Source organism: Amblyomma maculatum, chromosome 11 (genome assembly GCF_055883805.1).
Source record: "Amblyomma maculatum isolate TAMU_Amacu chromosome 11, ASM5588380v1, whole genome shotgun sequence".
NCBI lineage: Eukaryota > Metazoa > Arthropoda > Arachnida > Ixodida > Ixodidae > Amblyomma > Amblyomma maculatum.
Window position 1 is genome coordinate 115389698 of NC_139354.1, and position 72089 is coordinate 115461786.

The window sequence follows — 72089 nt, forward strand, 5'->3', positions numbered from 1 at the left end:
CAGACGAGTTCTGTAATATAATTAAGTTTTCAGAGGAAGGGTTAACTACGCGCCAGAATTTACGGACGTTAGTTTTCAACATGGAAGGCAAAGTATTGGAAAGAAAATGACGCTTAGCGCTTTTTAGGGCGGAGATGTACTCTGAAGAAGCTAGTTTATAAGCCGTCCAACGTGAATTAGTAGGCGATGCTTTAGCTGCACGATAGAAGCGTTTCTTTCGGTTAGAAAGGCGTCTGATATGACCGTTGTACCACGGGGCGTGACTATTTGAAATGATGGTGCGGTTTGGAACGTATCTTTCAGTTAAGTCTTTTACCTTGGCTGCAAAACTATCCCAGTTTGTCTGAACAGTACTGTCGTGAAAGTTAGTCAAAAAATTGTCCAGAAAGGCCGATAATTCTCTATTGATAGCTTCAAAGTTGGCTTTTTTGTAATCAAGAATCAATTTGCTTTTTTTGTTCGGCTTAGGGCAATCCAGGCTGAGACTGAAGTTTAGCAAGTTTAGCAAATAAAAGAAGCTCTAGAAAAGACCCTTCATATGCATCAGATTTATTGTCTACTAACGTAATGTAACAGTCACCAATATTTACACATTTATGCCGGTTTGTGAAACAACTGTTAAAAAAAAATTTCGGTGTGGCCCTTTGACCTCAAAGTTCTCTATTTTATTTTGTCATCATCATCATGATCAACCAGACTATACTCACCGCCGGGCGAAGGCTTCTCCCATTTTCCTCCAATTTACCCGGTCCTGTCTGTTCACCGTGTAGTGGCTGATAACTGTTTCAAACGCTTTCTTGAAGTTCATAAAAAAGCGTTAGAACATTATTGTTTTCATCAATTTTCGAGCAAATGAGGTCATTAAAATCATCTCTGACTTGAACTATAATCGTATTGAACACAGCGTAATAAACCCCATTTTTGACAGAATGCTACAATGTGAGCGTGAACAGCTTTTTCAGTAATGCAGGCTATTTCTGAAACGATGACTACTGGTCTGTAGTTATCATAGCTATTATATGGTTCATTATTGAGAAGAGGTCTTAATAAACTAGTTTTCAGTTTATCATGCATCAGGCCTCTTTTGGTGGTTTCATTAGGGATGTAAAGGAGCACTTGTTTTGGTTTATCAAAATATACAATAATATCCCCGATTCTGATGCCATTATAAGAAGATGACATTGTGATGTGTATTGTTTCCTAGGTGCTCCAGAGTTCCCTTTCTGAGATAGAAGGCAAAAAACAAGAAATAATGTTTGGTGTATTATATGTTATGGGACTAAAACAAGGTGCAAGAGGCGGAGGTATCTTGCTAACAGATTCGATGATGTGCCCATTAAAAGCCTCAGACAGATTAAAGCTGTCAACATTCCGGAAAGCTTGTGTTATTGACTTATAAACTGAACGCCTAAGTGGCCTTCCTTAAAAAAAGGGGGAAAGCAACTTGTTTCACTCATTAAGTAAGTGCTCTCCGCTTCTATTTTAGGATATGAACACTGGTGTCATACTTGAGAAATTTTGCCTGCTTCATACAGTGGTGTTTTTATTTTATGTAAAATATAATCAGTGAATCCACAGTGCTCCACGCTGAGCGGGTTTTTTTTTTTGGGGGGGGGGGGGGGGGACAAACGTTGATTGCTGACACGGAAAGTGTCGCTGGACGAGTGTCGGTATGTGAGCACTTCGTACGAATACACCTGCGTCCCCTCAGCAGAAAATTTGTCAGGAGAGCAAAACTGCACAACTGGCATTGACTCGCATCAAAGATGAATGGAGGAAAGCGCTACGGCATCCCCTTGCAACACATTCATGCTATCTGCACTGCTCTCCATATCACCTCCACATACTGCCAACGAAAACGTTGTTGAAGCGGAGCTTAATCATAGAGATATGATGTTGTAGTTAGTCTGGAAGGAATAGGTTATAATAATACTAGAGTAATAAAGCTGTGAAGTTCATTACTATATCGGATGTCACGAAAAATGTAAAGAAGTCTACACGAATGGCGTGTGCATCATCCGTGTCGTCCGTAGTACAGCAGTCATCTGTTCTCTTCTTCTCTTCTTTCCGACACAGAAGCGGAAAAACGAGCTGCAAGCTGCAAGGAAAGCAAAAACAATGAGGCACCGGCGAGATTCGAACTCACGATCTCCTGTTTACTAGACAGGCGCTTTAACCAACTAAGCCACGGCGCCGACGGAAGGGGGAGGAGACATTTCCAGTTTTCTACAGTTCCCTCCCATACAGTTTTCAGATACAGGTTTTTTAGCCTAAAGCAACGCAGACTTTATACAGCGCTAATTCAGTTCCGTGCAGCATTTTGCAAGAAAAAGGAGTCAAGAAAGGTACCGAATGGAGACTCTTTACGGCAAGCTCCTTTATAATTGAGACCACGCACAGACAGATTTATATGGACGGCAAGAAACTTTGCGAATAATATTACCGCCATGCTCTGGCAACAACAACCAAACGTGCCTGTTTTATTGAGGATGCACAACATTCACAAACCTCTCGTAGTGTTTTCACTAAAGCAGTTTTGTCATCAGACTTTTATAGTGAAGCGGACAATCTTTACTTTAGTGGCATTAGGGTAATGGCACGACAACATGCTTATGAACAATAGTTTGGATAGGACTGATGAGTAGTGTAACCTAGTGCGTCCTTAGATGGATTCATTTAAAGTTGGCCCGAATGATTAAAATCTGGCTTCCTACTCTGCACTAGGGAAGGGGAAGGAGAAAAGAAAGAGGATCATGATGGGTGACGATGTGAGAGAAGGCATATGAAAGTATATACAGGCAAGGCAGTTTGTTTTACAAGCGCGAATCACATCCGATGCCGCACAAAGAAACGGCAGAGCCCGCACTGACTGGACACCTTTCCCCTTGTCCAGCCAAGCGCCCAGCAGCAGTTCCTCCGACAGAGGCCTCTTATGCAAACGCTTCAATGAAACGGCTAGCAGATTTCTTAAAAGCGCGTACACTGTGCACGCCTATGTTACATGGTGCACATCCTCGAGGATGCCACAAGTTGAACATTCCCGTGAGTCCACCTGTCCAATTAAATGCAAGTACCTGCGCGTAAAAGCCACGTTTAAACGAAGTTTGTTAAGCAAGCATCAATCTAGACGCGGAATTTCACGTGGAACTTAAAATGGTAATGTTCGATCGAGAATTCTTGTGTTGTGCGTCTGGCTGGGCCCCGTAAGCTGACATACCATTCTTCATACAGTTCGTAAGAAGACACGTCGTACCCGCGCTTGAAAAAGGCACAGCTGTTTGGAGGCCACAGCTGGGGACAATTTTTGCTAAAACATCGGCCTGTTCATTTCCATGGAGCCTGTAGTGGCCACGGATTCATTTCAACATTATCCTGTGACCTTTCAGTCAGGCAGATGTAAGGAGCTCTATAATATGTAGTGTCATAGACTGGTAGCCGGTGTGGCCAAAGATATTTTCCAAAATTTGCAATGCAGTTCTTTCTGTCCGTGAATATACACCAGTTTTGAGATGGTTCTTAGCATATGTAGCGAATAGATTCCCGAAGGGCTACAAGTTCAGCTGCGGTTGAAGTAGCAATACGTCCGAAAAGGAAACGGGGAGTCATTTTTTTAATGAGTATTACCACAGCTGCCACGGATTCCTGTGCCGACACCGATCCGTCAGTGTATGTGTGAATATAATAATGATATTCTGGCGATATGTATGCCAGAGTAAGTTTTGGGCCCACTAAGTGGCACTATTGATTTTTTTAGTGTTTCCCCTTAATCATTCACTAAAGTTGGGCTACAACTGCCTCTATATCACATTGTCGCATCTTGAAAGCCTCTCCAATTCCAATTGCATTGTTGCCTCAACCACGGTTCCTGCGTTTCTTATCAGGTGAAGCCCATAAACATGCGTGTGATGTGAGATATAAGCGGCTATGTTAACGACTTCCATGTGGAAGCAGCATAAATTATTCCTGATATCTTAACTCCGCTTGTCATTCAAAAAACGTTCCTCACTTCGGAACGTTAAATTCGACAACCCAATCCAGGAAAACTAAGATAAAATATTGGTTTGTTCCTGATTTTCCTAAGGTAACTCGACAGCACAAACACTAGACAATCCACGGAGAAGAGAAAGCACTCATCACTTACCTTCGGAAAAGTAGTCCAGATTTTTGTGTTCAATTTGACCGCATGCTAAGGTCTTTTTTAATGAGAGGGCGTCTGTGAACATTATAGGGGACCTTAATATTAGGTTTTCACAGAATATATAATCTCTTGCAAGTGTGATCCCCGCTATAAGACTTAAGGCTGCGCGTGCCTTGTTGACTAACCTACGAGACTGAACTTAGTGCTAAAATTGCCTGCCATTTGTTAACATATACATGTCTCAGTAGCTCATTTGTTAAGAAGAAAAACAAAGCGTGTCATTGTATTAAAAGACAGAAGTATTATTCTTAAATAACACAATTGAGATTAAGATATAAAATAGAAAAAAGTGCCATGCTGAATGCAAACACCCTGAATGTTATCACAACGTTTTGATTCTCTTCAGCTCGGAAAAATAAATGTTTTTAAACATTCGAATGTAATTCACGACAACAGACGAATTCAACACGGCTTATTTCAGAAACTCTACGTATCTTAAAAGGTAGATATCAAGATTTGGATTTTCTCGTCCGCTCACTCATTAAAAGCCTCATAAACACTTCATGCACTCTTTAAATGCCGAAATTTGCTTGCACTACATGCATTAGGTTTACGTACTTTCCTCTGATCTATTTTGTGATACAAGTATTCTCTTCATACGACCCGATTATTCAATAAGATGATATGGATTATTTATTGCCACATTTGGTATCTTCAATACATTAAACCTCGTAACATAATATTACTTCTATCATTTATAAAATCACTTACAAAGCGTCATGACTTAACAGCTGCACCTCTTTGTCACTAAACACGGACCAACAGGTTTATGGCTGACAAAAACTAAAATATAGCGGAAAAAACCTATGCAATAGTCTTGATTATAATGTTCAGTTTTTTTACCTCGTTTTACGAAATCCAGAAACACAATTAGGCTTTTCCAGTAAATTTACCCTAATTTCTATTTTTTTATTTGTTATGTGCGTAATGTTTTAATATTGTCCTTACTTAAGGTCTGCACCATACCTCAGTGTCTACTGCTCTAACGTATTTTTTTTTATTATTATTAGGCAGTTGCATTTTGCTGTCGTGGAAAAACAAATGCTTTAGTTTTCAATATGATAGGAAAAACAGAACTTTTGGATCGAACCAGGTGAGATGGATAGATTGTATAAGAATTTTAATCATTCATTAAATTTCTAGGATCCTGGTGGTCCGCCCAGTCCAGCAACCCAGAGGCCTGCGCCGCAGCATGGGCCCTGCGACCCAGTCCTCATTGCTGGTCGGAGTCCTCTCTGGACTGAATGGCCTCTCACTGCTCCAGATTTGGATTGTGAAGTTTCTCGATAGCGGGATGGAACTGGCATGGTCACAACATGTGAAAGGCAGCTATTTCTCCACAGTATGAGCACCCTGTAGAGTGAGGGGTACCAGTGGTAGAATTTAAGTAGTGTGACATAAGTGTCTCTCTGTATCCGGCGGAAGGTGTGTTCTTACGCTTTTTTTTAGCGTTTCGTGAGGTGTGGGGTATATCTCTCTAGCCTGTGTGTAGATGGGCAGTTGTGCGGTAAAGACGAGTATGGGCTGTGGGATATGCTCCCCTGCTTCGTCGTCTAAGCAGGAATCCTGGTGTAAGATAGCTCGGAGGTGCAGGTGGACGGCAGCATTTCATCTCATTAGTTCCGTGAGTCTCGGAAACCACATGGTTGAGGCTTGAGTTGGGGAATGTTCTGCTGAGTGTAAGGCATGATTGATGAATTAGTCTGCCATCACAGCAGTGAAAACGTTCGCAACGACTACTCAGCTGATTACCAGAATGCTCAGATGCATCCCTAACAAGCACCACAGCTTAAACGAAAAGGACGCAATTCGCCAGGTGCTAGCGTTCTTAGTGTCGCGATTAGTTTACGAGTCTGCATAAAACCAGAATCACTTGATCAGAAATGGCAAAGATAGAATCGCTAGTACGGATAGCCTACACAATGACACTGGGCCTCCCGAAGTCAGCATCAACATATGATCTTATGTCGCTCGGCATTCGCAACATCCTCCAAGAAATAGGGGAGGCGTAAAGACTGTCATAACTAAATCGCCTGGCCATCACTCGAATAGGCCATACCGTTCTGAGAAGATAGTCTTTAGACGGTCGACCAAAGGACGGAATTTCCTATATCGATCCGCAAGGACATCTACGTCTACCAAATAGCCAGAAACACGCATCCGACATATAATGCAGAGCGAAGATGCTCCAGACCTGGAAGTGTGCGTAAGAAATGACAAACCAAGGACACGCTCTACGCGAATAATCCAAGGGCGGATGACCATACCCTATGAAGAATCACGAGGGCAAATTGATGAATTGCACGACAGTGCGCACCTCACGCAAAGGAGGCAGCTACTGCGCTAACTCCATCTACCAAGACAGTTGGCAGTAATAATACTATAAACCATTTGAAAATTCCGCTTCAACAAGTGACTACTTTCAGTATGCACTTTTCGGGTGCCTATGAATTGCCGCGCCATCCAGAAACAGCCAATAATATCTTTTTGCTACTTCCATCATTGCCTCCTGAAAACCACTCTTTTAAAGGGGAAAGATCCTGCAACTCCCCTCCATATTCTTTTTTAAGTATTTGTCCATTTATCAACAATCTGAACCTTTTCAACTTAGGCACAGTAATGACCGCGGGCACCGCCATATTCGTAAGCACTAGAAATTTGAGCAATCAAAACTTTCGTATTTTTATATATGAGCCCTATGGGAACTTTCGCAACTGGTACTATTGAAGAGCTTTGAATTGAACAACATTGTAGTGGGTGCCTGCCGGCTCGTTTTTGTATATTCGCTTTTTTTTTGTAATAATCTAACCTACCTTTTTTCTACTGGGCCTTTTTCCTACGGGACACGACTTTCAGTCTGATTCTCATCAATTCCAAGCGAAAGAATAAACATACATAGAATTGTGTTTGAGCGCTACTGAAGATTCCGGTCGGAACCAGTTTATCCGAGATTCTTCCGTTGGTGTCATTCGACCTAGATTTTTTTTCCTCTGCTTCCCGCTCTTGGCGTGGTTTTGTTACCCTGCTGTGATTGTATGGGGGTGTAGCTCAGATTCTACTTCCTGCCGCGATAGCGAACGGCCGCAGAATCATGAGCTCCGTCGGAGCGGCGATAGCGGCCGTTGCTGGCCGCGGAAACAGGTTTAGCGCCGAAGAAGACAAGGACTACGAGATCGTTTTGCCTACCCTGCCCACCAGACGTGTTGTGTTAAACACGATGTTTTTGCACGGAGACGTGCGTATGAGGCCCTACAGGGTTGAGGACTTCAGGGATGCCCTCGCTAACGTCGGTGCGCTCCCCGACGTCGTGGCGTTGGGGGCGTACCAAATCAACCATGTGTGGGCGGTAACCATGAACAGCACGGAAGCCGCGAAGAAGCTGACCGCCTTATGGAGCTGGAAGTCAAGGGACGCCGCTGCCTCATATTCGACCCTGAAGACCAGCAGGTGAAGCTACGCCTGCACTGGATGCTACACGGTGTCCAAGACGAGGACATCCGGACTGCTTTCGCGGCGTTCGGAAACGTGACCGAGGTGACGCGGGAGCGTTGGCGCGTCGTTGGAATGAAGGAAAAGGGATCCACCACGAGAACAGTGCTGCTCAAGTTGAAGCCAGGTATGAAGGTGGACGACCTGCCCCACCAGCTTCGCGTCGCCGGCGAGTTGGCTCTCGTGGTGGTTCCCGGGCGGCCGATGCAGTGCCTGCGGTGTCACGGCGCAGGCCACGTTCGCCGTGACTGCAAGGTGCCCAGGTGCTCCAAGTGTAGGCGCTATGGACACGCGGACGAGGACTGCGTCCGCACCTACGCGTCAGCGACCGGGCTCGGTGCGAAGGACGACAACAGGGAGCTGATGGACGTCGCCGAGGCTGAGGAAGCAGCAAAGGGTGCCGACGTGCTGGACAAGGTTCCCGTGTCGCAGGGCACCTCGGTGACTCCGAGTGGCGACGCCCCCCTTGCCGATAAGCCACAGCTCGCGCCAGCTACGGTGAATTTGCCACAGCCAAGCGAGGAGACCTCAGCGGACGCGGAGAGCCTGCCGGCTCCCAAGGACGCAGAAGCAAAGGAAGTGAGCGAGGTTCACCGGCACAACTGCTGTGGTCGGACGACCACGGCCGCTACCCCCGGGAAAGGCCCACATGCCGACACCAGCACCGGCGACGACAAGGAGGCAACGCCCACTTCCGAGGAACCACCAGCAAAGGCGCCTCAAACAAGGAGGCCCACGTTGAAGCTTCGCCCAATCCTTGCGAGCGAGAGGCGGGCCGGCGACACGGCGCCTCTCGAGCACGGCCAGAAGCTCGAGGAGGACGGCGCCAGCAGCGACGGAGGCGTCTAGCCTTGTGCTAGGCGCGAGAGGTAAGCACCGTGCTTTCGGTCTCTTCTTCTTATTTAAAAAATGGCTCCTGCATCACCGTTGAAGGTCGCCACGCTAAATGTTAGAGGTCTGGCAGGAAAGAGAAAACAAGGCCAGGTGTACCGACTTTTAACGGAGCATGATATTGATGTATTAGCTGTGCAGGAGACGGAAGTTGACGGTGAGGAAGAGACCGAGAGCATGGTGCAACATTTCACACCTAGGTTTTTTGCTGTGGTTAGCCACGCTGTAGGCACATCGGCTGGCTGTGTTCTTTTTGTGAAGAAGTTGCCGGGGCTTGAAGTGCTTGGTCATTTTTCTTGTGAGTCGGGCCGGTGTGCACTTCTAGATTTTTCGCTGAATAGCACGGATTGGCGGATTGTCTGTCTCTACGCGCCTAATGTAGCAGATGAAAGGGCGCAGTTTTTCCAAGGCATCCAGCAGCGGCTCTGCACCGATAGACAACTGATCGTCCTAGGTGATTTTAATTGCGTCCTTAGTGCGCGAGACAAGACAAGCCGGCGGCCATACCGAGACGCAAGCACTGAAGTGCTATCGCGAATTTTTGAGGAGTGTAACCTCGAGGATGTGGCAGAGTGTCTCGAGGGAGCCCGCATCGTAAAGCTCACGCACTTCCAGGGTTCGAGCCATGCAAGGCTGGACCGCATTTATGCATCCCTCGACATCTTACCTGAATGCAATAGAAGTAGAGCCGGTATCGTTTTCAGACCATTGTTTAGTTAAATGTTCTTTTGGATGGGTAAAGAGAGGGAATTCTTTTTCGTGGGAAATGTGGAAATTCAATAATAAACTCTTGCAGGATGAACATTTTACCCGCATAGTAAAAGAAGAAATTGAAAAAATAAACCCAAGTAAAAATATGCACCTTTGGCAACAGTGGGAGCTGTGTAAAGAAACTATAAAAATTAAAGCAATAGAGAGGGCAACCTGTATACGGTTTGAGGAAAAACAGAAAGAGACGGAGTTTAGGACACTGCTCCGTACGTTGCTTAAACAGGAAGCTCGAGCGCCGGGGAAATGGATTGAAGATATACGGAAAACAAAGCAAAAACTAGAATTGATAGACGAAGATCGTTATCGAGGTGCGTTAGTGAGGGCAAGGGCAGAAGACACAGCTGCAGGGGAGGCGCCATCAAAACGAGCGCTGGGGTTCGAAAAAGCAAACGCTCAACGGAACCACATCGACCAAATAGATTGGGGCGGTATCTTGGCGGCGGACAACGACCACATCAAAGCAGCGTTCAACGCCCATTACCAAACCCTCTTCGCATCCCACACGGTAGACGCTATCACTTTTAAGAATAAGTTTCTGGCGACGATACCGCGTCTGGACGATGAAGTGAAAGAGAGATTAGAACTAAAGATAACTGAAACAGAAGTGGAGCACGCTATTGACAGTTTAAATGCCGGTAAATCGCCGGGACCGGATGGGTTCAGCGCGGGTTTTTACAAAGAATTTAAGTACGAAATCACACCTATTTTGAACGCAATTTATAACGATGCCTACACAGTAAATGCCCTGCCTCCGTCATAGGGGTCATCCCACACCGTACTCATTACTAAAACTGATGAAATAGACAAATTACGCCTGGTAACATCTTACAGACCCATAGCACTTACAAACGTTGAATATAAAATTTTTATGAAGGTTTTGGCCCGAAGGTTGCAAACGGTTATTAAGGATATAGTAGGACCACACCAAACGTGTGGGATAAAAGGGAGGTCAATAGTGACCAAAATTCAAAAGGCGCGAAGTGTCCTTAAGTGTTGTGATGACTGGGATGGTCGGGTCGCCATGCTTCAGATCGACCTCGAAAAAGCATTCGACTGCGTCGATCACGAAATTTTGTTTTCCCTTTTAGAACATGTGAATGTTGGTTCAGTTATATGTAAGGGTGTGGCCCTGGCGTACCGTAACTGCACGACGAGAGTGATTATTAATAAGAGTCTGGGAGCCCCCATTCGACTGCAGAGTTCGGTGCGACAGGGCTGTCCCCTCAGCCCTCTTTTGTTTTGCATTTATATTGAAACATTGTGCATGAAACTTATGAATAATGTCAACATTAGTGCGTTTAGGTTACAAGCAGCCGAAGTGAAGCTGCTCGCGTATGCAGACGACATCGTTATTTTTACGGTTGACCAGGAGAGTATCACCGAGGCTGTCAAATGTATCCGTGAGTTCTCTCAAGTTACCGGTAGCGGGGTGAACTGGGCCAAGTGCCTTGGGCTCTGGCATGGACAGTGGCCGTCGAAACCAGATCGCTTTGCCAATGTTACGTGGACAGACATACCGACCAAGTACTTGGGCGTCGAGCTGGATGCCTACCGCGAAAGCGAGCATTATTGGAAAGGGCAAATGACCGAACTACGGGAGAGAGCCGAGAAGTGGAAAGGCGCCAACATGTCGATTTTTGCCAGAGCTACTGTATGCAATCTTTTTTTTATCAGCAAACTTTGGTTCGCAATGCAAGCTTTGAGTTGTTCGCGCGTAAACGTACAGAAGTTACACAGGATTTTCGCCGTTTTTGATTGGGCAGGTAAATGGGAACGCTGCAGCAGGACGAATTTGTTCCGTCGGGTAAAAGACGGCGGTTTGGGACTCGGCCATCTGTTTTTACGGCAGGTGGTCAACCGGTTTTTGTTTTTTCGGGATGCTTCGGACCCTTTCTTACGCACCATCTGCCAAGTTAGGCTACGGCGCCTACTGCCGGAGTTTGTTGTCTCCACCGAAGAAGCTGCGGGTGGGATTTTGGTTACTACAGGGAGGTCGTCGCTAGTGTAAGATTTCTTTCAGTGCGTTTTTCTAATGAATATTTGTCCACTGTAAAACTAAAAAAGCTGTATCGCGATTTATGTGACATTGTTTTGCCACAACCCTTGTACAGAACCTTATACAGTGGAGGTCCGGGCAGAGATGTCTTGAAGAGAGTAAAGAAAATGCAGGTGTCGCCAGGAGCTAAGACATTTTTCTTTAAATTACACACCGGAACATTATCAGTAAAGAAGTTTTTGGAGGAAAGGGATTTTTTTTTTACCGTCGGGGGCGCACTGATTAATCTGCAAGCAGCCGGAAACCATAGACCATGTTTTTTTGCATTGTTGGGAAGGGGTTTATTTCTGGGATGTTTTGCAACGTACGATAAAGAAAGAATTTCCACTAGACTCCCACGGCATCCGGTATTTAAGCATTGATAATGAAGATGGCGTTCCGTATGATTTAATCATGCTCTTGGGCCTCCACTCTATATGGCGCTCCAGAATGGCGGGCTATCACTGCGACAGGGATGCTCGACCCGCTAGATTATACTTTCGAGAAAGTGTGAATTGGTTTATTGCCATACAGAAAGTGGCTGCTGAACCTCCCGAATGGCTCTCAAGGGTAGAGCCTTTGCTGTCGTTGCGGGAGTTTTAATGTACTGAGACGAAGCCAGCCTGACATTGGCTGATGATGACCTTCCAATATGTACTTTGTTTTGTGTTATTCGTGTTGTGTTCTTGTGAAATGGTATGAACCAAAGCCAGGAAATAAAGAAAAAAAAGGGGGTGTAGCTCAGATGGTAGAGCGCTCGCTTAGCATGCGAGAGGTACTGGGATCGATACCCAGCACCTCCACAGACATTTTTGTTTTTCATCGTCGGCTTCATGTATTTTGTTTGATACGGTGTTTCATATACGAAGTGTCAATACATACCACTACCCGACCCAATCTACTTCCTGCTATTGATGTGGTCTCGTTACCATGCTGAGTGGGTCTGGGGGTGTAGCTCAGATGGTAGAGCGCTCGCTTAGCATGCGAGAGGTACTGGGATCGATACCCAGCACCTCCACGAATCTTTTTTTCATCATCATCTGGCAAAAAGGTGTTCCCGTCATCCCAAGACTTACGAATTCACAGTATACTGATGTGTTCTACAACCATTAAAAAGAGAAAAGGCGTTGTGTATTTTATTTCATGTGCTGATTTATAGATAGATGGATTTATTGATAAGAAAAGGCACAGAGGTTGGCCCGAATAATTCAAATCCGGCCTGCTACTCTGTACTGGGGAAGGGGAAGGAGAGAAGAAAGAAGGTCATGATGGGTGACGATGTGGGAGAAGGTATATGAAATATATATACAGACAAAGCAGCTTGCTTTACAAACGTGAATCAAGTCCGCTGGCGCTCAAATAACGGCAAAGAGCGCGCACCGCCTGGATGCCCTTCCCCTTGTCCTGCCAAGCGCCCAGCAGCAGTTCCTCCGACAGAGGCCTCTTGGCTAAATGCTTCAAGGAAGCAGCTAGCACATTTCTTTCGTTCGCATACTCTGGGCACACCAATAATACATGGTCCACAGTCTCTGGGATGCCACAAGTTAAACATTCCGGTGAGTCCATCTGTCCAATTATATGTAAGTACTTGCGCGTGAAAGCCACGTTTAAACGAAGTCGATGTATCAAGCATGTCTGATGACGCGGAATATCACGCGGAACATTAAATTTAAATGTTCGATCAAGCCTTCTTAGACGGATGTGTCGGGCGTCTGGTTGAGCCCAGTAAGCTGCTGTAGCAATACTCATATAACTCTTTAGAAGACACGTCGTATCCGCTCTTGAAAAAGGCACAGCTGTTTGGAAGCCATTGATGAGAGCGCTTTTCGCTTCAACATCGGCCTGCTCATTCCCATGGAGGCCGCCGTGGGCAGGAATCCATTGAAACATTATCATGTGGCCTTGCAGCTGGGCAGATGTGATGAGCTCCGTAATGTTTAGTGCCAGGGACTGATAGGCAGTGTGGCGTAAGAAGTTTTCCAAAATTTGTAATGCAGTCTTCGAGTCCGTGAATATATTATATATAATATAATATATAATATAATATTATAATATATTATAATATATATATACATTATATTATATTATTATATATATTATATAATATATAATATATATATATATTAAAGTACATATAATTAAAATATATATATAATATATATGTTATATTATATATGATTTATATATGAAGCGTCAGTATAATACTGCCACCCTAAGTAGCACTAAGCGTTCTTTCTCCCCCGTCCAGTCCTCCTTTGTACTAATGATGTGACTTGTGAGGTTGCTTGACTATGACCGACCATCCAGCTCTATGCTTAAGTTTGTAGAATAAAGCATTTCTTTTACGCTTAATTATTGTTTCTAAGTAGGCTGTTAATGCAAGCATGCTATCAGTGGTTGTACAGGAAAGGAATAGAACGGTCAGCTGCAGCGGCTATTCTCCCCACTAAAGCAAAATTACCCTACGAGCTCTGAAAACAATATTCAACTAAAATACAAGACTTGTTACCAGCGTATGACACAATAGATATTTCCCGCTGATGCCATGCACCTTCGAGCTCGCTGTATATTTAGCAACGTTTATCCGAGTCACCAAGGGCATGTTCAGGATCTTCACTTTCATTTTGAAAGACAGGAAAATTTCCTCCCAAACAGGAGCGACTAAGAGCGCTACATGCGGTACTTGCCATTTACCTTTTGTCATCACTTGCACCATTACCATGGGTGTACTATCATAATTGCCGTTACGTTTACAGAACAAGCCGCACAACGAGCTATGACCGGCTTTACAACATTCACCACGACTGCAAGAGCAGAGTAGCGGGACACAGCTATAGACGTACACACAAAATTTTGGACAACGAAAGGCGGCATGGAAGCCACGAAAAAAACTGCACTCTTGAAACAACTTAAGTAACCATTTCTCGCGCTCGCTTGGGATCTCCCGTGAAATATGAGATTTTTCCCATCTATGTATAAACTCTTTAACAGATGGGAGTCAGTGCTTTCACTTTGTGTGATGGAGAATGAGGGATTATAAACACATAATTACCACTTGGACAAATTTGATGAGCGTTGGGGTTTGCAGCAAACATATAATTTAGAATTTGGAAGAGGCCGGAAACATGGTGCTTTCCTTTTAGGCCTGGCAAAGCGTTAGGCTCCTCCGTTTGCGCCTGTGCAACGTCTACCTTTCTGCGGTCGCGTTTTGTCGGCAGGTCTCCTTTTCGTCGCTACATTTGGCCGCGGCTTAGAAGAGTTTCGCTGTTCTTGAATTGCTTTTGCAAGCGGCTCCTCGTTGTGAGCAACAATCGTCTTGTCTCCGTCTCTCCCGCTCTGTGCATACTTGAGGTACTTACGTCAGGCAAGACGCATGGAAACGCTGGTGTTGTTGATTCCCGCTGCGTCGACGCTGTCCATTAATATCGACGGCTCGTCCAATGGATGCTTTCGGTTTCCCTTCGACGACTTCTCTGCAACTTCTCCACATTCCCAACGGCGCCTCTACTGTACACTTCGGACTTCCAGCCACCTCGTCATCTTATCTTGCAGACTGCAAAAACAAGAGTATCGAACCTGAACCGGAACCGAACCGAAAACACATATACACAACTTTTGAAAAACTTTTTTTCAGGGCTTTTCATTTTTGATCTTACACTTTCCGCAACCATGAGGCCAAACTACAACACCATATGGCAACACTGGGAAGAACCAATAAAAGCAAATGCTTCCCCTGTGGCCATGTGAATGGCCATTTTTGAAATTCTCCTTAGCAAAACAGTGCACAGGGTGACGGAACAGAATCACGAAGACACAAACACAGACCTCACTAGCAACTGAATAAATTTATTGCTTGCAGGCAAGACATACTGCATGCTGCTTCACTAAGAGACATGTACCAACCGGCCAGGTTACTTTCAGTGATGCATTTTGGAAAGGCTCTTGTGCCAATGGCACTTAGGATACACATTTAGGTGTCTGTTCCAAGGCGCAGCCATCACAATACCTATATTCTGATAGTGAGGCAAAAGTTCCGGCATTGCATAACTTTGACCTGCAGCTATATTAAGCATCGAGTATTTCATCAAGGTATCAAGGTATGAATGCAGTAAAGGTATGAAGCAGAGCAGCTTCCAATGTCGAGAGCATACCAGAGAAGAAAAAGAGGTTCATATTCTTGATGTGCAAGATTCGACACCTACTCCTTGCTGCCAAGTATACTAACCCGGATAGCACTTTTGGAGCCACATAGACGGTAGGCAGCACTAAATACAAGCAATGGTCACTCCAAATGCAGCAAGGTGCCAGTTAACACTTCACTTGGATGTTGGATGAATGCAGGGGCAGGTCTACAGCAGAGGTTGAAGGATAATAGGAAACGTGGCTTTTATCACTGTCAACAATGTCTAGAAGTTTTCACAATTAGGAATCTGTGTTCTTGTCACCCTGAAAGACGGATAGAAATTTAAATCAACACATGTGATCTGAGGAGGTGGCCACCAGTTACAAAGATACAGTTAAAGTTTCCTGTGGAAGCACGAACAAAGAAACAAAAGAAAGAGCTTGTGAGCAGAGTTGTATCCTCACAGCTGCTACTTTAATGGCGTCCAACATAAGATTGGTGATGTTATCAAAAGACACATGTGGGATTTCCTGGAGTATGTATAGCAGCGAGACTTACGTCAGAAAAACAGTTTACGTGGCAGTTTTTATCGGTCATATATCTAGACAGAGATCTTCCGTTTAGTAAGCTTGTTTCAGAGAGGGCCACAATCTGGACCACAGGTTTTTTTCAAGAATATTTTCAGTTCAGGTTTGTCCCAGCGCAGCTGCACTGCATTACAACTGGCAAATTTTGCTGATTTTGAGTTCTGCAAAGTTCACCAGGTCATATGCAGCCCAACAAGCATCGCTTTCAAAGTGCTAATTATTATATACAAGAATAGCACAGCTGTAGGGAATTAGTTAAGGTGCCAGGTAATATCGCTGGAGATATGAACACAGGGCTTCGAACAAAATATAAAGAAAGGAAGGACAGAGCTTCATTTCTGAGCTCCCTAATTTGCACGCCATAATCCCTCACAACGTCGAAAAAAGATGCTGACTGGGACACACACTAGGCCACAGCAGATTGTTTGCATGCCACTTATGACGTCTTGCAGTGGCCTGGTCCCTAGAACACGAACGTTTTTGCTATAGCAGTTTGAACTTGTTTGCACTTAGGGGACAGTAGAGACTGGATCAAATGCAGTTGGTCAAAAACATGGACATACTTTGCAGATGCAGAAAAACGTCCATCTTGAACACACAGGTCATGCACACGGTCGACACGGCACGGTTAGATTTTGGGACTGGCAGCAAGGAACTTTGAATGGTGTAGTCGCAGCCAGTAGGAGCAGCTGTCGAAACCAGCTGGATGATCACCACAGCTGGCATAAAGTCCATTTTCCAAGTTTTTAGGTCATGGATGAAACCACACAACGTGCAGCAATGATTCTTGGTACGAAACTTTGTCTAAGACATTTTGCATCTAAGGCAACGGGAAAGCATTTCAGCAAGCTCGATGGCTGCATGTTCTTTGAACCCGCAGTCAAAATTTCTGTGGCATATGCTGTTATGGCAGATGTCAGGACAACACAGTAGAACAGGGCACGAACCCTTTGTAGCAGTCAGTGAGCAAGGTCATTCTTCATGTATCATGTCACACCTTGATAACACATCTCCTCTAATGTGGCTTGCAGAAACCAGGCTTTCACTGTGATGTTGGCAATATGAGATGAGAAAAATGCGACTTGCTCTTCTGTACGAACATTCATATGCAAGCCCTTGCATTGAAAATCAGCTGCGAGTCGGTGCTGATCCCAGTACTAGTACTATGGGCTCATAAGGAACATGATGAAGCTTTGCCTTCTGAAAATGATGCCTTTCTCCGTTGGAAAACGTGTCACCGAAATCCGTGCCATTCATTGCTTCAGAATCTTATTGTCCACATTGCTATACCAGCCACTATCTTGTCACTTCTCGTATCGCTGAGTGATGTGGCCGCGCTGGATTGTTGGTCATTCTCATGGTCTGGCAGCTCGATGGACCCACGACCGATTCCTTAGCACTGGCCTCCTTTCGTTGTCACTGGCCCCTTAGAAATGTTCATGCTGGAGCAGCCATATCTTTCCCATATGGACAGCACCGCCTTGAAGATGTGGCCGTATTGTAAGTCTGCAAACAATACAATAAAATGGCAATTATTTATGGTTTAGCCATGTTTTTGCGTTCCTACTTTGCTATCTGAGACGAAAATCAGAAGGTGCACATTCCAAATAATATTTAGCGTGGTGTGGCGAATTTCATTTTCATTATCAACTGCGCTTGCCATGTGCGGGTTCAAGTCAGTGGGAAAAAAAAGAGCAGGGGGGGGGGGGGGTAAAAACACGTTTCATCCACTTTGTTGCGTCAGCAGACCTTGCGGCAAGGGACAGGGGAACGCGCGTGCTAGGGATGTACTCCGCGCAGTCCCCCCCCCCCCTCCTTTTTTTCCGATACTGCGGTCGGAGCCCAGGCAAGCCATGCTCTGAAAAAAAAATCGACACGCGTGCGCAAACTCTCTGACAAGCCACGCCATCGACAGTTGACCAATATTATATAATTCGAGAGGTTGTACGCAGCGCTCGACCGCAATTATAGTGAACGTTGCCTTAAAATTTCGTTGCCATTCCTCCTCATATTACCGCTCGAGCTCTCAAGTGTGCTTACGCACTCACGCGGCACGATCAGTTGACAGGCGAGGGAACAGTGAGCGGCTTTCAAGGGCGTTACTCGTAACGCTGACTCTCTGAGAAAGTATACAACAGCAGTTAAAACATTGGATCCTTGAGGGTGTATGAACTTCGACAGACTCGCTGACCAAAAACGTGGTTATTGGCACAAATTTCACTGCTCAGTCAGTCACGATACTTACGTCTTTGACCGTTTTTCGCAGAGCGCCTGGCATTGTTGGCACCGCGTTGCTGCGTAGCCGCCGTTGCTTGTAGCCTACGGATACATCAGCTACCAATGAATACTCCAAGGCGTCTGGAGTGAAGTGCGGCGAGCACACACGTCGATTCGGTTCTTTCTCAATGGCCAGAGCATCTAACCGCATTCTTTTTTGTTCATTATTGGAAGGAAATCTGTGGTATGACACTCCTCCAGCACCTTTGCTGCACGAGCAGCCTGGGACTGCGCACAGTTTCTTCATGACAGCACGAAATATAACCAGGCTTCACCGGCGAAAACCGATCGGTCTAGGCAGGACAGCCTACTAGGAAACGAAGAACCACCTACAACAAACCACGAGGTATAGTCAAACGTTAAACCACATGAGGCAAACACATGGCCAAACAGCAGATATATACCTTGGCAGCTACAGGAGCAGCTATTTCTACTAGAGGGACGCAAAATTCTTGGATTGGGGAAAATCGACAGAGCCTCTAGCGTTTTTTTTGTAACATTTTATTTGAAGTGCTTTGATCTAAAATAAATATGTTGGTTTTGTAAGTGTATTAGAAAACGCAAGAACATGACAGAGCGTATTATTATTCATGAGTTCATTTAGCCGTGAATTTATTGTTCGTCCAATTATCAAATCGGACCCAATGTCGTCATATCTTCTGCTAAAAAATGGCCACTGTGTGCCGGCATCATCAGTAGTCCGAACTCGCTTTCATGAACAAATTAAAATATTAAATACTGGATAATACACAAAACAACCACCGTTTATAGTGTCACTATAACTCAAACTACGTAAACAAAAGGCATAACAATGTGCTTAAAAATCGTTTCGGGGCTCCTTTTAGTCCAATTTCCGACAATTTCAGTCTAAAGTCTAAACGCTCATACAATTAGGTTTCAACGGTACTCAAGTTTCGGGTGCAACCAGTTTCACTGAGCTGCTTCAGTTGATGTCATTCGACCTAAATCTTTTACCCAATCTAATTCCCTCTCTAGACGTGATCTCGTTACCATGCCGAGAGTGTCTGGGGGTGTAGCTCAGATGGTAGAGCGCTCGCTTAGCATGCGAGAGGTACTGGGATCGATACCCAGCATCGATCCGTCACATCTCCGGCAATAGGCTGTTTTTCTGACTTCAAGACTTCGATCGCACTGTATACAGGTGTGTACTACTTCCACTGAAAATTAAAAAGCTGTCGTGTATTTAACTTCCTACGGTGGTTTATGTAAATAGTGCGTACATACACCGTCATCCCCCATAGCACAAAACGTTTATCCTCCGCAGTCCCGTTCTTTTTTGAACTAATTAAGTCATTTGTGAGGTTGCATGTTTATGACCAACCGACCAGCTCTATGCTTTCGTTCGCAGAATAAAACATTTCTTTCGACGCTGCACTGTTAATTGTAAAAAGGCTGTTACGGTAAGCGTGCTATCAATGGTTGTACAAGAAAGGGATAGAAATGACATTTGCAACGGTAATTCTCCCCACTATAGTAAAATGACCTGACAAGGTCTGAAAATGCTATGCAAGCAAATTATACGCTTTGATGCCAGCATATGACGCGGCTGATATGTTTCCGATGATGCCATGCGTTTTTGAACTCGCTGTCAATAAATCACTGTTAAGCTGAGTCAACAAGACCATGTTAAGGATCTCCGCTCTCATTTTGAAAGACACGCAAATTGCCTTCCGGATGCTGGCGCGACTACGAGCGCTATTTACGATACCTGCCTTTTACATTTGTCATTACATGTACTGATACTATGTGTGTATCATTATAATTGCGACTACTTTTACAAAATGAACCGCATTCTCCACAATCAGTACGACAATCACGGCCATCGCAGGAGCAGAGTGGGGAGACACAGCTACAGAGAGAAAGAGGAATATACGAATAGAAAGACAGAGTTTAACTAGGCGATGCCCAGCCGGCTACCCTGCTCGTACGGAAGAAAACAAAGGGAGAAAATGGAAACAAAGAGCAACAAGAAAAGGAGCTTACCGCATGCCTATCTATAGAAGTCTGTGGTTAAAGCAGGTAGAGGGCGCGCACGTAATGTCTAGAAGTCTACCCCGTGTCCAATAATAAATTAGGGAGCACCTTAACTTCTTTCCTTTCGAATGATGGTGTCGTCCATTAGCTCTTGTAAGAGGGCGAGAGCCAAGGCGGGGCGTAGGAGCCAGAAAGGCACGCTCTCGTTCAAGCTGCGGGCAGTCACAAAGTATGTGCGCAATTGTTTCATCACACCCGCAATACTCCCATGCGCTGTGCGAAATCAAAAAATAAAAATGTAGGACAGAACAAGCCGGCGTGGTAGCTGTAAAAAAGAACTTCAGTGCATTAGTAGCCATTTCGCGTGATTTTTGTGATCTCCTATCTTATACAGCATTTTCCCATCTGTGCATAAATTCTCAAACAAATGGGAGTCAATGAACACTTTGTGCGATTGAGCGTCATGGCTTAGCAAGAAATAATTCATACTTGGACAAATCTGATGAACATTGTTGTTGATAGCAATCATATTATACAAATCAGAAGGGGCCGGAAACATCTACAGCCTTGCGCCTAGAAAGGCGAATGCCGCCTCCGTTTGCGCTGGTAGAACGTGTGGACGATCGTACCACTTCGGCGGTGGCGGTTTGCCAGCAGATCTACTTTCTGTCGCAAATTTTTCCGCGGCTCGTATGATGGTCGCCATGCCAGGTGTGCAGCAGCCTGGTCTCCATCGTTCCCGGCCTGTAGGTGCGTGCGTTTCGTCGCGAAGGACGCACGGGATGCGCTGTCGTTGTCCGCTCGCGTCACGGCAACGCTGTCCATTATTGTCTACGACTCGTCTAGCGTTAGACTTTTATTCTCCTTCGACGACTTCTCTGCCGTCCCAAGTGAGGCTCTTGCTGTAGGCTGGATATCCGGACTTTCAGCCCCTCGCCGTCTTTTCTTGTAGGATGCGAAGAACCCTTCATTGCTGCCTGTCCTTCCACCCACTGTAATCCTCGGGCACCCTTGACAGCTTCCCCAGCCTCTTCCACTTCCATCATTAGATCTGATGGCTCCGCCCGTACCATGGATCCTGTCGCCACTGCACAGGTACTCGCGCAGTCGGCGTCAGCATGCCCGAACTGTCTGCATTGCGAACACAGAGGGACATTGCATTTCCTGCCGATGTGGGCCATGTAGCGGATGTCAAAGTATTGCATTGGTCTCCCGGGTACCACAACGATAGAGGGCTACTTATCACGTGACGCGTTTCTATTGAAGCAGGTCGTCCACTTCCATGCCTGTATTTAGCTATAAGAGCGCCACACTAGTCATTGACCCATTTTCGAGGACAGCCTGAACTCGCCAGCGCTCTCGAGTAACCTCGGTAACTTTACCTAAAGCTGCGAAGTCCGTCTTTGTGCCTTCTTCTACCACGCCATGCAACATCTAATGCAGCCTTATCCTCACCTGATGCTCTTCCCGATCAATAACGATGCTTCGACGGGCTTCTATTTGTAGTTCCTATGAAACAAGTTGACGCTTGATTGCCTCCGCGCTAATGAAGGTCACCTCCCAAACGGAATTGATTAGTACGCCCCCAATGACATCACATCTGAAAGAGTACCAGTCTTGGCCTGGCCGTCTCAAAAACCTTCGAACCTCAACGGTCGCACTCGCATGTTACCATGAAGACAACCTTTGTTGCAAATACGTCCGATGGGCAGCTGTAGCAAAATAATGTGGTATTCACGTTACATGAGCATTTTATTCATCACTGGCAAAGGCCGCTGTCATCGCTCCTTTGGAGCCCATGATTCTACATTTGTTTCACACCGGTGGCTGGAACTAGCAAAAACATCCGACCTACACCTCCATTTTATTCCTTTACTGCCTGCTTTTTCATGAAAGCAGCACAACCGGCAAAGAACGCAAGGACGTGCCACTGCCACTGTTCACGAGTAATATCATTTTGCTTCGTTTCGCATCTGAGCTACACCCGCGCAAGGTGACGAGAATATCGAGGCATCACATTGTGACGCCAGAGTTGTGCAACCTTGGACGTTCCCAAGGACGCCTGAAGGAAAGGTAACCCCCTTTCAATCTCTATAACGTCTCTGGTGCTCGCTTTTGTTTTTTGACGTAAGTGCCTCGCTTGTCCAGTGTGCATTTTATGTCAGACTGACGCAGCAGCTAGACATTCATTCACGGCCGCCCTGTCCTCACTCAGTCCCCTCCCCACTCATATGTCGTTTTTCAAGATAGAATAAAAGAGCACTTAAGAAGGGTTGCGAACTGAGGTTGCCTCTAAACCCTTGTTAAGCGTTCCTTCATACCGTGTAAAAATCTTCTTTCTCTTATTCTATGCTAGATAATAAACAATATGGATACATTTTCCGCATAAAGATATATTAACTGGCATACTTTAATCCTGAACACTTCGTGCTGAAGTGATATTAAGTTGCTGAAAATTCATATCAGCAATAACGACCGACAGTAGTTCCAGCTTAGAAAAACCTTCCATGGGTAAAGAAAATTACCACGGGGAATTTCCTGTGTTTGGCGCCATTTTGTGTCTTGAGCACATTCGCAGACCTATAGGCGCAGTCATCTCGTCGTCGTAGAGCATTCCATGCGGCCCTGGCATCCTTCTTGGGGAGCATATTTTGTAACATATACTCAGTGTTTTTCAACTGGTTATATTTCGAAAGAGACGGAGATAAAAACTTTTGTAGTCCTTGTTTTCAATACGGTACAGTTCTGCTAAACATGACCTATCGTAAAACATCAACAATTGATGATGACATTTTGTAGCAAGGTTATGTAATCACGAAGTTTTATACCCCAGGTGCGTGCGGCGCCTGACCAAAGCCGTTGTATAATATGCATTCCAGCAGGTGCTTAGATCTCCTAATCCGAGACTGCCGCTCCTCTATCTTATAGATAGCAAACCTTTAGGCAATTATATGGTTTCCTCCAACTACCCCAACACGCTTATTGAAGTTTCTTCACGTATGAGACCCTATCCCATTAGTATTAGGAAGACTGATGAGGCATATGCGGCATTCTACAACGAAGCTTTGTTCGCATTACATTTCCACTCTTTCACGACTATCGGCGATTGATTCCGTTTGCCGCTGCGTACAAGAAAGTTCGCGTTTTCAGAAAAAGAAGGGCACGCAGTGGGATCCACTTTTTAGATCATCCTCTTTCTTTACCCGTTGAATGCCGCTCATATGCAAAGAATCAATTTTAGTGCGATGTTCAATGCACGCTTTTAGGAACAGGAAAAAAGCCTTGTATATTGAAGTTGTAGAAAAGACCAGCCGTGAGCAGCAGACTGACTTTCAAATCACTAAAAGAAGCTACACCCCTGAAATATTCCCACTTTCGACTGGACGATGACGCCATGCTGGGGTTGAACTAGTTTACAGTGGAGCGAGAGTGAAACGCACAGCATTCCTTTATGTAGGCATTCAGAACACATTGCCAGATCCTGGCAATGTGTTCTGAATGCCTACATAAAGGAATGCCTACATAAAGGAAGGAATGACCGAACTACGGGAGAGAGCCGAGAAGTGGAAAGGCGCCAACATGTCGATTTTTGCCAGAGCTACTGTATGCAATCTTTTTTTTATCAGCAAACTTTGGTTCACAATGCAAGTTTTGAGTTGTTCGCGCGTAAACGTACAGAAGTTACAATGGATTTTCGCCGTTTTTGTTTGGGCAGGTAAATGAGAACGCTGCAGCAGGACGAATTTGTTCCGTCGGGTAAAAGACAGCGGTTTGGGACTCGGCCATCTGTTTTTACGGCAGGTGGTCAACTGGTTTTTGTTTTATCGGGATGCTTCGGACCCTTTCTTACGCACCGTCTGCCAAGTTAGGCTACGGCGCCTACTGCCGGAGTTTGTTGTCTCCACCGAAGAAGCTACGGGTGGGATTTTTGGTTATTACAGGGAGGTCGTCGCTAGTGTAAGATTTCTTTCAGTGCGTTTTTCTAATGAATATTTGTCCACTGTAAAACGAAAAAAGCTGTATCGCGATTTATGTGACATTGTTTTGCCACAACCCTTGTACAGAACCTTATAGAGTGGAGGTCCGGGCAGAGATGTCTTGAAGAGAGTAAAGAAAATGCAGGTGTCGCCAGGAGCTAAGACATTTTTCTTTAAATTACACACCGGAACATTATCAGTAAAGAAGTTTTTGGAGGAAAGGGTTTTTTTTTTACCGTGGGGGGCGCACTGTTTAATCTGCAAGCAGCCGGAAACAATAGACCATGTTTTTTTGCATTGTTGGGAAGGGGTTTATTTCTGGGATGTTTTGCAACGTACGATAAAGAAAGAATTTCCACTAGACTCCCACGGCATCCGGTATTTAAGCATTGATAATGAAGATGGCGTTCCGTATGATTTAATCATGCTCATGGGCCTCCACTCTATATGGCGCTCCAGAATGGCGGGCTATCACTGCGACAGGGATGCTCGACCCGCTAGAATATACTTTCGAGAAAGTGTGAATTGGTTTATTGCCATACAGAAAGTGGCTGCTGAACCTCCCGAATGGCTCTCAAGGGTAGAGCCTTTGCTGTCGTTGCGGGAGTTTTAATGTACTGAGACGAAGCCAGCCTGACATTGGCTGATGATGACCTTCCAATATGTACTTTGTTTTGTGTTATTCGTGTTGTGTTCTTGTGAAATGGTATGAACCAAAGCCAGGAAATAAAGAAAAAAAAAAGAACACATTGCCAGAAGCCACTCGGCGGGAAGTGAGCGTCCCGTCGATAGCTCAGTTGGTAGAGCGGTGGACTGTAGAGGTTCTCTCACTGCCGACATCCATAGGTCGCTGGTTCGAATCCGGCTCGACGGAGAATTTTTTTTATTTGAGTAAATGAACAAGCATATCTTTTAGTGTTTGCCATTCTGGAATTGCAGGCGCACAACGGAAAAAAATATTACGCCGTTTTAAACATTGCTCACTCAGGTGTTGTGTAAGCTTTAAAACCATTCTTCTGCGCAACGGAAATGAAAGCTTCGCACGCCATTTACTCATACATTTCCGATGAAAGCTATTTACTCAAAAACATAAGTATTGTCGCAAGCCTTTTCCTTCTAATTCTACTCGAGCAGCGCTCGAAGTGTCAAATGTGTCGAGGCATTCGCGGCAAAAAACACTTTCATATGCTGCGTTGCCGCAAAGTCCAGTGGGCTTGGCAGCACTTCAGCTATGGCATGTCTTCACTGGGACCCCGTCTTTTTCGTGCAGGTAAAAAAACATTCCACCCGTTTTGCGCGGCCGATCAGCCATCGTGCCTTGCTAGTGCTGCCGAGCCCACATTGTTGGTTTGCGATTGCTTTGGACTGCGGTGGCATTCTTTTCAATGTACTATTGCAATCTGGTGATATTGAAGAAAACCCCGGTCCCAATACCCGCTCTAGTGCTACTAGAGAGGCATCTCCTACACAATCATCTGTTTCTGGAGGTTGCCGCGAACTAATTGTAGCCCTCGATGAGATAAAATCTGGTCAGTCAACTTTGTTAAATGAAATAAGATCCATAAAAGTACAATTTGCAGAGAACGATAAAAAGTTCACAGATATACAAGAAAGGTTAACAAAAATTGAAAACGAATGTAACGCATTTTATCAAATCAAAGAAAGTGCCAACGTTGTCCAACAGCTCTCTGCGAGCAACTCAGAGTAGATTGCCGCTTTGACAAGCCGCCTTGACGACGCCAAGGATAGGGCGCGCCGACAAAATCTGGTGTTTTTCGGGCTGACGGACGCCGTAGGCGAAACATGGGCGCAGTCCGAGAAAAAGGTCACTGAATTTTGCTCCACGCAGTTTGAAATCACTATCCAGCCACGCGATATCGAACGTGCGCACAGGCTGGGTCAGTATCAAGACGGCAGCAACAGACCTGTAATCGTCAGGTTTTCCCACTTAAAAGATAAGGAGTCAGTTCTTGGGGTTGCCAAAAACTGCAAGGGATCTGGCGTTAGCATCTCCGAAGATTTCTGCCCTCGAACTCGCTCCGCCCGAAAACGGCTTCTACAGTTTGCAAAATCCAAAATGCTACCTACAAACTCCGGCACGATGTCCTAAAAATTGGAGACAAAGCTTATAAGTTTGATCATAAAAGCCAGAAAGTATTAGAATGTTCACCATAGCAAACCACATTAGCTCAACCTCAGAACTGTGGCCATATCTCTTTTCTTTTTACTAACGTCCGAAGCCTCCTGCCGAAAAGTGATGCACTAAACAGCCTTATCAGCACATCCCACGCAAACTTAATAGTACTAACAGAAACCTGGTTGAATTCATCTAATAACGACTCTGAAGTTGAATCCTGCTTTCCAGATTTCGACATTTTTAGATGCGACTGCTTCGCCCGGAGAGGCGGTGGCGTCCTTATAGGTGCTCATCCCACACTGCTGTGCACTCGTGTCCGAATAAATTCTCCGCTGGAAATTGTTTTCATTAAATGCAATGCCGCGCATCCACATTTATTCATCGGTGTTTGCTACCGCCCCCCAGACACAACTAATACTTTTGTTTCCGAGTTTCACGACGCCCTGCATGCTGTAACGTCCCAATTTCCAAACGCGCCCATCCTCATGTTTGGTGACTTCAATTTTCCGTCAATTATCTGGTCCGATTTCGCAGCTACAACCTCGAAGCAAATCATTGAAAGTCATTTCGTTCACACGTGTTTAACATTTCGATTATCACAAATGGTCAGTTCACCAACTAGAAGCACCGCGCGCGTTTCTAACATACTTGATCTCATATTAACATCGCATCCCGATAATCTCTCTTCCCTCAGTTACCTTGACGCCGTTAGCGACCACACAGTAATGCACGGAACATTTAATTGCATGCGCAAACGTCCGAACGCTAGAATTAAAAAAATATCATTATACGACAAAGGTGATTACATATCTATCAACACTGAGCTCGAAGAATTCCGCGACATACTCCTTTCTGAGTTTAAAGAACGTTCAGTTGATGTAAACTGGTCAATGTTTAAAACTAATATGCAGTACCTAATCAAAACGTACATACCTGTGAAGATTATTCGCGACCGTCCTTTATCACCATGGTTTACATCATTTCTTAAACGATTAAAAGACAAAACAAAACGACACTTCAGAGCGGCAAAATCCACTAACACCCCACGTGCATGGCATAAGTATCATTCTACATTAAAACTTTTTCGCTCGCTCCTAGTAAAGTCTAAACAATTATTCTTTTCATCGACACTACCTTTATTAATCCGCAACAACCCTAAACACTTCTGGATGATTATTAACCCAAAACGTTCAAATACACGCGTCTTCTTAACTAACGAGTCAGGCACTCCTTTATCTGATGGCGACATTGCTGAGGCCCTCAATCGTACATTCAGTGCGGTTTTCACTCGAGAGATTAACGCAAACCTCCCTCCCTTTCCCATTTTAACTCATCCGAACATGACGGACATCACACTTACACCTCATGACATAGCAAAAATTATCGACTCTTTGAAGCTCACATCATCGCCAGGAGTTGACGGCATCAATACAAAGGTTTTGAAGAACACCAAGCATATAACTCGCATAATTCTAACACACATTTTTCAGCAGTCTTTATCATCTGGCACAGTCCCCTAAGACTGGAAAGTGGGCAAGATCGTTCCAGTTCCTAAGATAGGCTCAGGTAACACTTTTCGCCCCATTTCTCTCACAAGCGTATGTTCTAAAATCATGGAACACGTTATTTACTCACATGTCGTCAACTTCCTAACATCCATCAAATTTTTCCATCCCAATCAGCACGGTTTTCAGTAAGGCCTTTCTTGTGACACGCAACTTGCACTGTTTTTAAACGACATTAGTTCCAACTTAGACCTTAATATTCCTACTGATGCACTCTTCTTAGATTTCGAAAAAGCATTTGATAAGGTCCCCCACAAGCGGCTATTACTAAAACTGTCAAGAATTAACTTAAAGGCATCTGTATTTAATTGGATCGAAGATTTCCTTACTAACCGCTCCCAGTTTGTTCTCGCTAACGATTACGCTTCCAGCCTCACCCCTGTTCTCTCCGGTGTACCCCAAGGTACCGTACTTGGTCCTCTTCTTTTCCTTATTTATTTTATTTACCTACCCAACTCCATTTCTTCTAATATCCGCCTTTTTGCGGATGACTGTGTCATTTACCGTCCCAAACATAACCCTACTGATAATTTGGCTCTTCAGGCCGATCTGGCAAAAGTCGAGGAATGGTGTCGAAATTGGTTAATGACCCTAAATGTTAACAAAACGGCCCTAATTACCTTCCACAGACGCCAACACTATTCTATGTACAACTACTTACTAAATGGAGCTACTGTCTCCTCGATATCTTTTTTGAAATATTTGGGTGTAACAATTTCCAGTGACCTTACATGGCATTCTCACTTTACATTCGTTACTAACGATGCTAACCGCACACTTGGCTTTCTTCGGCGTAACCTAGCTCAGGCACCTTCTTCTGTTAAACATCTAGCTTATGTAACCCTTGTAAGGCCCAAATTGGAGTACGCATGCGCATTGTGGGACCCGCATCTTCAAAACTTGATATCTACCATTAAATTAACACAAAACCGTGCAGCTAGATTTATCTTCTCTGACTATTCTCGTAATACTAGCGCCACTAACCTAAAAGGTAATGCCGGTCTCCCAAGCTTGCAAGCACGCCGTAAAATATCTAGACTCTGTTTATTTCATAAATTTTATCATGCCTTATCATCTAGCACAGCAGTCATCATGCCGATTCATCGAACATCCAGTCGCATCAGCCACACCTTGGCTGTTTATCCGCCACATGCCCGAACGACAACGCACCTCAACTCATTTTTTGTAAGGACAGCCATCGACTGGAACGATCTTCCCGCTGACATCGTCGCTCACTCTAACCCAAGCCATTTCAGAACCGCCATTGAAAACTTTTTTTGTTAATCTCGACAATACCGTCAAGCCTACCCCTCATGTAAACCCCCTACTCCTGGGGTATTTGAGGTATTGGAAATAAATAAATAAATAAATATGGATATTGTGTATATTCTAAGGTCTCTAACATGCAGTAAGCGTAGCGTGACCGAAGATAAGGCGGGCGATTATTGCCAGAAGCAATTTCATATTTGATGTTCAAGTTATGTCTACCCAGTCGCTAGTAGGAGTGATAGCTAAGCGAAAACATTTACCTTTATCTAAAAATAAATTTTAAAGTATAGGTTAATTGAAGCAGTTCATCGCAGACAGTTAGGAAGCCTGTTAGTTTTGTGATGGATGGACAAGTTGTAATCAAAACTGAAAACACGGCAAACAGTTCTGACCCTTCTCTTGCATTTTAAAAGCATCTCGCAAGATCCATTGTGAAGACGGAATGTACTGTGCACTTTTGCCCTGGATCAATAAGTACTGAATGTTTTAAACATTATTAATCTATCGTCACCCATGTCAGTCTTCGCGCACCTCATTTCCGCTGAGAATATTTTGCATTTGGTAAATTTAATTTCATTTGTCTTTGCTCTTTTCGCTCGTCAGTTGGCATCATTATAGCTCGAAATTACTGAGCAGTGAGCACAATCTAAACATATCCTATAGCTTGTTCTATATTCTTGTGCAAAACAAAAGGAACAGCAACTTTTCCACTCATTAAGTAAGCGTTTTCTATTTAAAAAAATTGACATTGCAGTTGTACCAGCAAACTTTTGCACGCTTCATACAGCGATGTTTATTATTTCAGGTACAGTATAATTAGTGAATCCACAACGCTCTGCGCTAAAAGGTGTCGTTTTGGGACTAACGTTGATTGTTGACTCGGCAAGTGTCGTTGGATGAATTTCGGTGCGTGAGAACTTCGCCCGCATACACCTGAATGTACGCACGGCACTCTTCTTAGCAGAGCAAAACTGCACAACTGTGGCCTTGACTCACATCAAAGATGAATGGAGGAAAGCGCTACAGGATCGCCTCGCAACACATTCTAGCTGTCGGCACTGCAGTCCATATCACCTCCACATACGGCCAACGACAAAGTTGTTCAGGGGGAGCTTGGTATAGAGATATGCGGTCGGAGTTACTAGAGAAGAAACAGATTATATATATACTACAAGAACAAAACAGTGAAGTTCATTGTCATATCGAATGGCACGAAAGATGTAAAGAACTCTACACGGATGCTCTCTACGTCATCCGTGTAGTCGGTAGTACAGCAATCATATGTTCTCTTGTTTTGATACCGCTAGTCCGACACAGGAGCGCAAAAGCGAGCCACCATCTGCATACCAAAAAGAGGAACAATGAGGCACCGGCGAGATTCGAACTCACGATCTCCTGTTTACTAGACAGGCGCTTTAACCAACTAAGCCACGGGCGCCGACGAAAGAAGTGGGAACATTTCCAATTTTCGCGAGCTCCTTCTCAAGCAGCGTTCAATGTCATCTGAAAAGCAAAAAGAAAAAACTGTCTTTGCGAACGATGTAACTGGTTCTGTGCAACATTTCACAAGAGGAAGGACTCAGGAAAGATACCGTAGAAACTCTCCACGGCAAGCTCATTTCATATGGAAGACATGCACTTAGATCGCCCGATATTGACGGCAAGAAACTGCGATGAAATATTAACACCCAACACTGGTAGCAGTACAAAACATTTCATGCTTAGGTCTGGACGCTCAACATTCACAAACCACGTGTTTTCACAAAAGCGTTATTGCCTGGAGACGTTTGTTCTGGTGCGTACAATAATCGCTTTGGCACCTCAAAACCGAAATGCTGGAGAATTATAATAGCGATAATAATAATAATAATCAATCAATCAATCAATCAATCTTTATTTAATGTGCGCAGGAACAACCATGTGGTCTTTGTGCTGCAGCACAAATAAAAAAAAAGAAACAAAAAAGAAAAAGCACAAACATGTTTACACACACAGAGAGAACACAAAAAAAATAAATAAATAATACATGAAATGAAACAGACGAAAAGTATCACGGAAAGTAAGCAAACAATGAGTAGCATCACTTATATACACAGTGAGAGAATTTTTTAGCACACCAGGAAATAAAGAAAAAAAAAAGAACGGTAGATAGAAGAGAAAAAAAAAACAACAACAAATAACTGACATTGATTATAGTAATATAGAAATATACATAAAATAAACAACCCTTCAAGGCGCAACAAGTGCATGGTACTTAAAACACAGGCTAGAAATACAGAATAATACAATAAAGAAGTAAAATTGAACAAGGGGCAGTAAGATTCGAATATAAAGTTTAAAGTTGAAATATAAGTAAGAAACGGATAAAAAGTAGTTCACGATACAGACAGCATTGAACAGGAGAAAAAGCAAAAAGTGAAGTAAATACAATTTAAGGCTAGAAAGTGGGAGTTTTAAGTGATAAAGTACTATTTAGAATACAACGCTACGAACATCCAATGTAAATGAACAGAGCGAGTTAATAATAATAATAATAATAATAATAATAATAATAATAATAATAATAATAATAATAATAATAATAATGATAATAACAATAATGATAATAATAATATTAATAATAATATTAATAATAATCAATCAATCTTTATTTATTTAATGTGCGCCGGAACAACCATGTTATCTTCGTGCTGCAGCACACAAAAAATGAAAATGCACACACAAGTTTTACACAGATAGAATACAAAAGAAGAAACAAATAACACGTGAAATGAAACTGAGCCGAAAAGTGCCACGGAAAGGAAGAAATCAATGAGTAGCATGTCTTATATACATAGTCAGAGAATTGTAGAGCACATCACAAAAAACAAAAATAACCACAATATATATAGAGAAAAAAAAACAAATAACTGGCATTGATTAAAGTAATTGAAAAATACATAAAATAAACAACCATTCCATGTGCAACAAGTGCGTGGTACTTTAAACACAGGCTAGAGATACAGGGAAATACAATAAAGAAATAAAATTGAACGCGGGACAGTAAGATTCGAAAATAAAGTTTAAAGTTAAAATATAAATAAGAAACGGATAAAAAGTAGTACAAGATACTTTAAACAGCACTGAACAAGACAAAAAGCAAAACGTGAAATAAATTATATACAATACTTAGGCTAGAAAGTGAAAGTTATATGTTACAAATACAGTTTAGAATACAAAGCTACGAACGTCCAATATAAATGAAGACAGCAGTTTTGGAAGATGCCAAGGTGTAAACAAAAAAGAGTTAAACAACATCTGCATTCTATCAAGAGGGGAATGGGAATGAAGAAATGGAGAAACTTGAAACTGTCTGAATTAAATACAATGCTTAGGCTAGAAAGTGGAAGTTATATGTTACAAATACAGTTTAGAATACAAAGCTACGAACGTCCAATATAAATGAAGACAGCAGCTTTGGAAGATGCCAAGGTGAAGACAAAAAAAGAGTTAAACAACATCTGCATTCTATCAAGAGGGGAATGGGAATGAAGAAATGGAGAAACTTGAAACTGTCTGAATTAAATACAATACTTAGGCTAGAAAGTGGTAGTTATATGTTACAAATACAGTTTAGAATACAAAGCTACGAACGTCCAATATAAATGAAGACAGCAGTTTTGAAAGATGCCAAGGTGAAGACAAAAAAGAGTTAAACAACATCTGCATTCTATCAAGAGGGGAATGGGAATAAAGAAATGGAGAAACTTGAAACTGTCTAAATTCCCTCATGCTCTTTCGCGGAACGCGCCGAAGGATGTGTTTTAAGAGCTGAGGGCACATAATGTGGCCATGAAGGAGCTTCTACAGAAAACTTATATCTACTCTGACACGACGGCAGTTAAGAGAAGGAAGATTCAGTGGGGTACTCTTGGTGGAGCGAGAGCAGGAAGTTGAGCAAGGAAAGCGGTATCGAAATATCCGTAAACATTTTTGCTGTACTCTGTCAACCTTGTTCTAGTTCGATTTACAAGTGCCACTCCAAACAACCGACGTGTACTCCAAAAGCGGCAAGCATATAAACAGGCACAGCTTTAGGAATGGAAGTGGAATACGGAACTCTCTCGAAAGTCTGCAGACGAATCCGAGTGTCCGGATAGCCCACTGAGCAATGCGTTTAGTATGAGAGGAGAAGCTGAGGGTGCGGTCAAAAAGTACACCAAGGTCGTTAATTGCATCAACCCTATCCAACAGCCCAAAATTCACAAAATAATGGTAGAGAAAGCTGTGCATTTTACGAGTAAATGAGACAACCCTACTTTGGGAAGAATAGAGGGCAAGTCGATTCTTCGCACAGCAGTCAGAAAAAACAGATATGTGCGATTGCTACAACAAGCAATCTTGAAAGGAATGTATGACCTTGAATAATTTTATATCATCATCATAAAGAGGAAACGAGGAGTTCCTGACGACGGAGGAAGCATGATTAATAAAAACGGAGAAGAGAAGCGGGTCTAATACAGAACCTTGAAACACTCCACTGGTTGCAGGATCTGTCCATTGACACTGACAACGCAGGAGCGATCAAGGAGATAGTTACGTAGGAGGGCTACGATTGAGACTTCGACACCATAGGGTAGACGCTTTTCAAGTACCTAGTAATGAATGAGTAACAACGTCGAAAGCTTTGCTTAAATCACAGTACATAGTGTCAACCTGACCGCAATGAAGGACTGCTGCAGACGCATGTGCCATAAACGTGACTAGGTTGGTTGACGTAGAACGACCCGATATGAAGACATGTTGATAAGGTATGATGACATTTTTGAGATGGAATGAAAGTACATTGTGCAAAGCTAGATCGAAAAGCTTAGAGGTTGCACACAGAAGAGAAATCAGACGATAATTAGAAACAATAGATTTTTTTCCTGACTTGAAGACAGGAAACACGCGTGCTATTTTCCACACGCGAGGAAAAACAGCATTTTTCACAAAGTTATAAAATATAGCAGTCAGTACTGGTACAAAGATACAACTGAAGGCTTTTAATATGACACCTGGAATTGCATCAGGTCCAGGAGACAAAGATGGTCTCAGACGCTTAAGAGTCGCAGTTATTAACTTCTCGTCAAAGAGAAAGGAATTAGATAGTGCACCAGATGGGAGGCATACGGAATCGCAGTGTGGAGGTTTGTATAAGGAGGAAAAATGTTGGGCAAATCTGTCGGCAACATCCCGAATTTCCGACCCCTGAGAGTCAACTAAGTTGATACTGGAGTCAGATTTATGGAACGCTTGCTAACGTACAGCCAGAACTGACTAGGACGGTTTGAGGCACTCCTCTCTGAAGACTCAAGGTAAGAGTCGTGGTCCCGCTTGTATAAGCGTTTGCAAAGAGGACGCAAGCGGCGAAACGCATCTGCCCAATTGTCAATCCCGGGACGTTTCGCTTTACGATGCGCCCGTTCCCTAAGTTTTAACGCCGTTCTCAGTTCTCTGGAAAACCAGAAAGGAAACTTCCTACGAGTAGGAGTATCCAGAGGTATGTACTGACGCACACGATCAAGAACTACTTCAGTGAAGCGACTTGTCCGTCGGCATATCTAATGTCATTTAAAAGATACCAGTCGACAGAAGAGGAGAAATTGAAGAGACCGACATAGTGACCACGTGCATACGCGAAACGGGCGAATTCCCCGCTCGATCCTTATTAGTAGAGGGTGAGGCAGAGACAAGAGTAAGATGAGGAGGAAAGGGAGGGAGGTTAACCGGTAAAGGAACTGGTTTGCTACCCTGCACTGGGAGAAAGGGGTAGGTGGGTATAAATGTTGTGGGTAAGAGAGGGATGGTTATGACAGTACAGTCACATCACGTCACACTCATATTACGTAACATAAAAAAATTATAGCCTTTTGATCAGTGCTGTGCTTTTCATAAAGCGAAACAGTGCCTGGGAGGCCTTCACCGTAGACGATCGCCGTGTCCAGGGACGTAGGATCTTAATTTAAGTTAGTGGGCGTCCATCTAGACGCTCCAGCTCACGGCATAGACACTGTCTTTCCTCGCTGTATATGGGGCACTCACAAAGAATGTGGCCTATTAGTCTCGTCGCACCCGCATTTTGTACATGCAGGGCTATTTGCCATACCTATCACAATAGAATAATACTTTGTAAATGCTACACCAACCCACAGAAGGCACAGCAAAGTTTCTTCACATCGGGGTAGGCCAGGTGGAAGCCAGAGCTTCAGGTCAGGGTCCAGGAATTTTAAGCGGCAGTTTGCAAACTGGTCAGAACTCCACACGGAGGCCGTGTGTTCCCGCGCAAGTGCGCGAAGCCTGCCCGCTACGTCTGCCTTGGAAAATGGAATCAACACACAATCGGCGTCTTGGTGGGCTGTTCGTGCGACCTTGTCCGCCCGGAGATTGTCCGCTATGCCGCTGTGTCCTGGAGGCCATTGGTAGATGATGTCATGTCCTCCATGTATGGCATAGTGATGAAGTGGTCGTATTTCCGCGGCGAGTTGCTCATGGGCTCCGCAGTGAAGAGCCGCTTTTAAGGCTTGTAGGACTGCTTTTGAATCTGTGAAAATAGACCATCTTTGAGGGCTTTGCTGACTGATATGCCAAATAGCGACACGTAGAGCGGTTAGTTCTGCCGCTGTTAAAGAAGTGCGGTGAATTGCCCTAACCTTTTTTTCTGTAGTAATTGCGGGTATGACCGTGGAGCCTGAAGAACTCACGGCATTCACTGAACTGTTGGTGTACGATGCATACGATTTGCATGGTACTGATGGAAGTATTCAAGAGTGATTTGTTTTAGTTGTGTCGGCGATAGCTCGACCTTCTTCCTGATGCCGTGTATTGAAAAAAGCACGTGTGGTTGATGCAGGCTCCACAGAGACAGAAGTAGTCGCAAGAAGTCGAGGGTGAAATTTGTCACAGCGAATAAGCGGTATGTCGGAACTCGAGACTCGAAGACTTTCTAAATTCGATTGACAGATATCGAGACTATTACAACAGCAGTTTTCAAGGAAACTGTGTTGCTGCAAAGATTTAAGGCTACAAAATCAAGTAGCATGCTACATTTAGTTAATATATAATGATTATTGTGAGACGAAGTAAAAGGTTTGGTTTGGTTTGTGGGGTTTAACGTCCGAAAGCGACTCAGGCTATGGAGTGGAGGACTCCGAAAACTTCGACCAACTGGGGTTCTTTAACGTGCACTGACATCGCACAGCACACGGGCGCCTTGCTTTTCGCCGCCATGAAAAAGCGGCCGCCGAGGCCGGGATTCGATCCCGCGTCCTCGGGCACAGTAGTCGAGCGCCGTAACCACTGCACCACCCCGGCGGGGCGAAGTAAATGAGTTCCAGTTCATATCTGGAGTATTAAAATCGCCTAAAATGAGAAGTTTGTGTTTGCTACGACGAGATATAAGATGTACGATTGAGAGCTGAACATCATCATAGGCTGGAGCACGTAGACTCGGAGGAATGAAGAAAGCTGCAAGTATAAGTTTTGTATGTCGATTTAAAGTGAGCTCAAGCCACACATATTCTTCGGCAGTTTCCAGATCGCAACGTCGAACACACTGCAGAGAACTGTCAATAGCAATCAGAAATCCCTCTTCTCTTTGTTTGGGTCCTGTTTCAGGGCAGTCGCTTCTAGAAACAGAGTATTTATTAGGAAAAAATCACTGGAAGCGATATCGCTTGACAACCAGGTTTCGGTAACAACAACAGCGGTGTAACAACTGGCCAAAATGCTAGAAAAGAATTCAGATCCCTTAGTCCGAAGACCTCGGGCGTTTTGATAACAGATGTCCCAATTAGGGGCCACTGCGATTTAGCGTCAGTTCGGAGGAAAGCAGCATGTCGTCGTGAAGCTTCCCACGAAAGTCCTTGTAAATGCAGCCCATCTGCCACATCGAAGGCTCGACAAGCTTACTGTAGAATTCTTCATCAACTTCAATATGGAAGGACGAGTAGGAGTCGTACCTTGTTTTCAGCTGCCGGCAGGAAATGGGGGTAACATTCATTGACTTTAGATTGTTGGTAAGGTCTACCGATGTTGTTTCGGGACTGAGCGCATATGCTTGTGAACGGAGCTGAGCAGTAGTTTTGTGCATACATTCCGCGCTATGCACAACATTAGCAGAATATTCAAACCAGCATTGATACAAATACATGAATTGGAAAAAAAACTGAAAAACGACAACCAGTTACCCAACAGATAAAAGAAATATAATTTAGCACATTTTCTAGATGGTGATAAAAACAATGTTCATCGTCTGTACAAAACAAATTGACATATAATATTTCTTACGAACAATATTTCCAGAATTAGGAACCGCAACGGAACCATAAACATTCTGTCATATTGTACAAATGGCCGAATGAACTACCTAATTATTTCGGCAAGAGACGAGTTAAGTATTGATTTCAAGCATATTCAAGCTGCAAGGTACATAAAAAGTGCGGTATTTTTTTGCCGTATTAGAATGCACAACAGGAACAATGATTCTTTTCTGCATGACGTAAAGGCAGCGTTTCGTATATTCTTACATTTGAAAGCAACCGCAAAACAGTTTTTGTACAAATTTCAAATAAGAAACGTTTTTTTCTACGAATAATATGTTAGAATGAGTCAGATTAAGTGCTATATTTCTACTGTGAAGCTTCGTACAATAGCACAGGCTAGAGGCAGTTATTCTTAACACAATTTTGTTGCATTTTGGTTTGCTTGTGGGGTATAAACGAACGTGTTTACTTAATTTATCCACCTTTCCCCAGTAATACATTATGCTCTCGTAGAAGAAATGTTTTAGTCCATACTGACTGGAACCCTTAAACATTTTATTTAGTACCTGAAACTACATCCCTGTGCATTCGTTATTTCTGTTAATAAGCTGAACTTTCGCAGTTCCTATCGGACGTTTTTAATTCAGGACTCGCCTTTCAGTCCAATTTCCCGCAATTACAAGCGAAATGATAAACACTCAATGAATTGCGTTGAAAGCTAATCAAGAATCCGGTCGCAACCGCTTTCTCCGATCTTCGTCAGTCGGAGTCGTTCGACCTACATTTTTTTCCCACTCTGTTTCCCGCTCTTGGCGTTGTCTTGTTACCATGCTCAAAGTGTCTGGGGGTGTAGCTCAGATGGTAGAGCGCTCGCTTAGCATGCGAGAGGTACTGGGATCGATACCCAGCACCTCCATGGACATTTTTCTTTTTTATCTTCGATGACTAGTCTGGCAAAAAGGCGTTTTTCTCAGTTCAAGACTCTCTATCGCACTGTATACAGGTGTGTTCTACTTCCACTGAAAATGGAAAACCTGTCGTGTATTTAATTTCATACGGTGTTTTATATATTACCACATAGAAGACTACGCAAAAAATGATATCTGAGACGACAAGCGCGAGCCTGGAAAAGAAAGAAGCTTGAACGCAAGACTCGTTCTTGTCGACCATTCAAACGATCTATCGCTAGGCCCTCCTTGGCGTTCTACCGAGACGTGACACTGGTGGAGCGCACTGGGGTATGCATAAGACTCCTTCCGGCAGTCCACAGCGGATCCCAAACATCGACACGCCTGTCCATCGTGCTGGCCGCCGCCTTCTAGACCTAGCGCCGGAGTACAGCCATCTGACGAACGACTCCTCAAACGCCCAAGTTCCTCAGACCTCCCAAGCCATGGCACATCCCAACAATACGCCGGTGACTCTACAGAACACCAAGGTGCCAGAGTGCTTTCGCGGGGAAGCGTTTGAAGATGGGGAGGACTGGCTCGACCAGTTTGAGTGAGTGGCCAAAATCAGCCAGTGGAGGGCAGACCAGAAGCTTTGTAATGTTTATTTTGATCTTCAGGATAATGATAGAGCGTGGTTTGACAACCACGAGGCCAGCTTATCCACTTGGAATGACTTCCGCTGCCAGCTGGTCGACACTTTCGCGAGAACCGACCGACGAAACAATGCGCTGCGCCTGCTTGAAGTGCGCATCCTGAAGCCGAATGAGAGCGTGGCTATGTTTGCGGAAGACATGGCTCGCCTTTTTCACCATGCCGACCCTGATATGAGTGAGCCAAGGAAACTACGGCATCTCATGCATGATGTCACAGAACAGGTGTTTGCCGGCTTTGTACGCAACCCACATAAAACTGTGCGAGAGTTCGTTAAGGACTCTACGGCTATAGAGCGAGCCCTATAAGACCAGTGCCGCCAGTACAACCGACCCGTAACTGTGCTCCGACGACTGCGGCGGCGTTGAATACAATCGATAGGACCACTCTTCGAGACCTCATTAGAGAAATTGTCCTTGAGGAGCTCCAGCGAATTACAGCTACGAAGGCTCAGTCATCACAGGCCGTCGTGGAAGCCGTCAGGAATGAAATTCGGTATGCCTTATCACCGTCTGCACCATGTAATCACTCTCACCCCGTCGACAACACGGCAGATATTTCGGAGCCATACCACACTCAACAACCGGTCAGCTTCACGGCCGACGTTCCTGCACCTTACCACGAGCCGCTACACTGGAGCTATGCCGCAGTCCTTCGTCGCCCGCCTCCAGAGTACGCCCCACCGAGCTCATCGAGCCGTCAGGAGACGCAATTCTTCCATGGACCTCAGCGGGCGCCTTCCAGGCGCTTTCAACCACGCCGCATTGACAGGTGGCGCAGTTATGATAGCCGATCACTCTGTTTCTACTGCGGACAATCTGGCCACGTGTATCGGTACTGCCGCTACCGCGAAGAGGGGCAAGATTTTCCGCCTGCTTCTGCTCGCCAACACTTCAACGCCGACTCTGCCCAAATCGAGGACGACCCTCCGGTCAGCAGGCAAACCAAATCCCCGGGCTTCCGCCGCCGCTCCTCCCCATCACCACAGCGTTATCCTTTGCTGACGCGTCGTAGCACTTCTGACGTTAGCGAACAGGGGTCCCCGAGCCCTCACCGGGGAAAATAACAGCCGCAACCTCGCGAGGGGAGGTTGCAACCAGTCGAAAAGTGCCAAACCCCTCACCACCGCCGCAACCGCTGACAACCTGTGCTTCTAACGCCGCTGTTAACATTAACATTGACATTGCCGCACTACCACCGAAAATGCCGCCTACATTAGCACCGAAAATGCCGCCCCGGATGAGCAGCCCCGACGACGAAGCTGACAGCGCCGACCTTGCCGCACTCCCGCCGCAAATGCCGAAAGAGATGAGCAACCCGGATGAAGTTGTTAGTGCTGACCTCGCCGTTTCTATTGACGGGCTGGAGGTTCATGCTCTAGTTGATACAGGAGCTGATCTTTCAATTATTAGCCAGAAACTGGCTGATACGCTGCGTAAAGTAAGAACAGAATGGACTGGGCCAGTAGTTAGAAGTGCTGGGGGCCAGTTACTGGCACCGACAGGGACGTGCACTGCAAGGATAGGAATAGGAAATGCGGTGTTTGTTGGCAGTTGCGTTATTCTCCTAGACTGTTGCAAAGACCTCATCTTGGGCATGGACTTTCTGCGCCTTCATGGGGCTGTAATCAGCATTCGAGACAGCGTCGTTGCCTTCACCAAGAATCATGGAGACCTTGGTTATGGGGAAGTACCACTGATGCCCTTACGCGTCGCCAAGGAGACGGTGACATTACCTCCGCGATCATGCTCTCTTGTTCAAGTGAAGTGCGACGTGGCGCATACCGGCGATGAAATCGCCGAAAGGGCAGTCACCCTGGTACTAAGCCGAGGTGTTTCTATAGCTCGGGGGCTAGTCAACTTGACCGATGGACAGACCGAAGTGCTGCTGACAAACTTCAGCGACGAGCGTCAGCAAATTCCGAAAGGCCCAACTGTGGCCTTTTTCAACAGCCTCCCAAATGCGCAGCACTGCTTCTCACTGCAACAGGAAGGGCCAATGTGCAAGACGCCCGTAACCATCGTCGATGTGAGTCCAAATTTGTCTTCTTCAGAACGGGACCGCCTTTTGTATCTCATAGATCAATTTCGAGACTGCTTTGCCTCCGAATCGCGGGTCGGCCAAACGCCCTTGATAAAACATCAAATCATTACGGATGACTCGATTCGCCCGATTCGACAAACGCCTTACCGTGTGGCTCCGAAAGAACGTGAAGTAATTCAACGCCAGGTGGTCGAAATGCTTAGAGACGACGTTATCCAGCCGTCACAGAGCCCCTGGGCTTCCCCAGTGGTACTTGTTAAAAAGAAGGACGGCAGCTTACGAGTTTGCATAGACGACCGCGAGCTCAACCAAGTGACAAAAAAAGACGTGTACCCTCTTCATCACATCGACGATTCCCTCGATCGCCTACGAAATGCACGTTACTTCTCATCAATAGACTTTAAAAGTGGATATTGACAGGTAGAAGTAGATGAGAGGGATCGGGAGAAGACAGCATTCGTCACTCCAGACGGATTGTATGAATTTAAGGTCCTTCCGTTCGGTTTATGCTCGGCACCAGCAACATTTCAGAGGATGATGGACACTGTGCTCTCGGGACTTAAGTGGCAAACATGCTTGGTGTATCTTGACGACGTGATTGTGTTTTCGGCCACATTTGAAGGGTATCTACGCCGTTTGATAGCTGTGGCCATACGATCTGCGGGCCTCACCCTAAAACCGGAGAAGTGCCACTTCGGTTACCCGGAGCTGCAGCCCTTAGGCCACGTCGTTAGCCAAGACAGTGTCCGGCCTGATCGTGAAAAGCTCTCCGCAGTCGCCAAGTTCCCAACACCTACGGACAAAAAGACATTGCGGCGTTTCCTGGGTCTTTGCGCCTATTACCGACGGCTTATTGCTGGCTTTTCACGAATTGCCTGGCTATTACTTTCATTGACGCGAGACAACGCTGTCTTCAGCTGGGGTGAAGAACAGCAACAAGCTTTTATTGAGCTGCGGAGGCGTTTACAGACACCACCTGTCCTGGCAAACTTTGATGACTGCGCTCCTACACTGCCAGCAACGTGGGCTTAGGTGCGGTGCTGGTGCAGCGCCAGGATGGTGTGGAAAAAGTAATTGCTTACGCCAGCAGGACCCTATCTAAAGAAGAAGCGAACTACTGGACAACCGAAAAAGAATGCCTTGGAGTGGTATGGGCGGTTATGAAGTTCCGCCCTTATTTGTGCAATCGCCCTTTTGATGTCGTTATCGACCATCACTCTCTCTATTGGCTGACGAACCTAAAGGACCCTTCAGGGAGACTCGCGCGTTGGAGCCTTCGATTACAAGAATTTGACATAGCCATTATTTACAAATCTGGAAGGAAGCACACGGATGCTGATTGCCTTTCCCGAGCGCCGGTCGAACCTTCCACTATGAGCGATGAAGGCACTGCGTTTTAGGTGTCATAGATGACACAACGCTTTGCCAACAGTAGCGAGAGGACCAGCAATTGCTCCCTCTTATTGATTTCTTGGAAAAGCGAACTAGGGTTGCGCCTAAGATTTTCGCCCGAGTAATGCCTTCGTTCTTTATTCGCAACAACGTACTTTACAAGAACTTCCGCCCTGTGGGAAACAGTTATTTACTCGTCGTCCCATCAGCTCTCTGCAGTGAAGGTTTGCAAGCGTGTCACGACGAACCAACCGCCGGTCACCTAGGCTACACCCGCACTTTGGCTAGAGTACAGCATGGATACTACTGGCAAAAACTGCCGGCGACAGTGAAACACTATGTACGTACGTGCATAGACTGCCAGCGCCGTAAATCACCCCCTGTAAACCAGCTGGCCTACTCCACCTTCTTCAAATGCCAACGACACCTTTTTAACAAATCGTCATGGACCTCCTGGGACCATTTCCGACGTCCACAGCCGGGAATAAGTGGATAATTGTCGCCACCGATTATCTAACCCGCTACGCGGAGACCAAGGCTCTGCCAAGGGGTTCCGCCGCTGAAGCAGCTCGGTTCTTCGTTGAGAACATTGTCCTGAGGCATGGCGCTCCGGCACTCATTACAACTGACCGAGGAACTCCATTTACGGCCGAACTTTTGGAGACCGTTCTCCGCCTCAGTGGCACCAGTCATCGTAAAACTACAGCCTATCACCCCCAAACCAGTGGGTTGACGGAACGCCTTAATAAGACCATCGCAGACATGCTTTGCATGTACGTTGACGTGAACCACAAGAATTGGGGCGAAATTCTTCCCTACGTCACGTTCGCCTACAATGCGGCACGCCAAGACACCACTCGTATGACACCATTCAGCCTCCTTCACGGGCGACCAGTAACAACTATACTGGATTCAATGTTGCTCCCGAATGCCGACACCGATGATCTCTATCAGGACGCCGAGGAATTCGCTCAGCGTGCAGAGGAAGCTGGACAACTAGCGCGTGTGCGGATCAAAAATCAGCAAGAGCATGATGCACGACGCTACAATCATAGACACCGACATGTCATGTACGAACCTGGCGACAAAGTGTGGGTCTGGACGCCTATTTGCCGCCGTGGGCTCTCCGAAAAACTATTGCGGCGATTCATCGGGCCCTATGTTGTTCAGCGACGTTTAACCGACGTCACTTATGAGGTGGTGCCAGACGAGGTGTCGACATCAAAGCGACGCCTGCAACAAGCTGACGTCGTCCACGTTGTGCGTATGAAGCCGTACAACTCGGACTGACCTCATCGAGACGATGCTTCCTGAGGAGGGGGGCAAATGACACATAGAAGACGACGCAAAAGATGACATCTGAGACAACAAGCGCGAGCCTGGAAAAGAAAGAAGCTTGAACGCAAGACTCGTTCTGGTCAACCATTCAAACGATCTATCGCTAGGCCCTCCTTGGCGTTCTACCTAGACGTGACAATATGATGTGTCAATACATACCGCCACCCGACACAGCACAAAATGCTTATCCTCCGCAGTCTCGTCTTTTTTGAAATAATGAAGTCATTTGTGAGGTTGCTTGATTATGACCAACCGTCCAGCTCTATGCTTTAGTTCGCAGAATAAAGCATTTCTTTCGACGCGGCACTGTTAATTCTAAGAAGGCTGTTACGGTAAGCGTGCTATCAGTGGTTGTGCAAGAAAGGGATAGAAATAACTGCAACGGTGATTCTCCCCACTATAGTAAAATGACTTCCCAAGGTCTGAAAACGCTATGCAAGCAAAATATACGCTTTGATGCCAGCATATGACGCGGCTGATATATCCCGATGATGCCATGCGTTTTTGAACTCTCCGTCAATAAATCACTGTTAAGCTGAGTCAACAAGAACATGCTCAGGATCTCCGCTCTCATTTTTAAAGACACGCAAATTGTCTTATAAGATGCTGGCGCGACTACAAGTGCTATTTACGATACCTGCCTTTTACATTTGTCATTACTTGTACTGATACTATGTGTGTATCAATATATTTGCGGCTACATTTACAAAATGAGCCGCATTCTCCACAATCAGTACGACAATCACGGCCATCACAGGAGCAGAATAGGGAGACACAGCTACCGAGAGAAACAGAGATATGAGAATAGAAAGACAGAGAGGTTATCTAGACGATGCCCAGCCGGCTACCCTGCTCATACGGAAGAGAACGAAAGGAGAAAAAGGTAAGAAAGAGCAACAAGATAAGGACCTTACCACATGCCTAGAGGTCTCTCGTAAAAGGGGGTAGAGGGCGAGCGCTTAAAGTCTGCTCGGAAAAATAAATGTTTCTAAACATTAGAATGTAATTCACGACAACAGGCGAATTCAACACGCGCTTATTTGAGAAATCCTACGTATCTTAAACGGTAGACATCAAGATTTGGATTTTCTCGTCCGCTCAGTCATTAAAAGCCTCATAAACTTTTCATGCACTTTTTAAATGCCGACATTTGCTTACACTGCATGTATTAGGTTTACGTACTTTCCTCTGATCTAGTTTGAGATACAAGCATTCACCGCATACCATCCGATTATTCAATAAGATGATATGGAATTATTAATGCCACATTCGGTATCTTCAATACAAAATTAAACCTGGAAACATAATATTACTTCCATCATTTATAAAATCACTTACAGCGGGTCTTAATTTACCAGCTGCACTTCTTTGCCACTAAACACGGACCAACAAGTTTATGACTGACAAACACTACTATCTAGCGGAAAGCACCTGTGCAAGTCTTGATTATAATGTGCAGTTTTTTACTACGTTTTACGAAATCCAGAAACGAAATTATGCTTTTCCAGTCAATTTACCCTGATTTCTATTTTTTTCTCATTTGTTCTGTGCGTAATGTTTTAATAATGTCCCTACTTAAGGTCTGCACCATACCTCAGTGTCTACTGCTATAACGTGTTTTTTTTTATTAGCAGTTGCATTATGCTGTCGTGGAAAACCAAGTGCTTTAGTTTACAATATGATAGCAAAAACAGAACTTTTGGATCGAACCAGGTGAGATGAAAAGATTGCATAAATTTTAATATTCATTAAATTTCTAGGAGCCTGGTGGTCCTGCTCCGCAGCATGGGCCATGCGACCCAGTCCTCATTGCTGGTCGGAGTACTCGCTGGACAAAATGGCCTCCCACTGCTCCAGATTGGGATTGTGAAGTTTCTCGATAGCGGGATGGAACTGGCATGGTCAAAACATGCGAAAGGCAGCTATTTCTCAACAGTATGAGCACTCTGTAGAGTGAGGAGTGCCAGTGGTAGCATTTAAGTGATGTGACATAAGTATCTCACTGTAGCCGGCGCAAGGTGTGTTCTTACGCTTTGTTTAGCGTTTCGTGAGCTGTGGGGTATATCTCTCTAGCCTATGTGGAGGTGTGTAGTTGTGCGGTAAAGACGATTATTGGCTGTGGGATATGCTTCCCTGCTTCGTCGTCTAAGCGAGAATCCCGATGTAAGATAGCTAGGGAGTGCAGGTGGACGGCAGCATTTCATCTCATTAGTTCCGTGTGTCTCGGGAACCACATGATTGAGGCTTGAGTTGGGGAATGTTCTGCTGAGTGTGAGGCATGATTGATGAATTAGTCTGCCGTCACGGCAGTCAAAAAGGTCGCAACGACTATACAGCTGATTACCACAATACTTAGATGCATCTCTAACAAGCACCACAGCTTAAAAGAAAAGGACGCAATTCGCCAGGTGCTAGCTCTCTTAGTGGTAGGATTAATTTACGGGCCTGCATAAAACCAGAATCTCTCAGTCACAAGTGGCAAAGTACGAATATTGCTAGTACGAATAGCCTACACAATGACACTGGGCCTCCCGAAATCCGCATCAACATATGGTCTCATGTCACTTGGCATTCGCAACACGCTCCAATAAATATGGAAGGCGCAAAGACTGTCATACCTCAATCGCCTGGCCATCACTCGAATAGGCCAGACAGTTTTGAGAAGATAGTCTTTAGACGGTCGACCAAAGGACGGAATTTCCTATATCGATCCGCAAGGACATATATGTCTATCAAAAAGCCAGAACTACGCATCCGACATCTAACGCAGAGCGAAGACGGTCCAGACCCGGAAATGTGCATAAGAAATGGCAAATTAAGGCCACGCTCTATGCGGATAATCCTAGGACGGATGACCATACCCATGAAGAATCAAGAGGGCAAATTAATAAATTGCACGACAGTGCGCACCTCCCGCAAAGGAGGCAGCTATTGCGCTAACGCCAGCTACCAAGAGAGTTGGTAGTGGCAGTAGTATAAAACATTTGAACATTTCGCTTCAACGAGTGACCACTTTCAATATACACTTTTCGGGTGCCTATGAATTGCAGCGCCATCCAGAAACAGCCAATAATACCTTTTTGCTACTGCTATCATTGCCTCCTGAAAACCACTCTTTTAAATGGGAAAGCTCCTGCTACTTCCCTCCATATTCGTTTTTTAAGTACTTGTCCATTTATCAACAATCTGAACATTTTCAACTTAGGCACAGTTTCTTTTAATGGCCGCGGGTGCCGCCATATTCGTAAGCACTAGAAATTTGAGCAATCAAAACTTTCGTGTTTTTATACATGAGCCCTATGGGAACTTTCGCAACTGGTAATATTAAAGAGCTTTGAATTGAACAACAATCTAGTGGGTGCCTGCCATCTCGTTTTTGTATATTCGCTTTTTTTTTGGTAATAATCTAACCTTCCTTCTTTCTACTCTTCCTTCTTTCTACGGGACACGACTTTCAGTTTGATTGTCATCAGTTCCAAGCGAAAGAATAAACATTCATAGAATTGTGTTTGAGCGCTACTGAAGATTCCGGTCGGAACCAGTTTATCCGAGATTCTTCAGTTGGTGTCATTCGACCTAGATTTTTTTTCCTCTGCTTCCCACTCTTGGCGTTGTCTTGTTACCATGCTCAAAGTGTCTGGGGGTGTAGCTCAGATGGTAGAGCGCTCGCTTAGCTTGCGAGAGGGGCTGGGATCGATACCCAGCACCTCCACGAGTCTTTTTTTCATCATCGAACATATGCCTGGCAAAAAGGTGTTGCCGTCATCCCAAGACAAACGAATTCGCAGTATACTGATGTGTTCTACTCCCATTAAGAAGAGAAAAGGCGTTGTATATTTTATTTCACGTGGGGATTTATATATGAAGCATCAATATAGCTGCCCAGTCCTCCTTTGTACTAATGAAGTGGCTTGTGAGGTTGCTTGATTATGACCAACCATCCAGCTCTATGCTTCAGTTCGTAGAATAAAGCATTTCTTTTACGCTTAATTAGTGTTTCTAGGTAGGCTGTTAATGCAAGCATGCTATCAGTGGTTGTACTGGAAAGGGATAGAACGGTCAACTGCAGCGGCTATTCTCCCCACTAAAGCAAAATGACCCTACGAGCTCTGAAAACAATATTCAAGTAAAATACAAGACTTGATACCAGCGTATGACACAGTAGATATTTCCCGCTGATGCCATGCGCCTTCCTGCTCGCTGTATATTAAGCAACGTTTATCCGAGTCACCAGGGGCATGTTCAGGATCTTCACTTTCATTTTGAAAGACAGGAAAATTGCCTCCCAAACTGGAACGACTACGAGCGCAACATGCGGTACTTGCCATTGACTTTTGTCATCACTTGTACCATTACCATGGGTGTACTATCATAATTGCGGCTACGTTTACAGAACAAGCCGCAGAACGAACTGAGACCGGCTTTACAACATTCACCACGACTGCAGGAGCAGAGTAGGGGGACACAGCTATAAAAGTACGCACAAAATGTGGGACAACGGAAGGCGGCATGGAAGCCTCGAAAACAACTGCAGTCATGAAACAATTTAACTAACCATTTCTCGCGCTCACTTGGGATCTGCTGTGAAATATGGGATTTTTCTCATCTCTGTATAAACTCTTTAACAGATGGGAGTCAGTGCTTACACTTTGTGTGATGGAGAATGAGGGATTATCAACACATAATTAACACTTGGACAAATATCTGATGAACGTTGGGGTTTGCAGCAAACATATAATTTAGAATTTGGAAGAGGCCGGAAACATGGTGCTTTCCTTTTAGGCCTGGCAAAGCGTTAGACTCCTCCGTTTGCGCCTGTGCAACGGTTACCTTTCTGCGGTCGCGTTTTGTCGGCAGGTCTCCTTTCCGTCGCTACATTTGGCCGCGGCTTGCAAGAGTTTCGCTATTCTTGAATTGCTTTTGCAAGCGGCTCCTCGTTGTGAGCAACAGCCCTCTTGTCTCCGTCTCTCCCGCTCTGTGCATACTTGAGGTACTTACGTCAGGCAAGACGCAGGGAAACGCTGGTGTTGTTTATTCCCGCTGCGTCGACGCTGTCCATTGATATCGACGGCTCGTCCAATGGATGGTTTCGGTTTCCCTTCGACGACTTCTCTGCAACTTCTCGACATTCCCAACGGCGCCTCTACTGTACACTTCGGACTTCCAGCCACCTCGTCATCTTATCTTGCAGACTGCGCAAACAAGAGTGTCGAACCTGAACCGGAACCGAACCGAAAACACAGATATACAACTTTTGAAACACTTTTTTTCTGGGCTTTTTATTTTTGATCTTACACTTTCCGGAACCATGAGGCCAAAGTACAACACCATATTGCAACACTGAGAAGAACCAAGAAAAGCAAATGCTTCCCATGTGGCCATGTGAATGGCCATTTTTGAAATTCTCCTTAGCAAAAAAAAAACTGTGCACAGGGTGACGGAACAGAGTCACGAAGACACAAACACAGAACTCACAAGCAACTGAATAAATATATTGCCTGCAGGCAAGAAATACTGCATGCTGCGTCACTAAGAGATATGTACCAACTGGCCAGGGTACTTTCAGTGATGCATTTTGGAAAGGTTCTTGTGCCAATGGCACTTAGGATGCACATTTAGGTGTCTGTTCCAAGGCTCAGCCATAACAATACCTATATTCTGATAGTGAGGCAAAAGGTCTGGCATTGCATAACTTTGACCTGCAGCTATGTTACGCATGGAGTATTGCAGCAAGGTATGAAGGTATGAAGGCAGTAAGGTATTAAGCAGAGCTTGTTGAGCTTCCAATGTCGAGAGCATACCTGAGAAGAAAAAGAGGTTCATATTCTTGATGTGCAAGATTTCACGCATACTCCTTGCTGCCAAGTATACCAACCCGGATAGCACTTTTGGAGCCACATAGACGGTAGGCAGGACTAAATGCAAGCAATGGTCCCTCCAAATGCAGCAAGGTGCCAGTGAACACTTCACTTGGATGTTGGATGAATGCAGGGGCAGGTCTACAGCAGAGGCTGAAGGATAATAGGAAACGTGGCTTCTATCACTGTCAACAATGTCTAGAAGTTTTCACAGTTAGGAATCTGTGTTCTTGTCACCCTGAGAGACGGATAGAAATTTAAATCAACACATGTGATCTGAGGAGATGGGCACCAGTTACAAAGCTACAGTTGATGTTTCCTGTGAAAGCACATACAAAAAAACAACAGAAAGAGCTTGTGAGCAGAGTTGTATCCTCACAGCTGCTGCTTTAATGACGTCCAATCAAAGGCTGGTGGTGTTATCAAAAGACACATGTGGAATTTCCTGGAGTATGTATAGCAGCGAGACTTACATCAGAAAAACAGTTTACGTGGCAGTTTTTATCGGTCATATATCTAGACAGAGTTCTTCCTTTTAGCAAGCTAGTATCAGAGAGGGCCACAATCTGGACCACAGGTTTTTTTTTTAAAGAATATTTTAAGTTCAGGTTTGTCCAAGCGCAGCTGCACTGCATTACAACTGGCACATTTCGCTGGTTTTGAGCTCTGCAAACTTCACCAGGGTCATATACACCACAACAAGCATTGCTTTCAAAGTGCTAATTATTATCTACAAGAATAGCACAGCTGTAGGGAGTTAGTTAAGGTGCCAGGTAATATCGCTAGACATATGAACACAGGGCTTCGAACAAAATATAAAGGAAGGAAGGACAGATCTTCATTTCTGAGCTCCCTAATTTACACACCACAATCCCTCACAACGTCGAAAAAAGATGCTGACTGGGACACACACTAGACCACAGCAGATTGTTTGCATGCCACTTATGACGTCTTAAAGTGGCCTGGTCCCTAGAACACGAACGTTTTTGCTATAGCAGTTTGAACTTGTTTGCACTTAGGGGGCAGTAGAGACTGGATCAAATGCAGTTGGTCAAAAACATGAACACACTTCGCAGATGCAGAAAAACATCCATCTTCAACACACAGGTCATGCACACGGTCGACACGGCACGGTTAGATTTTGGGACTGGCAGCAAGGAACTTTCAATGGTGTGGTGGCAGCCAATAGGAGCAGCTATCGAAACCAGCTGGATGATCACCACAGCTGGCATAAAGTCCATTTTGCAAGTTTTTAGGTCATGGATGAAACCACACAACGTACAGCAATGATCCTTGGTTCAAAACTTTGTCTAAGACATTTTGCATCTAAGGCAACGGGAAAGCATTTCAGCAAGCTCGATGGCAGCATGTTCTTTGAACCCGCAGTCAAAGTTTCGGTGGCATATGCTGTTATGGCAGATGTCAGGACAACAGAGTAGAACAGTGCACGAACCCTTTGTAGCAGTTAGTGAGCAAGGTCATTCTTCATGTATCATGTCACAAACTTGATAACACATCTCCTCTTATGTGGCTTGCAGAAACCAGGCTTTAATTGTGATGTTGGCAATATGAAATGAGAAAAATGCGACTTGCTCTTCTGTACGACCATTCATGTGCAAGCCCTTGCATTGAGAATCAGCTGCGAGTCGGTGCTGATCCCAGTACTAGTACTATGGGCTCATACGGAACATGATGAAGCTTTGCCTTTTGAAAATGGTGGCTTTCTCCGTTGGAATAAGTGTCAACGAAATCCATGCCATTCATTGCTTCAGACTCTTATTGTCGACATTGCTATACCAGCCACTATCTTGTCACTTCTCGTGATCGCTGAGTGATGTGGCCGCGCTGGATTGTTGGTCATTCTCATGGTCTGGCAGCTCCATGAACCCACGGCCGATTCATTTAGCACTGGCCTCCTTTCTTTGTCACTGGCCCCTTAGAAATGTTCATGCTGGAGCAACCATATTTTTCCCATAGGGACAGCACTGCCTTGAAGATGTGGCCGTATTCCAAGACTACAAACAATACAATAAAATGGCAATTATTTATGGTTTACCCTTGTTTTTGCGTCCCTATTTTGCTACCTGAGACGAAAATGAGAAGGTGCACATTCCAAATAATATTTAGCCTGGTGTGGCAAATTTCATTTTCTTTATCAACTGCGCTTGCGATGTGCGGGTTCAAGTGAGTGGGAAAAAAAAGAGCAGGGGGGGGGGGCGGGGGTAAAAGCACGTTTCATGCACTTTGTTGCGTCAACAGACCTTGCGGTAAGGGACGCGCCTGCTAGGGATGTTCTCCGCGCAGTCCTCCCCCCCCTTCCTCCTTTTTTTCCGATACTGCGGTCGAAGCCCAGGCAAGTCACGCTCGGAAAACAAAATCTACACGCTTTCGCAAACTCTCTGACAAGCCACGCCATCGACAGTTGACCAATATTATATAATTCGAGAGGTTGTACGCAGCGCTAGACCGCAATTATAGTGAACCTTGACTTAAAATTTCGTTGCCATTCCTCCTCATATCACCGCTCGAGCTCTCAGTTGACAGGCGAGTGAACAGTGAGCGGCTGCCAAGGTCGTTACTCGTAACGATGACTCTCTGAGAAAGTATACAACAGCAGTTAAACCATTGAATCCTTGAGGGTGTATGAACTTCGACAGACTCTCTGACCAAAAACGTGGTCATTGGCACAAATTTCACTGCTCAGTCAGTCACGATACTTACGTCTTTGACCGTTTTTCGCAGAGTGCCTGGCATCGTTGGCACCGCGCCGCTGCGTAGCCGCCTTTGCTTGTAGCCTACGGATACATGAGCTACCAATGAACACTCGAAGGCGTCTGGAGTGAAGTGCGCCGAGCACACACGCCGATTCGGTTCTTTCTCAATGCCCAGAGCTTCTAACCACATTCTTTTTCGTTCATTATGGGAAGGAAATCTGTGGTATGACACCCCTCCAGCACCTTCGCTGCTCAAGCAGCCTGGGACTGAGCAGGGTTTCTTCATGACAGCACGAAATATAACCTATCTTCACCAGCGAAACCTGATCGCTCTAGGCAGGACAGCCTTCTAGGATACGAAGAACCATCTACAACAAACCACGAGGAATAGTCAAACGTTAAACTACATGAGGCAAACACATGGCCAAACAGGAGCTACAGGAGCAGCTATTTCTACTAGAGGGGAGCAAAATTCTTGGATTCGGGAAAATAGACAGAGCCTCTAGCGTTTTTTTTTTTGTAACATTTTATTTGAAGTGCTTTGATCTAAAATAATTAAGTTGGTTTTGTAAGTATATTAGAAAACGCAAGAACATGACAGAGCGTAATATTATTCATGAGTTCATTTAGCCGTGAATTTATTGTTCGTCCAATCATCAAATCGGACCCAATGTCGTCATATCCGCTGCCAAAAAATGGCCACTGTGTGCCGGCACCATCAGTGGTCCGAACTCGCTTTCACGAACAAATTAAAATATTAAATACTGGATAATACACAAAACAACCACATTTAAAAGTGTCACTATAACTCGAACTACGTAACCAAAAGGCAAAACAATGTGCTTAAAATCATTTCGGGGCTCCTTTAAGTCCAATTTCCCACAATTTCAATCCAAAGTCTAAACTCCCATACAATTACGTTTGAACGCTACTCAAGTTTCGGGTGCAACCAGTTTTACTGAGCTGCTTCAGTGTATGTCATTCGACCTAAATCTTTTGCCCAATCTACTTCACGCTCTAGGCGTGATCTCGTTACCATGCCGAAGTGTGTCTGTGGGCTGGATCCTGCGTCTCGGGACCTGACGTCCAAGGTAAGCACCGTACTCTCGGTCTATTTTCATGCTATAATGGCGCTACCTGATAGGTCCTTGCGACTCGCCACAATCAATGTTCGAGGGCTTAAAGCGAGGAGGAGACAATGGCAGTTATATAGGTTGGCAGTGGAACAAGATATAGACATCCTTGCTGTACAGGAAACTAAAATCGAAGGCGACGATGAGACCGAGAGTATGGTGCTCCCTTTCACGTCAATGTACTACGCGCGTGTTAGTCATGCTGTCGGGAGATCTGCGGGGTGTGCACTCTTTGTTCGGCAACATTTGGGGCTGGATGTCCAGGCAGTGAGGACGGACATGTCGGGGCGCACGGTTGTATGCGATTTTGCTTTTGGCTCAGTAGAGTGGCGGGTGATATGTTTCTATGCTCCTAATGTGCTCGAGTAAAGACGACAGTTTTTTCAGTGTCTCAAAAATTTTATGAGTGTTGACCGAAAACTTGTACTAATGGGCGACTTTAATTGCGTGCTATCGGCGCGTGATAAAGCGAGTGTTACACCGCACAGAGACGCCAGCACGGCAGTATTTAGCAAAATAACTGACGAATTTGGGCTCGAAGACGTGGCGGAATCCCTAGGAAACGAGCTGTGCGTTCGCTTCACGCATTTTCAAGCAGCAAGTCATGCCAGACTAGATAGGGTGTACGTGTCGGCCGAACTGATTGCGCTTTGTCGTGAGTACCACGTGAAGTCTGTTTCATTCAGTGACCATTGCCTGGTAAGGGTTGACATTAGACATAACGCAAAAAAAGGAAATCTTCACATGGGATCTGTGGAAATTTAACGCGAAAATTTTGGATGACGATGCTTTCAAAGAACAGGTGTCAGTTATGATTGGAAAAATTGAGAACGACACAGCCACAGCGATAAGCGAGCAATGGGAAACATTCAAACAAATAACAAAAATGAAGGCATTGGAACGAGCCAGTGCCATAAAGCATGCGAAGAATAAGTATGAGGCAGATTTGCGGAAAACCTTGCAAATGCTAATAAATGAAGAAAATATAACCCCCGGCACATTCAAGGCCGACATCTGTGAACTCAAGCAAAAGCTGGAGCAGATAGATATCGAACGTTATCACGGGGCGCTTGTTCGAGCAAGAGTAGATAAAGTGATAACCGGAGAGGCCCCAACTAAAACAACCCTGGCAATGGAACGCAAATGGGCCAGCAAGAACATGATTTCTGAAATTGAGCAGGACGGAGTTATCGTAAAAGGAAAAAACGACATCGAGCACGCTTTCCCACTTTTCTATACAGCCTTATTCATGCGTAGAAGGGTCGACTCAAACAGCTGCAAGGCAGAATTCCTGAATTTGATGCCCAGAATTGATGACAACTCAAAAGAGAGGTTAGAGCGCCCGATTACAGCCGATGAAATAGAGTTGACAATTGACGACTTAACACGAGGGAAATCCCCGGGGCCAGATGGATTAAGCGCCGATTTTTACAAAGCTTTTAAGCAGGAACTAGCGCCTATATTGGTTCGAGTTTTAGATGATGCTTACGAACGAAAGCGTCTACCGCCTTCATTCCTGTCCACTCATACAGTTCTGATCCCCAAAACAGATGATCGAGCCGTATTAAGGCAAGTAACTGCCTATCGTCCTATTAGCTTAACCAATGTTGATTATAAGATATACATGAAAGTACTCGCTAAAAGACTTCAAACGGTTATGAAGGATATAGTTGGACCACATCAGATGAGCGGTATCAGAGACCGATCAATAATCACAAACATCCACACGGCGAGATGCGTGCTGGATTGCTGTGATGCTCTACACATGCGCGTCGCAAAGCTCCAGCTCGATTTGGAGAAAGCGTTCGACCGAGTGCCACATGAAATTCTGTTTACCATTTTGCGACATGTAAACGTCGGAACAGTCATCACAGAGGGTGTCAAAATGGCGTGCAGTGGTTGCACGACGCGGCTAATAATCAACAAGTCACTGGGAGCGCGCATCGAGGTGCAACAATCTGTGCGCCAGGGATGCCCCCTCTCGCCTCTACTCTTTGATATGTACAGAGAACCCCTTTGCCTCAGTATCATCGGGACTTGCTATATCAAAGGCTTCAAACTACAGCAAGCCGAGGTCAAACTCCTTGCATATGCCGACGACGTTGCAGTTTTCTGCGTTGACTATGACAGCATTTTGAAAACTGTGGATATTGTGAAGCGTTTCTGTGCTGCCAGCGGAAGTGCTGTCAGTTGGGCTAAGTGCCTTGGATTTTAGCATGGTACTTGGCCAGACACCCCTGGTACTTTCGCCAACATGCAATGGCTTAGTACACCCGCGAAGTACCTAGGCGCTCCGTTAGAGTTTTACCGCGACAGTGAGCCCTACTGGCGGAATCAAGTTGGGGAAATGCGTGATAGGACGGAGAGGGTGAAAGGTTGGGACTTGTCCATGTTCACACGCAGCACTGTGTGCAATGTGTTTTTTGTTAGTAAATTGTGGTATGTGCTAAGTGCTCTGCACTGCTCGCGCGCTAATGTGCAAAAGTTTCACCGCATATTTGCTGTCTTTGTGTGGGGGTCGGTATGGGAGAGGACAAGCCGTACAAACCTCTTCCGTAGTGTTGGTAATGGCGGCCTTGGCTTGTCGCATTTATACCGGCGGCAGGTAGTTAATCGTTTCTCCTTCCTTCGAGACGTGAAGGACCCTTTTTTTACGCACTGTGTTACAGATCAGATTAAGCAAACTCCTACCCGATTTTGTTGTTTCTACCGAATACGTAACAGCACGTGTTGTTGGTTTTCTCAAGGAGGTCGTGGCGGCCTGTAATTTCTAAAGTGCGTGATTCTCACGCGATTATTTAGCTGTAGTAAAGCGCAAAACGTTGTACAAGGACCTTGCAGACGTAGTTTTTCCTGTACCTCTGTATCGCACCATGTACAGTGCCAATTTTAAAGCGCGTAAAGAGAATGCATGTGGCTCCAGGCGCAAAGTCCTTATTCTTTAGGCTCCACACCGGAACCTTAGAGGTAAAAACCTGGATGGAGGAAAAGGGACTGTACGTTCCCTGGGGTGTGCATTATTTTTTATACAGAAAGCCCGAAACCGTCGAGCATGTCTTCTTGGAGTGTTTGGATGGCGTGTTCTTTTGGGACATACTGCAAAGAACACTGAAAAAAGTGTAGCTCAGATGGCAGAGCGCTCGCTTAGCCTGCGAGAGGTACTGGGATCAATACCCAGCACCTCAACGAGTCTTTTCTTTTTCCGTCACTTGTCCGGCAATAAGGTGTTTCTTTTAGTTCAAGACTTGCGATCGCACTGCATACAGGTGTGTACTACTTCCACTGAAAATGGAAAAGGTGTCGTGTATTGAGCTTCCCACGGTGGTTTATGTATATAGTGCGTACATACACCGCCATCCCCCGTAGCACAAAACGTTTATCCTCCGCAGTCCCGTCCTTTTTTGAACTAATGATGTCATTTGTGAGGTTGCATGTTTATGACCAAGCGACCCGCTCTATTCTTTAGTTCGCAGAATAAAGCATTTCATTCGACGCTGCACTGTTAATTCTAGGAAGGCTGTTACGGTAAGCGTGCTATCAGTGGTTGTACAGGAAAGCGATAGAAATAACAACTGCAACGATCATTCTCCCTACTATAAGTAAAACCACCTACAGATCTGAAAACACTATGCAAGAAAAATATAGGCTTTGATGCCAGCGTATGACGTGGCTGATAAGTCCCGATGATGCCATGCGTTTTTGAACTCGCTGTCAATAAATCACTGTTAAGCTGAGTCAACAAGAACATGTTAAGGATCTACGCTCTCATTTTGAAAGACACGCAAATTGCCTTCCGGATACTGGCGCGACTACGAGCGCTATTTACGATACCTGCCATTTACATTTGTCATTAATTGTACTGATACTTTGTGTGTATTATTATATATGCGACTACTTTTACAAAGTGAGCCGCATTCTCCACAATCAGTACGACAATCACGGCCATCGCAGGAGCAGAGTGGGGAGACACAGCTACTGAGAGAAAGAGTAATATAAGAATAGAAAGACAGAGTTTAACTAGGCGATGCCCAGCCGGCTACCCTGCTCGTACGGAAGAAAACAAAGGGAGAAAAAGGAAAGAAAGAGCAACAAGAAAAGAAGCTTACCACATGCCTATCTATAGAAGTCTGTAGTTAAAGGGGGTAGAAGGCGCGCACGTAAAGTCTAGAAGTCTACACCGTGACCAATAATAAATTAGGGAGTACCTTAACCTCTTTCCTTTCGAATAATGGTGTCGTCCATTAGCTCTTGTAAGAGGGCGAGAGCCAAGGAGGGGCGTAGGAGCCAGAAAGGCACGCTCTCGTTCAAGCTGCGGGCAGTCACAAAGTACGTGCGCAATTGTTTCATCACACCCGCAATACTCCCATGCGCTGTGCGAAATCAAAAAATAAAAATGTAGGACAGAACAAGCCGGCGTGGTAGCTGTAAAAAAGAACTTCAGTGCATTAGTAGCCATTTCGCGCGATTTTTGTGATCTCTTATCTTATACAGCATTTTCCCATATGTGCATAAATTCTCAAACAAATGGGAGTCAATGAACACTTTGTGAGATTGAGGGTCATGACTTAGGAAGAAATAATTCATACTTGGACAGATCTGACGAACATTGTGGTTGATAGCAATCATATTATAGAAATCACAAGGGTCCGGAAACAACAACCGCCTTGCGCCTAGAAAGGCGATAGCGCCTCCGTTTGCGCCGGTAGAACGTGTGGACGATCGTACCACTTCGGCGGTGGCGGTTTGCCAGCAGATCTACTTTCTGTCGCACATTTGGCCGCGGCTTGTATGATGGTCGCCATGCCAGGTGTGCAGCGGCCTGGTCTCCATCGTTCTCGGCCTGTGGGTGCGTGCATTTCGTCGCGAAGGGCGCACTGGATGCGCTGTCGTTGTCCATTCGTGTTACGGCAACGCTGTCCATTATTGTCTACGACTCGTCTTGCGTTAGACTTTCATTCTCCTTCGACGACTTCTCTGCCGTCCCAAGTGAGGCTCTTGCTGTAGGCTGGATATCCGGGCTTTCAGCCTCTCGCCGTCTTTTCTTGTAGGATGCGAAGAGCCCTTCGTTAGTGCTTGTCCTTCCACCTTTTGCAATACTCGGGCACCCTTGACAGCTTCCCCAGCCTCTTCCACTTCCATCATTAGATCTGCTGGCTCGGTCCGTACCATGGATCCTGTCGCCACTGCATAGGTACTCACGCAGCCGGTGTCAGCATGCCCGAATTCTCTGCATTGCGAACACCGAGGGACCTTGCATTTCCTTCCGATGTGGCCAATGCCGCGGCAGTCAAAGTATTACATTGGTCTCCCGGGTACAACAACGATAGAGGGCTACTTATCGCGCGACGCGTTTCTTTTGAAGCAGGTCGTCCACTTCCATGGCTGTATTCAGCTTTAAGAGCGCAACTATAGTCGTTGACCCTGCTCAGAGGACAGCCTGAACTCGCCAGCGCTGTCGAGTAGCCTCGGTAACTTTACCTAAAGTTGCGAAGTCCGTCTTTGTGCTTTCTTCTACCACGCCATGCAACATCTAATGCAGCCTTATCCTCACCTGATGCTCTTCCCGATCAATAACGATGCTTCGACGGGCTTCTACTTGTAGTTCCTATGAAACAAGTAGACGCTTGATTGCCTCCGCGCTAATGAAGGTCACTTCCCAGACGGGATTGATTAGTCACATCCCGTCTGAAAGAGTACCAGTCTTGGCCATGCCGTCTCAAGAACCTTCGAACCTCAATGGTCGCACTCGCATGTTACCATGAAGAAAACCTTTGTTGCAAATACGTCCGGTGGGCAGCTGTAGCAAAATAATGTGGTATTCACATTTTATTCATCTTCAGCACCTAGCCTGTTTCCGTGGCTGGCAAAGCCCGCTGTCGCCGCTCCTTTGGAGCCCATGATTCTACGTTTGTTTCACGCCGGTGGCCTGAAGTACAAAAAACATCTGAACTACACCTCTATTTTATTCCTTTACTGCCTGCTTTTTCATGAACGCAGTACAATCGGCAAAGAACGCAAGGACGTGCCACTGCCACTGTTCACGAGTAATGTCATTTTGCTTCGTTTTCCATCTGAGCTAGACCCGCGCCAGGTGACGAGAATATCGAGGCATCACATTGTGCCGCCAGAGTTGCGCAACCTTGGTTGTTCCCAAGGACGCCTGAAGAGAAATATAACCCCCTTTCAATCTCTATAACCTCACTTGTGCTCGCTTTCCCTTTTTGACGTAAGCGCCTCGCTTGTCCAGTGTGCGTTTTAGGTCACACTGACGCAGCAGCTAGACATTCATTCACGGCCGCCCTGTCCTCACTCAGTCCCCTCCTCATTCATATGTCGATTTTCAAGATAGAATGAAAGGGCACTTAAGAAGGGTTGCGAACTGAGGTTGCCTCGAAACCCTTGTTCAGCGCTCTTTCGTACTGTGTAGAAATCTTCTTTCTCTTATTCTGTGCTAGATACTAACCAATATCGATACATTTTTCGCATAAGGATATAACTGACTTAATTTAATCCTGAACACTTCGTGCTGAAGTGATATTAAGTTGCTGAAAATTCGTATCAGAAATAGCGAGCGACAGTAGTTCCAGCTTAGATAAACAATTCATGGGTAAAGGAAATTACCAGAGGGAATTTCCTGTGTTTGGCGCCATTTTGTGTCTTGAGCCCGCGCGTAGACCTATGGGTGCAGCCACCTCGTCGTCATAGTGCATTCCATGAGGCCCGGGCATCCTTCTTGGGGAGCATATCTTGTAACACATACTCAGTGTTTTTCAAGTGGTTATATTTCGAAAGAGGCGGAGGTGAAAACTTTTGTAATCTTTGTTTTCAATACGGTACAGTTCTGCTAAGCATGACCTATCGTAAAACATCAACAATTGATGATGACATTTTGTAGTAAAATTATGTAATCATCATCATCATCATCAACCTGATTATACCCACTGCAGGGCGAAAGCCTCTCCCATATTTCTCCACTTAACCCGGTTCTGTGCTAGCTGCATCCACTTGACCCCTGCGAACTTCTTAATCTCATCCGCCCACCTAACTTTCTGCCGCCCCCTGCTACGCTTTCCTTCCCTTGGAATCCAGTTTGTTACCCTCAGCGACCATCGGTTAACCTCTCTTCGCACTACATGTCCTACCCATGTCCATTTCTTCGTCTTAATTTCTACTAGAATGTCGGTAACTTGAGTTATTTCTCTGACCCACTCTGCACGCTTTCTATCTTTTAATGTTACCCCTACCATTTTTCGTTCCATAGCCCTCTGGGTTGTCCTCAACTTAAGTAGAACTCTCTCGGTTAGCCTCCACGTTTCAGCCCCATAGCTGAGTACAGGCAAGATGCAACTGTTGTATACTTTCCTCTTGAGCGATACCGGTAAGCTGCTAGTCATAATCTGCGAGTGCTTGCCAAATGCGCTCCATCCCAATCGTATTCTTCTTGTTATTTCCTTTTCGTGGCCCGGGTCTGCGGTTACTACCTGTCCTAAGTAGACATATTCGCCTACTACTTCCAGTATTTCGCTACCTAATGTAAACTGCTGTTCCTTCCCGAGGCTGTTGAACATTACCTTAGTCTTCTGCATATTGATTTTCAAGCCTACCTTTCTGCTTTTCCTGTCTAGCTCATCAATCATTATTTGCAGTTCATCCCCCGTGTTGCTTAGCAAGGCAATGTCATCAGCAAATCGCAGATTACTGAGGTATTCTCCATCTACCCTTATCCCTAACTGCTCCCATTCCAAGTCTCTGAATACTTCCTCTAAACAAGCTGTGAATAGTACTGGGGAGATTGTGTCTCCTTGCCTAACACCTCTCTCTATGGGAATTTTGTTACTTTCCTTATGCAGAACTATGGTTGCTGTGCGGCCGCTATATATATCTTCCAGCACTTTCACGTATGGCTCGTCTACCCCCTGATTTCGCAATGCCTGCATCACCGCCGAGGTTTCAACTGAGTCATATGCTTTTTCGTAATCAATGAATGCTATGTATAAGGGCTGGTTATATTCCGAGCATTTTTCTATCACCTGATTGATGGTATGGATATGATCGATAGTAGAGTACCGTTTCCGAAACCCTGCTTGATCCTTTGCTTGATTGCAGTCTAAGGTTGTCCTGATTCTATTAGCGATTACCTTAGTAAATACCTTATACGTAACGGACAGTAAGCTGATTGGTCTGTAATATTTAAGGTCCTTAGAGTCCCCTTTCTTGTGAATGAGAATAATGTTTGCATTCTTCCATGGTTCCGGTACCGTCGATGACACCAGGCACTGCGTATACAGGGTGGCCAGGTTTTCTAGCACGATATCCCCCCCGTCCTTCAGCAAATCTGTAGTTATCTGATCCTCTCCAGCTGATTTCCCCCTTTTCATAGTTTCTAGTGCTTTCTTGAGCTCGTCCTTCGTCACTGGTGGAACATCTGACTGTTTTTCCCTACCGCCAATCTCATTACGGTCCTGACTACTTTGGCTACTGTAGAGTAATTATGTACTGTAGAGAGATTATGTAATCACGAAGTAACGATTAGCCTTTTATACCCCAGGCGCGTGCGGCGCCTGACCAAAGCCGTTGTATAATATGCATTCCAGCAGGTGCTCAGATCTCCTAATCCGAGACTGCCGCTCCTCTATCTTAGAGATAGCAAACCTTTAGGCAATTATATGGTTGCCTCCAACTACCCCAACACGCCTATTGGAGTTTCTTCACGTATGAGACCCTATCCCATTAGTATTAGGAAGAGTGATGAGGCATATGCAGCATTCTACAACGAAGCTTTGTTCACATTACATTTCCACAGTTTCACGACTATCGGCGATTGATTCCGTTTGCCGCTGCTTACAAGCAAAGTTCACATTTTGAGAGAAAGCAGTCCACGCAGTGGGATCCACTTTTTAGATCATCCTCTTTCTTTACCCGTTTAATGCCGCTCATATGCCAAGAAACAATTTTGGTGCAAAGTTTAATGCACGGTTTTAAGGAAGAGGGAAAAAGCCTTGCATATTGAAGTTGCAGAAAAGACCAGCCATGAGCATCAGACTTTCTTTCCAATCACTTAAAAAAGCAACACCCCAGAAATAACCTGACTTTCGACTGGACGATGACGCCATGCAGGGGTTGAACTAGTTTACAGTGGAGCGAGAGAGAAACGCACAGCATCCCTTAACGTATACGCATTCATAACACATTGCCAGAGGCCACTCGGCGGTAAGTGAGCGTCCCGTCGATAGCTCAGTTGGTAGAGCGGTGGACTGTAGAGGTTATCTCATTGCGGACATCCATAGGTCGCTGGTTCGAATCCGGCTCGACGGAAAATGTTTTTATTTGAGTGAATGAACAAGCATATCTTTTAGTGTTTGCCATTCTGGATTTGCGCGCGCACAAAGGAAAAAAATATTACGCCGTTTTAAACATTGCTCACTCAGGAGTTGTGTAAGCTTTAAAACCATTCTTCTGCGCAACGGAAATGAAAGCAACGCACGCCACTTACTCATACATTTCCGATGAAAGCTTTTTACTCAAAAAAATAAGAATTGTCTCAAGCCTTTTCCTTCTAATTCTACTCGAGCAGCGCTCGAAGTGACAAATTTGTCGAGGCATTCTCGGCAAAAAACACTCTCATATGCTGCGTTGTCGCAAAGCCTTAGATATGGATATTTTATATATTCTAATGTCTCTAACATGCAGTAAGCGTAGCGTGACCGAAGATAAGGCGGACGATTATTGCCAGAAGCTATTTCACATTTTATGTTCAAGTTATGTCTACCCAGTCGCTAGTAGGAGTGATAGCGACGATAGCTAAGGGAAAACATTTACCTTTATCTAAAAATAAATAATAAAGTATAGGTTAATTGAAGCAGTTCTTCGCAGACAGTTAGGAAGCCTGTTAGTTTTGTGACGGATGGACAAGTTGTAATCAAAACTGAAAACACGGCAAACAGTTCTGACCCTTCTCTTGCATTTTAAAAGCATCTCCCAAGATCCATTGTGAAGACTGAATGTACTGTGCACTTTTGCATTGGACCAATAAATATTGAGTGTTTTGAACATTATTAATCTATCGTCGCCCATGTCAGTGTTCACGCACCTCATTTCCGCTGAGAATATTTTGTATTTGGTAAATTTAATTTCATTTGTCTTCGCTCTTTTCGCTCGTCAGTTGACATCATTCTAGCTCGAAAGTACTGAGTGCAATCTGCGAACGTTTGCATGCTTCATACAGCGAAGTTTTTTATTTCAGGTACAGTATAATTAGTGAATCTACAACGCTGTGCGCTAAAAGGTGTCGTTTTGGGACTAACGTTGATTGTTGACTCGGCAAGTGTCGTTGGATGAATTTCGGTACGTGAGACCTTCGCCCGCATACACCTGAATGTACACACGGAACTCTTCTTAGCAGAACACAACTGCACAATTATTGCATTGACTCACATCAAAGATGAATGGAGAAAGGCGCTACGGAGTCGCCTCGCAGTACATTCTCGCTATCGGTACTACACTCCATATCACCTCCACATACGGCCAACGACAAAGTTGTTCAGAAGGAGCTTGGCATAGAGATATGCGGTCGGAGTTGCTAGAGAAGAAACAGATTATAATTAGACTACAAGAACAAACCAGTGAAGTCCATTGTCATATCGGATGGCACGAAAGATGTAAAGAAATCTGCACGGATGGCCTCAACGTCATCCGTGTAGTCGGTACTGCAGCAGTCATATGTACTCTTGTTTTGGTACGGCTAGTCCGACACAGGAGCGCAAAAACGAGCCACCTGGTGCAGAACAAAAAGAGTAAAACAATGAAGCACCGGCGAGATTCGAACTCACGATCTCCTGTTTACTAGACAGGCGCTTTAACCAACTAAGCCACGGCGCCGACGGAAGGAGTGGGAACACTTCCAATTTTCTCCACTTCCCTCTCAAACTGCATTCAAAGTCATCTGAAAAGCAAAAAACAAAAAACAAACGCAGTTTTTGCGAACGATGTAACTGGTTCTGTGCAACATTTCGCAAGAGGAAGGAGTCAGGAAAGATACCGTAGAGACTCCCCACGGCAAGCTCATTTGATATGGAAGACATGCACTTAGATCGCAAGAAACTGCGACTAAATATTACAGCCAACACTGGTAGCAGTACAAAAGATTTCATGCTTAAGTCTGGACGCCCAGCATTCACAAACCACGTGTTTTCACAAAAGCGTTATTGCCTGGAGACGTTTGTTCTGGTGCCTACAATAATCGCTTTGGCGCCTCAAAACTGAAATGCTGGAGAATTATAATAGCGATATTATTAATAATAATAATAATAATAATAATCAGTCAATCATTCAATCAATCTTTATTTAATGTGCGCAGGAACAACCCTGTTATCTTCGTGCTGCAGAACAAAAAAAAATGAAAATGCACACACAAGTTTCACACAGATAGAATACAAAAGAAGAAACAAATAACACATGAAACGAAACTCAGACGAAAAGTGTCACGGAAAGGAAGAAATCAATGAGTAGCATGTCTTATATACATAGTCAGAGAATTGTAGAGCACATCACGAAAAACAAAAATAACAAAATATAAAGAGAAAAAAAAAACAAATCACTGGCATTGATTATAGTAATTGAAAAATACATAAAATAAACAACCATTCCAGGTGCAACAAGTGCGTGGTACTTTAAACACAGGCTAGAAATACAGGGAAATACAATAAAGAAATAATTATGAACGCGGGACAGTAAGATTTGGAAATAAAGTTTAAAGATAACGTATAAATAAGAAACGGATAAAAAGTAGTACAAGATACTTTAAACAGCACTGAACAGGAGAAAAAGCAAAACGTGAAATAAATTAAATACAATACTTAGGCTAGAAAGTGGAAGTTATATGTGACAAATACAGTTTAGAATACAAAGCTACGAACGTCCAATATAAATGAAGAGAGCGAGTTTTGGAAGACGCCAAGGTGAAGACAAAAAGAGTTAAATAACATCTGCATTCTATCAAGAGGGGAATGGGAATGAAGAAACGGAGAAACTTGAAACGGTCTGAATTGCCTCATGCTCTTTCGCCGAACGCGCAGAAGGATGTGTTTTAAGAGCTGAGGGCACATAATGTGTCCATGAAGGAGCTTGTACAGAAAACTTATATCTACTATGACACGACGGCAGTTAAGAGAAGGAAGATTCAGTGGGGTACTCTTGGTGGAGCGAGAGGAGGAAGTTGAGAAAGGAAAGCGATATCAAAATATCCGTAAATTTTTTTGCTGTACTCTGTCAACCTTGTTGCAGTTCGATTTACAAGTGCCACTCCAAACAACCGACGCGTACTCCGAAGGCGGCAAGCATATGGACAGGCACAGCTTTAGGAATGGAAGTGGAGTACGGAACTCTCTCGAAAGCCTGCAGACGAATCCGAGTCTCCGCATAGCCCGCTGAACAATGCGTTTAGTGTGAGAGGAAAAGCTGAGGGTGCGGTCAAAAAGTACACCAAGGTCATTCATTTCATCAACCCTGTCCAACTGCACAGAATTCACAGAATAATGGTAGAGAAAGCTGTGCATTTTACGAGTAAATGAGACAACCCTACTTTTGGAAGAATGGAGGGTAAGTCGAGTCTTCGCACAGCAGTCAGAAAAAGCTGATATGTCTGATTGCTGCAACAAGCAATCTTGAAAAGAATGTATGACCTTGAAAATTTTTATATCATCATCATAAAGAGGAAACGAGGAGTTCTTGATGACGGGGAAAGCATCATTAATAAAAACGGGGAAGAGAAGCGGGTCTAATATAGAACCTTGAAAAACTTCACTGGTTGCAGTGTAAACGAAGGAGGTCTGTCCATTGACACTGACAACGCAGGACCGATCAAGGAGATAGTTACGTAGGAGGGCTACGATTCAGACTTTGACACCATTGGGTAGAAGCTTTTCAAGTACCTAGTAATGAATGAGTAACAACGTCGAAAGCTTTGCTTAAATCACAGTACACAGTGTCAACCTGACCGCTCTGATGAACTGCTGCAGAGGCATATGTCATAAACGTGACTAGGTTGGTTGAAGTAGAACGACCCGATATGAAGACATGTTGATTCGGTATGATGACATGTCTGAGGTGGAATGAAAGTACATTGTGCAAAGCTAGTTCGAAAAGCTTAGAGGTTGCACATAGAAGAGAAATCAGATGATAATTAGAAACATTAGATTTTTTCCCTGACTTGAAGACAGGAAACAAACGAGCTATTTTCCACACGCGAGGAAAGGCAGCATTTTTCAAACAGTTATAAAATATAGCAGTCAGTACTGCTCCAAAGATACAACTGAATGCTTTTATTATGGCGCCTGGAATTACATCAGGTCCAGGAGACAAAGATGGTCTCAGACGCTTAAGACTCGCAGTTATAAACTTCTCGTCAAGTAGAAAGGAATGAGATGGTGCACCATATGGGAGGCATGCGTAATCATAGTGTGGAGGTTTGTATACGGAGGAAAAATTTTGGGCAACATTCCATATTTCCGACCCCTGAGAGTCAACTAAGTTGATACTGGAGTCCCATTTAATGTAACGATTGCTAACGTACCGCCAGAACTGACTAGGACGATTTGAGGCACTCCTCTCTGAAGACTCAAGCTAAGAGTCGTGGTCCCGCTTGTATAAGCGTTTGCAAACAGCACGCAAGCGGCGAAACGCATCTGCCCAATTGTCAAACCCGGGACGTTTGGCTTTACGATGGGCCCGTTCCTTAAGTTTTAACGCCGTTCTCAGTTCTCTGGAAAACCAGAAAGGAAACTGCCTACGAGTAGGAGTATCCAGAGGTATGTACTGACGCATACGATCAGGAACTATTTCAGTGAAGCGACTGACTTGTCCGTCGACATATCTAATGTCATTTAAAAGGGAGCAGTCGACAGAAGAGAGGAAATTGAAGAGACCGACATAGTGACCACGTACATACGCGAAACGGGCGAATTCCCCACCCGATCTTAATTAGTAGAGGGTGAAGCAGGGACAAGAGTAAGATGAGGAGGAAAGGGAGGGAGGTTAACCGGTAAAGGAACTGGTTTGCTACCCTGCACTGGGGGAAAGGGGTAGGTGGGTATAAAAGTTGTGGGTAAGAGAGGGATGGTGATGACAGTACAGTAATATCACGTCACACTCATATCACGTAACATAAAAAATCATAGCCTTTTGATCAGTCCTGTGCTTTTCATAAAGCGGAACAGTGCCTGGGAGGCCTTCACTGTAGACGATCGCCGTGTCCAGGGACCTAGGATCGTAATTTCAGTTAGTGGGAGTCCAGCTAGACGCTCCAGTTCACGGCATAGACACTGTCTTTCCTCGCTGTATATGGGGCACTCACAAAGAATGTGGCCTATAGTCTCGTCGCACCCGCAGTTTGTACATGCAGGGCTATTTGTCATACCTATAACAAAAGAATAAAACTTTGTAAATGCTACACCAACCTACAGGCGGCACAGCAAAGTTTTTCGCATCGGGGTAGGCCAGGTGGAAGCCAGAGCTTCAGGTCAGGGTCCAGGAATTTTAAGCTGCAGTTCGCAAACTGGTCAGAATTCCACAAGGAGAGCGTGTGTTCCCGCGCAAGTGCCCGCTACGTCTGCCATGCAAAATGGAATCAACTCACAATCGCCGGGCTGTTCGTGCGACCTCGTCCGCCCGGAGATTGTCCGCTATTCCGCTGTGTCCTGGAGGCCATTGGTAGATGATGTCATGTCCTCGATGTATGGCATAGTGATGAAGTGGTCGTATTTCCGGGCGAGTTGCTCATGGGCTCTACGGTGAAGAACCGCGTTTAAGGCTAGCAGGGCTGCTTTTGAATCTGTGAAAATAGACCATCTTTGAGAGCTTTGTTGACTGATAAGCCTAATAGCGACACGTATAGCGGTTAGTTCTGCGGCTGGTAAAGAAGCATGGTGAATTGTCCTAATTTTTTTTTTCTGTAGTAATTGCGGGTATGACCATGCAGCCTGACGAACTCACGGCTTTCATTGAACTGTCTGTGTACGCTGCATACGATTTGCATGGTACTCATGGAAGTATTCAAGAGTGATTTGTTTTAGTTGTGTCAGCGATAGCTCGACCTTCTTCCTGATGCCGGGTATTGAAAGAAGCACGTATGGTTGATGTAGGCTCCACAGAGACAGAAGTAGTCACGAGAAGTCGAGGGTGAAATTTGTCACAGCCAGTAAGCGGTATGTCGGAACTCGAGACTCGTGCACTTTCTAAATTCGATTGACAGATATCGAGAATATTACCACAGCAGTTTTCAATGAAATTGTCTTGCTGCAAAAAGTTAAAAGCTACGAAATCAAGTACCATGCTACATTTAGTTAATATATAATGATTATTGCGAGACGAAGCAAATGATTTTGTTTGCTTTGTGGGGTTTATCCTCCCAAAAAGACTCAGGCTATGAGAGACGCCGTAGTGGAGGACAAAGGAAATTTCGACCACCTGCGGTTCTTTAACGTGCACTGACATCGCACAGCACACGGGCGCCTTGCTTTTTGCATCCATGGAAAAGCGACCGCCGAGGCCGGGATTCGATCCCGCGTCCTTGGGCACAGTAGTCGAGCGCCGTAACCACTGCACCACTCCGGCTTTTTTTTTTCTTTATTGCCGTGAAACAGAAAACAAAAATACACATGATAAAACACGTCAACTACACTTGAGCTAACGCGTACGCGGCTAAAATCTTTTCATGTTCACCAACTCATCAAACAAAGAATGCCATTGTGGCGGATCCTGCTGCATCCTGAAAGTTTCGCGTATATACACCGCACTTTCAATGACGTTTTCACGCGCAGATCGTGTATTTATATCTGCGTGACGCACCTGCATTCGTGTTTTCCACAAACTATGGAGACCAAGAAGCATAATTAAATCATAAGGTGCATCATCGTTCTGCACTGGTAGGAATCTGATTCCGTACGGAGTTAGGGGAAGTTCCTTTTTAATTGTCCTTTGGAGGACGTCCCACAGAAAAACAGCATCCCAACACTGTAAGAAGACGTGTTCAATTGTCTCCGGTTTTTTGCACAACAGGCAATTTGTTGTCCATGGGACGAAGATACCTTTTTCATTCAGCCAGGTTTTAACAGGGAGCGTATTAGAGTGAAGTTTGAAAAGGAACGTTTTAGCAGATGGCCTCACGGGCATCTTCTTGACTCTTTTCAAAACATCCTGCCCTGGGCCTCCACAGTGTAATGCCCTGTAAAAAGGCACCGGCAGCATCACGTCAATGAGATCTTTATACAGTTTTTTTCTGGGAACATTGAAAAGGTAATCAAAAGAAAACCGCACTTCCAGCAACTTGCACGAAAAAACAACTTCGCGCAGGTAGCCAGTCACAGTACCAGGCATGCTTTCACATGACACAATCCATTCAGGGAGCAGCCTCTGCAATCGCACTTGCATCACAGTTCTTAGAAAGGTATCTTTTTGATCACGCAGGAATATAAATCGCGAAACCACTTGTCGCAAGAACAAATGGGCAAGGCCAAGCCCGCCCCTTTTAACAGAAATAAACAAATTCGTCCGGGCGGTTTTTTCCCATGTGGATGCCCAAATAAAAACAGCAAAAACGCGGTGCATTTTCTGAATTGAGGTTCGTGAGACACACAACACATTCATGAGGTACCACAGCCTTGAAATAAGAAAAACATTGCAAATGGAAGCGCGCGAAAACATTGAGAGTTGCCTTCCTTGCCACGCATCCGCTTTTTCTTTCGCTCTGGATGTTTCTTTCATCCAGTGCATGTTGGCATCTCGATAACAATCTAAAGGCACGCCTAGATATCGCGTTGGGAGAGCAGACCATCGCAGCTTACAGAAGAAATCAGGTGTCACGTCCCAATCACCGTGCCAAAACCCAGAGCTTTTCTCCCAATTGATCTTACATCCGGTTTGATCACAAAATGTTTGGACGACACCCGTAACTTCACAGATGCTCTTTCTAGTTGCACAAAACACTGGTATGTCATCAGCATATGCCAGCATTTTCACGTGTGCTGATTGCAGCTTGAACCCTAAAATGCGATCGCTATCAATGATGGCCAAGCAAAGTGGCTCTAAATACAGTGCAAAAAGCAGGGGTGAGAGCGGGCAGCCCTGCCTTACCGATGAACGTACTGCGATGCTGTCAGTCAGTTCACCATTCACTATAATACGGGTCGTGCAGTTCGCGTAAGCCATTTTAACACCCTCCACTATGACTTTTCCAAGGTTAGAATGCTCCAAAATGGAAAAAAGAATTTCGTGAGAAACACGGTCAAAGGCTTTCGCCAAATCTAACTGCATCATGGCTATCTGACCACCGAGTGCATCAACACATTCTAGTACGGTTCTTGCGACATGTATATTCGTGGCAATGGATCGACCCTTGATGCCGCACGTTTGATGAGACCCAACCAGTTTTTTTATTACGCTTTGCAGTCTTTTTGCTAAAACCTTCATATACACCTTGTAGTCAACATTGGTGAGGCTAATCGGTCGATATGACCCCATCAACAGTCGTTTCTCCGGATGATCTGTCTTGGGTATTAGAACAATGTGCGATGTAGGGAAAGACAATGGAACAGTATTACGTTCATAAGCTTCAGTGATTACAGCGAGCATAAACTGAGCCGCATACTGCTGAAAAGTTTTAAAGAAGGCAGCGCTTAGACCATCCGGCCCAGGGGCCTTCCCAGGTGTCAGGTCATCTATTGCAGACAGTATCTCCTGCAACGTTACCGGTGTTTCTAGGCGCGCCTTACTTTTGTCATCCAGCGCAGGCATCAGTCTTAGAAAATCTGTTCGAAAGCCGCCTACAGTCTCAAGCTTAGCGCTAAGCAGTTCTTCGAAGTGATCTGTTACCGCACGCTGAATATCTTTAGCATCTTCAGTGATATGGCCGACATATCTTATACTCCTTATTTCTTTCTGGCAGGCGTATCTTTTCTCGTCTGCTAGCGCTCGTTTTGTCGGTACTTCTCCAGCCCAAAGTTTTTCAGCCCTTGCACGTATAACAGCCGCTGTGTATCTTTCACTGTCGATTGTTTCCAACTAACTTTTTATCTCTCGTATTTTACTGGCGAAATGCCCTGGCACTGAACTTTCCATGCTCAAAAGAAACTGGAGTTGTTCATTCAGTTCTTTTTCTTTTTCTTTCTCTTTATGCCGCACCTTACTGCTCTTTTCTATGGATTTCAATTTGACCCACTCTTTGAAGCTGTCCCATTCCGCTGCAAAACTTACTGGTCGCATAGTCAGACGACTTTCAAACTCGGTCTTAACTTCCGTAAAGAACTCTTCATCGGCGAGAAGTTTGGCATTCAGTTTCCATAGGTGCCAGTTAAAGCGCGACTTCTTTCCTTTGCGACCAAATACTGCACTCACGAGACAATGATCGCTGAAAGACACAGA

The 72089-nt window shown here is 44.9% G+C and overlaps 9 non-coding genes across 9 annotated transcripts; 6 read left to right on the top strand and 3 right to left on the bottom strand.

The window, feature by feature from the left end:
* Positions 1–2121: 2121 nt before the first annotated feature.
* TRNAT-AGU (transfer RNA threonine (anticodon AGU)) lies at positions 2122–2195 on the bottom strand. The gene has a single exon. It is a non-coding gene; the product is annotated as a tRNA-Thr (tRNA).
* Positions 2196–12114: 9919 nt separating this feature from the next.
* On the top strand, positions 12115–12187 carry TRNAA-AGC (transfer RNA alanine (anticodon AGC)). The gene has a single exon. It is a non-coding gene; the product is annotated as a tRNA-Ala (tRNA).
* Positions 12188–12329: 142 nt separating this feature from the next.
* On the top strand, positions 12330–12402 carry TRNAA-AGC (transfer RNA alanine (anticodon AGC)). The gene has a single exon. It is a non-coding gene; the product is annotated as a tRNA-Ala (tRNA).
* A 12723-nt stretch (positions 12403–25125) lies between these two features.
* Positions 25126–25217, top strand: TRNAY-GUA (transfer RNA tyrosine (anticodon GUA)). Its single transcript is given in 2 exon segments — positions 25126–25162; positions 25182–25217. It is a non-coding gene; the product is annotated as a tRNA-Tyr (tRNA).
* Positions 25218–30678: 5461 nt separating this feature from the next.
* On the bottom strand, positions 30679–30753 carry TRNAT-AGU (transfer RNA threonine (anticodon AGU)). Its single transcript has one exon. It is a non-coding gene; the product is annotated as a tRNA-Thr (tRNA).
* Positions 30754–38439: 7686 nt separating this feature from the next.
* Positions 38440–38512, top strand: TRNAA-AGC (transfer RNA alanine (anticodon AGC)). Its single transcript has one exon. It is a non-coding gene; the product is annotated as a tRNA-Ala (tRNA).
* A 9097-nt stretch (positions 38513–47609) lies between these two features.
* Positions 47610–47682, top strand: TRNAA-AGC (transfer RNA alanine (anticodon AGC)). The gene has a single exon. It is a non-coding gene; the product is annotated as a tRNA-Ala (tRNA).
* A 15216-nt stretch (positions 47683–62898) lies between these two features.
* Positions 62899–62990, top strand: TRNAY-GUA (transfer RNA tyrosine (anticodon GUA)). The gene is given in 2 exon segments: positions 62899–62935; positions 62955–62990. It is a non-coding gene; the product is annotated as a tRNA-Tyr (tRNA).
* A 1489-nt stretch (positions 62991–64479) lies between these two features.
* On the bottom strand, positions 64480–64553 carry TRNAT-AGU (transfer RNA threonine (anticodon AGU)). Its single transcript has one exon. It is a non-coding gene; the product is annotated as a tRNA-Thr (tRNA).
* Positions 64554–72089: the final 7536 nt, after the last annotated feature.